Here is a 72089-nt window from a genome sequence, read left to right on the forward strand (position 1 = left end):
TGTAAGCATTCCAAAGGAAAGTGGCACCTACCATGGCTAATGAACAGGAAGTAAGATTAAAAGTAATATTTGAGATCATATGAGTTGTATGAAAACTTTGGCAAGTGTGGGCACTAAGATAAGCTAAGTATGGACGCAACGAGGGGGTAGAAAGATCAGGAAAAGTAATAGCTTACGTTGAAAGAAAGCTAAGATGGAATGAAAGAATTATTGATCAATAATCTAGAGTTGTTATGTGATGAACGTACTTAAGATTTTGGAATATTATCCATGCAGCAACATATATGTTGACAATCATACAATCGTAGAAGATTTCGGTATAAGTTAAAAGAAAGAATTGAGCCTAGATCATAGACAAAGGATTGAATTGGCAGAAGATTTTATCATGGATATTCCGTAGCGTCCATGAAAGGTTAAGGTAATAACTGATACCAGGAACCACAGATCGAAAGATAGCTTAAGCCGACGTAAAAGCCGATCAGAAGGAGGAAACTAAAGAGTTACATCACCCAAGTAAATCAGGAGTCTGATTATTGGACCCAGAAAAATAGAAACATTGTGATCGAAACATTGCAGGATCTCCCTTAAAATCAGAGGTACGAGAGATATAGTACAACAACCATAGTCTATAATGGCTCTATAATGAAGCTAGTTAAAAAAAAAAGTAACAGCCTCCAAAAGGAGTCAGCATGAAGCTCCCACCAGATTGTAGTATTATAATAGAGCTTCAATTTGTGGTGTGAATCATACCTATGTAGAAGGGAGGTTATGAAAGAGGTAGAAGATATGATGCGAGATTTTAAGTAAGTAAGGTAAAGGTGAACAATATACGAGATACTCAAATGCAGAAAGTTGTGAATAGTCCATACTTTGGATATAAGGCTATAATGGTATCTAATAACCGGGAATGATAGCGGCATCGTCGGCGGCATGTCTTCCAGCCTATGGTTTCTAAGTATTGAGAGATCGAGTTAAGAGAATAGAGAAAAGTTGGAGACAATGTGATGTCTCACTTGATGTTCTAAAATAACACAAGGAAATTCAAGCAAGTTGAAGGAAGATTACGAGTAGTATAAATAGATATGTATAGGTCGCAAGCTAAAGTATAGTAAAGCGACAAAGTTTTATGACAGGATGTAAGAACGAGAAAAGGCGAGTGAGAAGGTGACGAGAATGGATTAGTCCTTAGAATTAAGCCCATGAAAACAAGAAGAGCATATGGTTTCTCTATGTTATACAAAGCTTAGTATAACCTGAATAAACTCAAATGAGTCAAAGACGAATCACATTTAGAAAGAATGAAATGCTGACCCAGTAATAAAATGAGGGTATAATTGTCACAGATAAAGGATGAAGTTTGGGCCTTCGTTTGAATAATGATTTGAAAAAAAAATAGAAGAAGAGAAGGAGAAAAAGATTCGCTGACGGCACGAAATTAAGATACCCCATAAGGTGAATCACATTGAGACACTATGAAATATGATTATGGAAATCACTTCAATTGTTCCTCAATACAACGTAAGCCCTAGCAGTAATGTATTACGTAAGAAGTTTCAAGTCTTCAAGTAAAGGATTATAGATCAACATTGAGGCGAATCAATAATGGTCAGATATAAGTTACAAAGTATGACATGAGATTAGGCCATGATTCTTAAGACGAACGGTAATGAAGGAGCATTAAAGGACTGAGATTTATACCTAAAGGATAGGCAACAAAAGTAACTGAGAGCTTGGTAAGCATACCTCAGTAACGATAAATTGAAGTGAAAATTATGGTATAGTATAACCCATGTAGTTACAGTAAAGTCATACGAATGAATAATCAGATCTATGAATAAGATATGGCCATATTCGCAAGGTCTACAAAGCACCGATCAAAGAACTTCAGTATACATAGATGCCCAGAGAGGCATCCTATTAAGCCTTATATATGTTTACAAAGTAAGGCCTAGAGATTGACTAAAAGATAAAAGGAAAAAGGAAAGGTGAGTCGCACAAGCGCACTTACAAAGCCAGGGTCATACATGCAGCATGATAGGAGGTAGCAGCAGTTGCGAGATTAGAAAGATTTCGACCACAAGTCATGATATAAGTAAAAAGACTAAGAGGAGGAGTACCCTAGACCTTGGATTTATTCACAGAGAAACTGCTTAAATAGCAAGGAGAATATTAAGGTATTCACAAGAGCTATAAGTTACGAAAATGATAAGAGCATCAGTCAACATTCGAGGACGAATGTTCCAAAGAGGGGAATAATGTTATGCCCCGCAGTATTACGATGATGTTATGCCCTGTAGTATTATATTACGGAGATGTTACGCTTCGCAGTAATAAGTTACGATAGTGTTGCACCCTGTAGTATGGTACATTGAGTTTGTTGTAAGGTAATTGACATTAGTCCAAGGTAAAAATTATTTGGAGATTATAAGGATTATGTTATTTCAAACAAGTGATGAGTAAATTCGTGAAGGTAAGAGGGGAAGCAAGCAAAGAAAATGAATTTTTGTCCAAGTTTGACATGCTGGGATAAAATACGGTCCGAGCTAAAATACCCGGTATTTATGGACTAGTGCCATAAAAGGTACTACATGACCATAATATAAAGGTGTATAATGTATGTAAAAAGTGAGTAACATTTTAAGTAAGTGGGAATAATCTCAATTTTTTTAGGTAATTGATTAATTATCGGGTAACGGGTTACCCGATTAACTAATAAGTGGATAAGATTAAATCCCTCCCCCAATAAAACGTGGTAGTTGGCCACATGACTTATCTTAGTCATGTAATATGTGGCAATCAAGGAACCAAACACGTATTCCTTCCAAGATTTAAAGTAATAGAACGTTACTCCTCTCAATAATTCTAAGAAATTCCTTTCAATCTCAAGGAACCAAACACATATTCCTTCCAAGATTTTAAGTAAGCAGAACTTTACTCCTCTCGAAAATTTCAAGGAAACAAAAAAAAACGTTATTTCACTCCAAAATTTTTAGGAACTATAAGTAATTTCGTCTATGAATTTCTAAGAAGCAGGGGCAAATTTCGATCAATCAACAAAGGTTTTCTAACGGAATATTATACGGAGTTTTCCCTACTCCAGGTATGTTAAGGCTATCCCTTCTTTCTTTTGACATGATCCATACGATATGAACGAAATGTGCAAATGCACAAATTCCATAAGTGACTCTACTTATAAAAGTAATAGAAATATCTATGTTCTTTAATTCCCATGTGTCATAATATTTTATCATCTGTTCATGGGTCTCAAAAAAATACGAAATTTGAAAAGATGTTGCTTTATGATATTGCTCAAGGGGCAAAGTGGTCTTATGACCTTCCGAATGATTTTATTGACGTACTTTTCATGCATTGCATTCATGTACATTGACCCATGACCAGATAGCATTATATACGCGTATATATGTAAATATATGTATATGGGATATGGGAAAAGGTTACGACGTTATATACGCACCACCACTTGATCAACTGGTATATGATGATGATGTTGCCCACAATGGCCGAAATATGATTCAAACGACGTTATATACGCATGTATATGTAAATATGATTCAAACGGCGTTATATACGCGTATATATGTATGTATATATGTATATGGGATATAGGAAAGGTTATGGCGTTATATACGCACCACGACCTGATCAGCTGGTATACGATGATGATTTTGCCCACAGTGGCCGATATGATATGATGGGATGCCCTCAGAGGCTGATGATATTATGAAACATTACCTATGTACGACATGACATTCATACGGATATGCATGACATTAAAAGTAATTTATGATTTACAAAGTTATTCAGACTTATAGGTTGAGTCCTGTACTCTATATGTCTTTCATATCTCTCATGTATTTATTTATATGCCTTACATACTCGATACATTATTCGTACTGACGTCCCTTTTACCTGGGGACATTGCGTTTCATGCCCGCAGGTCCCGATAGACAGGTCGAGAGCCCTCCATGTAGGCTATCAGCTCAGCGGAAGATGTTGATGCGCTCCATTTGCTTCGGAGTTGCTTGTTTGGTTAGTATGAGTTAGACGTATATTGTTTGGTATGGCAGGACTCTATCTCGACCTTTACGATATTTATGTATTCTTAGAGGCTTGTAGACATATGTCGTGTACGTGAAAGATTGTACGGCCTTGTCGACCTATGTTTTGAGTTTATAAATGATTATATTGGCCTACTAGGCCCGTATGTCACGTGTATATAATGATGTAATAAGAAAGATATGCTATGTTGGTACTCGGTTGAGTAATGTACCGGATGCCAGTTGCGGCCCATCGGTTTGGGTCATGACATTTTTACTTACCTTGTTCTTCCCCACTTTATAAATTCCTTCAACGAGAATAGACAGAACCTTCGTTTCTTTTTCCTTCTATTGTGTTGAATAGCTTATGCCGAAGCTTGATATTCTTCAATACCTAATCCTTCCTTTTGTTTATCTTGATGCCGTAGGTTTTTCCTTCCCTTAATCCCTTTTAATTTGATTAGGATTTCACCCAAATCTCCTTTATCTATTTGTTTGTTGCGTACCCTTTCCCTTAGACCTTTTCTTCTTTTTTTTCGTTTTTTTTTGCCAGATTAAAATTTGGTGGGCTTCGGCCCTTTTTGCGCATTTCATATTTTTTTTTAGTTAGTTTGCTAAATGACTACTATATCCTTGTTTAAAACTATGGGATATTACAATATTCTGGATCGTTTTTGATTTGTTTAGGATCACAAATTACAAAAATATTCATTTTTTCTTAAACTACGTGTCTAGTCAAACATATTAACATATAGTGGAAGGATACTACTTTTTATTAAAAGGAAAAGACTGAATAGGGCCCACAACCGGCAACCACCCACCCCACTCCACGCAACTCTTATGAGAATCATCATTGGTTTTAGTTAATCCCCTCCTTAATTACTGTCATTTGTCAATCCTTAAAAAAATTCCCAATTGATCCTTATGCTTTTTCTAGTAGGGTTGGGAACTGGGTTTTCACAGCTCAATCTCTGTCAAAAACATTAAATCCAATTGAGACTTAGGAATGAAAGGGTCAAACGAAGCGGATTGGGAAATGAGGCCGAGCGGCATGCTTGTTCAAAAGAGAGAAGATGATTCTGCTTCTTCTAATCCCACCACTATTACAATCAAGGTCTCTTATGCTTCTCAAGACTTCGACCTCCCTGTCCCCTCTGAATTCACTTTTGGTATGAATTAACTTTTTTTTTTCCCTTTATTATAGCGTATATGTCACAAACTTCTTTGCTTCTCTTTTTTTATGTATATTGAGTTTAGTATGTTAGTATTTAGTAGTATGAGTTTGTGTTATTTTGTTATAGACCTATAAAGGGTTACTAGGCCAAATCCGAGCAGAGGCACAAAAACACTAGTGATTCCTTTTTATTGGTTTAAGCCTTAGAGAATTGAGTTATTCCATACTTGTGCTGGCGGGAGGTAGCGGTCCTTCGCACCCTATTTAATATTTTTTTATTTTTGTATTAAATTGCGCTTCACATGAAAAAAGCGCGCGCTTCGCGTCACGCTTCTTGCTTTGATGAAGCGAGGACTCGTCGCTTTTTTCCGCTTCTCGCTCTCCAAAGCACTGTGGGAGACAAACCTAACCTATTTCAAATTCGAGAACATGTGTGTAGAAGGTTTTCTTGACAAAGTTAAGGAATGGTGGCAGTGTTACTCAATTGTAGGCACTCCAGACTATATCCTAGTCTAGAAGTTGAAATTACTGAAGAAAGACATATCAACTTGGGATAAAGAAGTTTTTGGCAAAATTGATTCCCAGAGGAGTAGGGCACGGGAGGAATTAATGTTTCACCAGGTTGCTATCACCTATGGAGCAGTCCAAATTGCTTGATCTAAAGATGTAATTCAGAATATTGTCAAAGCGGAGGAAACATCATGGAGACAGAAATCAAGATGTTTATGGCTAAGCGAGGGAGATAGAAATACCAAGTATTTTAAAATGATGGCCAATAATCACAAGAGATACAATTGCATTGACACTCTCAAAGTGGGGGAAGACATTATTGAGGACATGAAAAAAGCGCGCGCTTCGCGTCAAGCTTCTTGCTTTGATGAAGCAAGGACTCGTCGCTTTTTTCCGCTTCTCGCTCTCCAAAACACTGTGGGAGACTAACCTAACCTATTTCAAATTCGAGAACATGTGTGTAGAAGGTTTTCTTGACAAAGTTAAGGAATGGTGGCAGGGTTACTCAATTGTAGGCACTCCAGACTATATCCTAGTCTAGAAGTTGAAATTACTGAAGAAAGACATATCAACTTGGGATAAAGAAGTTTTTGGCAAAATTGATTCCCAGAGGAGTAGGGCACGGGAGGAATTAATGTTTCTGGACCAGGTTGCTATCACCTATGGAGCCGTCCAAATTGCTTGATCTAAAGATGTAATTCAGAATATTGTCAAAGCGGAGGAAACATCATGGAGACAGAAATCAAGATGTTTATAGCTAAGCGTGGGAGATAGAAATACCAAGTATTTTCAAATGATGGCCAATAATCACAAGAGATATAATTGCATTGACACGCTCAAAGTGGGGGAAGACATTATTGAGGACAAGAACCGGATCAAACAGGAAATACTGGGCTTCTATGAAGGCCTCTACTCTGAAGCTGAACATTGGAGACTAACAACTAACTTTGAAGCTTTGGCTTGCATCTCTGAGGAGAAAAAGGAGGAGCTTGAAAAAGAGTTTGGGGAAGAAGAAATACTAGCCGCCATCAGGTCTTGTGCTCCGGATAAGGCACCGGGTCCTGATGGATTCACCATGGGATTCTTTTAGAAGGCTTGGGTCATAATTAAATCCGATGTCACTGGTGCCACGAATCATTTTCACCAACATTGCCATATGGTGAGATCTTGCAATGCTTCATTCATTGCATTGAGCCCAAAAAGAAAGGGTGCTAAAAGATTAGACTTATTAGTCTAATTGGCAATATTTATAAGATTGCTGCAAAATTTTTAGCTGAAAGGTTGAAAACTGTAATATGCAAGCTTGTTTCTGGGAGTCAAAATGCTTTTCTAAAAGGTAGACAGATGCTTCACTTATTGCTAATGAGATACCGGATTGGAAGCAAAAGAAAGGGGAGTTCGGAATTCTATGTAAGCTAGACATAGAAAAGGCATTTGATCAAGTAAATTGACAATATCTTTTCACTATCTTAAAGAAGATGGGTTTTGGGGAGAAATGACTCAAGTGGATAAAGTTCAACATTACAACAGTCAAGTATTCAATCCTAGTGAACTCCAGTCCAATTGGTTTTTTTTCTCCCTATGAAGGAATTAGTCAAGGGACCCTGTCCCTTTTTCTCTTCATCCTACCCATGGAAGGGTTGAGCAAGATGCTAGACAAGACCAGAGAATTACAATGGATTCAAGGTTTTGAAATTGGCAGCAATGCTGAATATACAGTCACTATTTCTCATTTGCTATGAGTAGATAACACTCTAATTTTTTTGTGGAGCAGAGGTATCACAAGTGCAATGTTTAAATTTGACATTGCTTATATTTGAAGCTCTGTTTGGCCTGCACATTAACATGCTAAAGAGAATTATATACCCGGTTAATGAAATTCATAATTTGGAAATGTTGGTAGATATTTTATGTTGTGAGATAGACTCCTTTCCAACAACCTATCTAGAACTGCCTTTGGGCGCTAAGCACAAATCAACTGAAATTTGGAATGGAGTGGTGGAGAATTTGAAAAGAAGCTAGCTACATGGCAAATGCAATACTTATCCATGGGGGCAGACTCACACTCATCAACAGAGTCCTAGACAATATCCCTAATTATCTTATGTCTCTTTTTCCCATCCCCTCGAAGGTACAGAAGAAATTGGACAGAATCAGAAGGAATTTTTTTTTGGGGAAGGCAACAACGATTCACACAATTTTCATTTGGTAAAATGGGGGAGAGTAACGCTGCCTAAAACACTTGGAGGCTTGGGCATCAAAAACATTGCTACACACAACAGATGCTTACTTATGAAATGGCTATGGAGAAATGTGCAAGAGAAACAATCAACCTAGAAGAAAGTGGTGAATGCAAAACACGGGGTCCAGAGTAATTGGTGTACAAAAGTCGCTAGGGCGGCACATGGGGTTGGACCTTGGAAATACATAATTAAACTATGGGGGGAGTTCAGACAGAACAACAGATTTCGAATCGGTAATGGGGCTAATGTTAAGTTTTGGAAAGACAAGTGGCTAGGGGATTCAACGCTACAAAATGACTTTCCAAACCTCTATCAAATAGCAAGCAGACCTGATTCAACTGTCTCTCAGAGTAGAGCAGACAATTCTTGGTTTCCAATCCTTAGAAGAAATGTGCAAGATTGGGAATTGGGTGTATTACTTAGAGCCCGTTTGGATTAGCTAATTGTAAATAGCTGACAATGAAGTGCTGAAAAGCATTTTTAAGTGCTGAACCTTATTTTTTAAATAAGCATTTACGTCTTTGGATAGACGTGCTGAAATTGATAATAAGCAGTTCAAGTGTTTGGTAGAAAAGTGCTGATAAGTTGTTCTTTTATTAAAATGACTAAAATATCCTTAAAAAATTTACAAAAGATTATAAATTAAAAAGTTTTTTTGGAAAGAAAAAGATGAACAACGAATATGGAATGAAAAGAAAGTTAGAAAATTTATTTTGGGTAAAATATTTCGTGAATTGGAAAATATTATTAAGGATAAACTAGTAAAAAGCCTTGGTCAAACTAAAAGTGCTTATAAGCTAAAAAGCCATAAGTTGGGGGTGACCAACTTATGACTTATGACTGATTTTAGCTTATAAGCACTTGACTTATAAGCACTTTGGGTGTTTACCAAACGCGTAGATAAGCCAAAAAGTGCTTATACGCCAGTTTGACCAGCTTATAAGCTTAGCCAAACACCCTCTTAGCCTTCTGGAACAACTAGAGAAATGCTTAAGCCCTAAAGCGAGACTCAAAACATGTTGAGCGCTTCGCCTCGCTTTGCGAGTGCTTCAGTGTCGTATCAGGGCTCTAAGGCATACTTTCCTTGCCAATGAGTGTAATCCTGAAAATGAGACACTCAACAATTGATATTTCACTCTATCGTTATTTTTTCTTCAACTTTTTTGTCCATATATTTGTTATTCATGCTTATAATTATTGGTCTTGACTACATATATATATTTTTACTTTTTCCTCCGGTTGCGCCTTTTTTCATTAAAGCCCACGCTTTATTTGCGCGTTGCACTTAAAGCCCCAACGGACCTTAGAGCTTTTTTGCGCTTTTCGCCTTTTATAGCACTGATTTGGACAAAAAGGAATAAAGGACGTTTTAATGGTTTAGCAACTCCAAATTACTCCTCGAAGGCTAATTGTATAATTTTGTGATATAGCTGGAGTAACCTCTCCCCTATTAGCTTCGCCGAATTATTTTTGGATTTTGTTAGCTCCTTAACCCTAGCATAGGGCCATCTATACAGAGCCAACATATCTTCTTTTGTATTAGCACCTGGACAGTGCTCTTTTGCATCTTCTTGATGCTTTTTATAGTATCTCTTACTTCATAAAAGAAAAAAGTGCTCCAAAATAATGTGTGTGACATTGTCATCTGTGATCTGTTTCAGCATGTGTACGCCTTTCTCAACTTAAACCAATCTAGTAAAGGTAGTTTTTATTGTCAACGTAGTCAAAGTAATATTCAATTGTTGGATATACTAAATTAACTGATTATAAACCACTGTTGCATCTACTATAGGTATACATGCAGTGTTATAAATTGGTAAGGATACTCTGTCGTTATGCTTCTAATGCCAATCAAATATGGATACAGGTGAAGTAAAAAGTGTCATTTCCCAAATAATTGGTTTGGAGCCTAAGGTGCAAAAACTTCTATTCCGAGGAAAAGAAAAAGAAGATCATGAATATCTCCACTTGGCTGGTGTGAAAGACAATTCCAAAGTGTTAGTTATGGAGGAAAAAACAGTTGAGGACAAAAATCCCGAAGAGGTTAAGGTAACCACTGAAATATCAAGAGGAGCTGAAGCAGTTGCTGAAGTGAGAAAAGAAGTGGATAAGCTCTCAGAGCAGGTTGATTCCTTTCGTTGTAAGGTGACTATGACACCATGATCTCGTAATTGAAGTCTTACTTTGGTCTTCATCATTACAGGTCTCTGCTGTACAAGCAGTTGTTTTTGGTGGTTCCAATGTTGAGGAAAAGGATATTATCTGTCTGACAGAGATGCTGATGAGGCAGCTGCTGAAATTGGATGGAATTGATGCTGAAGGAGAAGGGAAAATACAAAGAAAGATGGAGGTTTGTTTCCTAGACAATTAAGATGTTCCTACCTATCAAAAATATTACGTCTTCTCCTAGCTTGACTTTCTACTGTTGCCAATTATTTTATATGCCATTAGCTGGACTTTGAAATGTATTTGATATCCTTCACCTGGGTAGCACTTGGTTTTACTTCTGGTGACTTAAACACTTGCGTAAAACAGAGCTGAAGAGTTTTGCTAGTCGTGTTGAGAACCATGTGAGATTGATAAAATGTCAAACCCTCAAAGTTTGGAGATCAGAGGCTGTAGGCATAGTTTCCTTGGTGTGCTTTCTTACAGTATTATGCTTTTTCTCGTATATTATATTTTCAGTAATCCTGGGTGTTGTTTTATAGTTTATTGCATGCGACTTGATTTTTTGTATTCAAACATAACTATGTGACACAGCTTGGAAGTCTACCAAAACATATCATGTCCCTTTAAATCCTAAAAAGAATTACCTTTTATTGAGTAAAACCAGCATCAAGTCTCAAGAGAAAGCTGATAATTACATTGCAAAGTATCAACATAACAGTTAGCCTTCACAGGTTCCGTAGTGAGTTGATAAAGTCTAACACGGCTTCAGAATAATTACCTTCATTTTGACACCAAAAAATCCATTAGACCCATCTAGGTGATTGTATACACAACAGAATGCCTTTATCCCTAGCAAGTTGGGGTCGACTATATGAATCCTCACTTTCTCCTTTTAAGCTCATCCAGTGTTGTGAAGAGCGTGAAGCGAGGAAAAGCAACAAGCCCCTTTTCGCTTGAAGCGAGAAGCAAAGCGCTCGCTTTTTTGAAGTAAAGCGGAACTTATAAAAAAAATAAATAAATACTGCATAGACAACACATGTAACTGTAAGTAAATGTTCAATACTTCAATGTAAAAATTAAAGAGTAGCATCAATTAAAGCACAAAATGAGTATCCTATTCTTCTATAAGATTGTCAAATTCTTGTATTCCACTATCATTATTATATTGCGCGTCATCTTTTTCAACTTCTCCTTCTTCATCAACTAGGGACAAAGTAGCTGCTTCTTTTCCCTTCCTCTGTGAGCTTGAAGTTGAAGTTTCCCCCTCAAACCATAAATCCTCTCCCCAATTCCACGTGCCTCCGCAACTTCACCCCAAGTGAAATTAGAAGTTTCCTCAAATACTTCTTCATCTGCATGATTTTCCGGGACCCTAGTTAGCCATTCATTAGCATCACCGATGTTGTCCAAACTAATTGGATCAATTATATTATGAGCGTTGTAACGACGCTTCAATGTTCTATTGTACTTAATGAAGACTAGATCATTGAGACGCTTTGAGGTTAGTTTGTTCCTCTTTTTGGTATGAATCTGCAAATAATAAGTAATTAGTAAGATTAGGGCGATTGAGATATAATATAATTTTCTTAATATACTAAATCTTTCTTCTTAGTTCTTACATGTTCAAACTTCAAACACGCCCCAATTCCTTTCACACGGATGAGCTACACGTTAGACTTAGAACTTTGATGGCAAACTTTTGTAATTCTGGAGTGGAATGGCTATATTGCTTCCACCATTCAACTGTAGAAGTAGAACAAATATTCAAAACATAATATTTATAAAGAAATAACTTATTAACTATAAAGCAACATATAAGCACTCGCTCACCTGGTGACTTCATATTTCTTTGTATAATAGCCATGTTTCTTCCAAAAAGTTGCTCAACATTCCTATAAGTGCTAAATTGCTCTGTTATTTTATCTTGCATGGATTCTTCAGGTATCAGCTTCTCAATACACTCAATGTATCCATTCCACAATTCTTCATCTCCTATAATCCTCTCTTCATTGTCATAAAACAGTTCCGGGTTCAAAACAAGTCCAGCTGCATGCAAAGGGCAATGGATATGATGTGTCCACCTTTTATCTATGATCTCAAAGACTTTTTTATATTTTTTTTGATAATAAAAAAAGTCTCGAATAGCCTTTTTGCCCTATCCATTGCTTTGTAAAGGTAGCCCATTGGTGGTCTTTGCTCTCCATCCACCAAACGAAGCACTTTAACTAATGGACCACCAATCTTCAATGAACCACATTATTCCAGAGTGCAGTAGAAAGCATAATATCTACAAATTCTCTCCCTCGAGCTTCTCTTCCATAGGCATTGTTAGTGTACTCATCTGAAACAAATAACTTCTTCAAATTGCTTTTTTGCTCATACATCCTATGCAAAGTCAAGAAAGCGGTAACAAATCTTGTCTTTGCAGGTTCCATCAAGCTTCTTTATTTAGTGAATCTCTTCATCATATTCAATAACAAATGCCTTTGAACAATATCAGAATGCATCTAATTGCTTGATTAAAGATTGCACCGAAGGGTCTTTCCTTGAAAATGTCACCGAAGATCAAATTAATGCAATGTGCTGTACACGGAATCCAATAAATATGCGGGTACGCTACAAACATCAAATCACCAGCTTTAACATCTTTAGTAGCGTTGTCCGTGACAACTTGAACAATATTTTCTGCTCCAATAGAGTCTATTGTACTCTTGAACAAGGAGTACATTTTGGTTGAATTAGTTGAAGAGTTGTTTGCATCAACTGACTCAAGAAACAAGCTTCCCTGAGGAGAATTCACCAAGATATTGATGGTCATTTTTCCATTTCTTGCCGTCCACTTATCCATCATATGGAACAACCAAACTTGTTTCATTCTACTTTGTGCTCCTCCACGATTTTGCTAGTCTCTTCCACCTCTTTTTTAGATATGGACCTCTAACTTCATGATAAGTTGGAGGCTTCATTCCTGGACCATATTGCCTATGACCTCAATAAAAGCAGAAAAAGTGTCAGTATAATTAACACAATTTAAAGGAAGACCTGTGCATCATACATCCACACCGCAAACATTGCAACTGCATGATCCCTCAAAATCACTTTGGCATCAATTTGACTATTACCACTTTTTTCTCCCATATCTCCTGGTTTCTGTGGGAAATAACAATCCATAGGACCTTTAGTCTTACCAGTAGATCCACAACTTGAAGACATTGTTTGTATCCTTCCCCGCTTTTGTGATTTTAATGGAAGCGACGAACCATAGTCACCTTCTTCTATATCATCATCGTCATCATCAATATTATGCAGCTGTTCTTGTTTATGATGCATTTGAGTCTTTAACTCTTTTTTTTTTTAAGGTATGCTTTCATTTCTTCCTCACATGCGGTGGATCTTTAGGACAAGATGCGACGTTTGGATCACCACCGATTAGATGAAATTTTTGACGATAGATTCCCCATTCGAAATCTTGTCACAATAAAGACATCTAATTGCCATCTTATTGGTCTCGCTAACTCTTACAGAATAAGCCCAAGCCGGGTCTTTCCTATCTTCTTTTGGTGCCACTAAAAGAACAATTGAATAACACATACAAATGGCAATAAGAACTAAGAATAAATAAAATGAAAAAAATGACAGTAACTGAAACGAAAAAAGGTGGGCAGCATTTTGCTGCAATTTATCACTGAAAACAACTGAAGGGATTTTTTTTTTTTTTGCCTGCTGCTGATTTGGGAAAATGCATATGTTCTGTCTTACTTTCACTGTTTGTGAAAACTGTATTTTCAAGAGTGCTTATCTGCAATTCAAGCTATCGGTTGACACTCTTGCTAGTTTCGTCAATCAACACATTAACATCAGTGATAAACATACACAATAAAAAATATCAAGGGCACACCAATTTATTGACCGAGATTTGTTTTGGGCCCCAGTGACCTAGTTCAAGCACTATATTATTTTGCCCCAGTGACCTAGTTCAAATTTTATATTATTTTGCTCCTAATAGATGCAGGCCCAACCTTCTAAAAAAATAGATGCGGGCCCCCATTAAGGAAAGCCCTGATGAAAGGATGGTTGGGCCGTGGGTGCAACGAGGAAAATGCATTTTAAAATCTAGTTTTGTTTTCCAATTCAAAATGAAGAAGGCCGAGAAGGATCCTTTCCTATTTTGATAGCTGTTCTTTTGGCTTTCTCCCTTTATAATTATAAATTCCAATTTGGCCTGGGAAAGTGCTTGCAATAGAAAGGAGGGGTCCATGTTGCTGCTATTTCCACCCCTTAGCCAGTGTGGTTTGCATAAATATATGGAATCTTGGCAGTGACCTGATGAGTTAATAGAAAAGTTTTGGCCTGCTATTTTGTGTGAAAAAAACTGGCTGGCTATGCATGGTGCAATAATCTGTGTTATTGTAGCAAGGGTAGCTTATTAGTGGATCTGTCTCAGTTTATCGATTTTTTGGATTTGTTAGGAGGGCTGTAGGGGATGATTACTGTTTCTCGGATGCTCTTTGTGCCTTTGTCGACCACCTTGGTACCTGATGAATGAAATTTACCTTATCAAAAAAAAGAAGAGCCAAATCCAAATAGAATTGAGCCAAACTGCAAACAATTAATCCCCTTGCTACTCCTAGTTGACAGTAGTGTTAAATCAGCTAGGCCTAATTTGATATTCTGATCATGGAAGGGGTGGAATTGTGGCAAACATGGTTACTGCTCAAGTTTTGAGAAGTCAAGTAATAGATGCTAGTTTTGGTATCAAATTTAGTTTTCCTTAAATTTGGGTAGTATAGGCCATTAAAATGTCACTTTTTCTATGTATTTGATTGGTTATCCTTGAACAAGGAGATATTTGGTCAGAAACTCCCCTTTTTCTGTCTCTTCTTGGCTTGGCCTCTCCACTTAAGTTCCTGAGCTTCTGACTTGACTGTCAGTTCGCCGGAAAAGTAGATCACAATCTATCTTATTCCTTGAAGTTTATTTCTTCAGTCTCAGTTGCCTCTTTTTCTGCATAAATTACGAACTTCCTGTGAGTTTGGCTTTGATTATTTAATTTTTAGCGCATAACTGAACTGTTTCCTTGCCTAACTAATTTGTATTGCAGAACTAATGCATTATTATCGACTATTAAGGGTCTAAAACTAACTGTATTTGGTTATCCTCATTGTCTTCATAATCTTCTATGTTGATCTTTTTGTGTTCCAGAAACATCACCTTCATCTTTGAGCTGGAGATCCATCATGAAAGTGATTAGAAAACTGGAGCATTGTTAACTGCTGCATTCGATACTTGCTTCTAGATAAAATCTGCCTATTTGATTTTGCATGATTGCCCATATTGATGATCAATGAATTGATGTCAAGTGTTAACTCCCTTGTTCAGGTGCGCCGCGTCCAGAGCTTGGTAGAGACAATGGATGCAGTTAAGGCAAGAAATGCCAATCCCTTTAGCAACAACAGTAATGCCGTGTCAGTGACTACTCAATGGGAGACATTTGAGTCTGGGGTTGGAAGCCTGAATGCCCCGCCACCTCCTAGACCGTCTTCTACTGTAGTGATTGAGGACTGGGAACAATTCGAATAGTCGTAGATGTTTCCAGTTTATTATTTAAAAAGTCGAAATATGCCAGTTATTAGGCACTGCATACCACTATTATTTTGTCACCTTCATTCTATTGTTACAGTTCTAAATTTTTGTTGACTGTAAACTGATGACCAGGAAAACATAGAGGTTTAATGAAATGGTGATGGTTAATTACTCGTGTGTTAAGATTTAATAAAATTTAGTGCACAATTCATTTACTCGTCCGTCTTGGTTGACAAGTCAAGTTGGTGTTGTTTCTTGTGGAGAAGTTTGAACCAAAGCCAAGCAAGTTTTTGGAAATAATATCTCCATCATCCTAAAGGTTATCTCCAATGAGGGGATGATAATCTAGAGGTGTCAAATTGACAGGTTGAAACAATTTTAAACATGTAAAATTATCGGAGTCAATTTTGACCCGACCCATCCAAGTTTGCTTGGGTCACCACACATCTCCTTGTGGATGCTGGTTGTTCTGTATAGTTTTCAAATATTTTCTTTTTGTTCAGAACTTACAATTATTTTGGATTGAAGTTATAAATATTATATCGGAAACAGCCTCTCTATGTCTCCACGTAAGGGTACGGTCTGTGTACATACTACCCTTCCCAAACCGCACTTGTGGGATTATACCGGGTATGTTGTTGTTGAAGTTATAAATATTATGTTTCTAGATTGAGATTATTTAATCTTAATTGAGATAGGTTCTAAAACATCAAGCGCCTTGAGAATGAGGCTTATAATACAGTTTCATAGGCCAACAAAGCTTCTTCTCATGTTCTATAACTAGAGGATCGGACTTCTTTGACCTTTTCTTGTTAATATTTTTTTTTCTTTCTTATTCCTTTTGGACTCTTGTTTCTTTTCTTTTTCGAAAGCTAAGGAATAGTACTTAGGTGGGAATATACTGTTGGGTCCTTGCTCATCTTCCTAAGCTAGAACTGATATTTATACATGTCGCTATTGTTTACATGCAATTTTGAGGTTCTAGTGATTTGTTTAAAACTGAACTTAAAGTCAATTTCCAAATTCTGACGAATTTAATTTACTAGGAAGTTAACTGTGTGCACGGCTTTATCTGGCCCAAGTGACATTGACCTTTTTTGGTTTTGCCTGTTCACTTGTTGGAATCATTTTCACGTTTTAGTATATATGGTCCATTAATCTCTACGAAAAATTATCTCCAGTCCAGATTAGACGCGTGCCATTGCATTATTCCTCTAACGGACCAAGCTGATAGAGAAGGTTGGACCAATCGAGGAAAGGCTTTTAACCAGGGACGGAGTTGGAAGTTCGGATGCGGGTTCGGCCGAACCCAGTAACTTTTGCTCATACAGTATATTTATGTTAAGAAATTTATTAAATATGTACAAATATTATATTGAGAACTCAGTTATTAGCACTTAAATTCGTCGTTCTAAAATCCAAAACTCATAAAGTTAAAATCCCGGTTCCGTTCTGCTTTCAAACGGACCGAGGTAGGGGATAGGGATGGGGGGTGAAAATGGACAATTCAAGGTGGGGTATCACACAAGAAGTACATGCCAAGAAACTATCTTAAAATCTCACCTTCTTACAGCTCCACTGATATTCTACATCCTAATGAAAAAGAGGAATAAATATACCATAAAGTTTGTTAGCACTTAGCACTATTTTTCCTGATGTATCCTTTGAATACACCCTCGTACATGACTCCTGATGATTTTTCGCAAAAAGATGACGCGATGCTATCTGCTAAGAATCATAGTTTTGCTCTCAGTGGAGAAATTATGTTGCTGGTACTTGTCATTCTTTTCATCCTTTTTCTTGTCACTGTGATTTTCTTACTCTGTAGGAAACGTTCAAATTATTCTTATACCTCCAAGTCTCAGAGGTCTTCACCAGACCAAAGTGCTCCATCACCTTATCCCTAAAACTCCAATGTCAAATTAATTTACGCCTTTTTATCGCGATATTGTGGAGTTTGATAGAGCAAGACATATATATATCATGAATCAGGTTCATCATATTCATTACTAGATTTGATTCTCAACAGCAACAACAACAATCCAGTATAATCCCACAAGTGAGGTCCGAAGAGGGTAATGTATATGCAAACCTTACCCCTAGCCTTAAATATTAAAGTGATTATTTCTGATAGACCCTCGACTCAACAAATTATTGAAACTTGTTAGAATGTGTTAAGGAGAGCGTCTGTTTTAATAGTAGAATTAGGATTAGCCTTGGTGGCAAATAGATATATATTTAGGATTTAAATTTGCTAGATTTGATCTTTAAATTTCATCGTATTGAACTCGCTGTACTTTTGAATAGTGAACTCAGAATTTAGTAGTAGTTGTTAAATTTTAGTGATATTCTATGTCTAGTGTCAAAAATGATGGGTTCAATTTGAATCAGTTGGTAAGAGGCTCTTGTAAATGGATGGAATTTATGAAGAAAAACAATCTTGGTGTAGATTCGCAGGATTTTAGTACGGTATAATTGGATTTTCTGTACGAGTTATTATCACTTTTAACCCGTGCCAGAAATTATTTATATCCAGGAGTCGAAAAAGTGTATAACATTTGTATATTTTTTGTATATAACATTCAGAATGTATATATATACAAAAATATATAATTTTTATATATTTTTTCGACCATTATTTTTACCGCGGCTATATTGTATCATTTTTCGTTTCTGTACTGTAGAAGGATGCATTTACTATTTCAAGGCAAGAACAATTGATTTTTCTAACTCTAGCATGAAATTAAAGTACCTTTCTATAATTTTGCTAGCCTCGTACTTTTGTTTGGTTTTGCTCTTATCTTTGTACTTTGTGCTATTTTGAGGTACCCACTAGCATATTGCTTGGGCTGCTATTGGTTGCTTCATTGGTTTTGAAGTTTTCAAATGAATTTGAGATGCTGATTTGACAAGAATCACTGTATGTAGGGGGTGGGCGTTCGATAGTTATGGATTAAATATGAAAATTTCGGTTTGGATTTTTAATTTTCGGATTGAAGAAATGACAATCCAAATCTCATCCAAATTATAAGCTCGGATTGGATTGGATTATTTAGTTCGGTTTCAGATTAATCGGTTTGGATATTTTGAATTTTCGGTTTTGAGCTTATAAGTAAAGATGTTTTTTTTTACAAAAAAAATTATCCAAATTAAGTACTCATGTTAAATTGCGTGAAAAGTTCATTCTCACTACAATCATCCAAATAAAATATTCAAGTAATGAATTATTATCAAGGAAATGTAATAGAGATAGTAATACAACCAATAAGAAGTAGAAATTGTAAAATCGTGTCCAAATAGAAAACATTCTGATAGTAACTTTGTAATTAATGTTGAATATATGAGATAATATCTAATGAGTAGGATATTTTGAACTTATTACTATTGGCATATAGATAATGGTCTAAATATAAAGTATAAAATTTTGAATTTTCGGATATCCAAATTTTCGAAGTACCAAATCCAATATCCAATCCAAAATTCAAAATTTTTCAAAACTAAACCCAAAATCCAATCCGTAATTCGAAAATTCAAATCAAAAATCCAAAAAATTCGGATTTCGGGTTTGTCCAAACTATGCCCACCCCTAACTGTAAGGGAGATTTTATTTCAATTATGAGAATCAAATTAATTGTTGTGCGTGATAAGTTTTAATTATCGTTAACATGGGGTTCAATGTTGTAATCCTAGTTATGCTGAAATATTACTACTTAATAGCAATCAAAATTGCAGTTAAAACAGATGTGAATCAAGTATTGAAAATAAACAGCCCGGTGCACAAAGTATTTCATATTTACGTAAAGTTCGGTAAAAAGGCTGTATTCCTACGGATATGATGTAGACAGCCTACCCTAATGCAAGCATTAGTGACTGCATTCACTGTTCGAACTCGTGACCTATAGGTCATACAGAGAATTTTACGGAATAATTTTGCGTGGTCACTTTTATGAGCTTCCCAGGTCGGATAATTTGCACAAATAGAATAATTCCGTGTCATTATTGATTTTTGATCTAGCTTGTCTCATGGGCACAATTTCAAGTTTAACAAGTGTTGCCCCTCGCAAGCCCAGGACAACGCTTTTTATCTTTGACCTTAAAGGTCTTCCTATTGAGCAAGTGCGGGTCAAAAAATCAAGATCATCTATTTTTAAGGTCATTTGGGCGTAATTTTCTTTTTCAGGTCGTTGCTCGAGTTATTCATGGGTCATCCATTGTCGACACTAGAGCTGCTAAAACATCCAAGCATCGCATGAATATTAATAAAGTTTAAATGAGGCTTAATTAAACTACTAAGAAACTGCCAAAAAACGTCCAGAAAAACCGACCGAAATCGGTCGGAATTCAATAAATATTGACCAATTTTCGACCATTTTCAATTAGTCAGTAAAATAATGGTCGCAAACGGGGAGCGACTACATTCGGTCGCTATTTTCCGACCTAAGTTGATCGGTAACTGTCAACGCAGTTTGACCAACTTGTCTGACACAAATTAATATTACCGACCGAATTCGATCGGTATTGTTAAAAATAATTTTTAATTATTTTTAAATTAGCGACCGAACTCGGTCGAAATTTTAACTATTAATTTTTTTTATAAAAATTATTAAATTACGACCGAAATCGGTCGGTATTGTTAAAATATGTAATTATTCATTTTTATTTAAAATTGTTAATTCTGACCAAAATCGATATTATTTAAATAATTAAAATTTAAAATCAAAATTTCTGACCGAAGTCGGTCGATAAATTTGATTTTCTGGGAAATAATATGAATATTTCCGACCGAAGTCGGTCGATTTTTTGGGTATTTTTTGGTAGTAAACAGCTGTTTTATAGCTGCACCACCTGCCAACAACCAATCACCTATAATGACAGAATTACATTGCTGCCATTAAACCAATAACAACAACAATAATAACAACACCAATAACAACTATCAAAACTATATTAATAAAATATTATCACCATCTCCATCTCCACTAAATTATACTCCCCCCGTTTCAATTTATGTGAACCTATTTCCTTTTTGGCCCGTGCCAAAAAGAATGACCCCTTTCCTTATTTGGAAACAATTTATCTTTATGCAATGATTTATAGCCACACAAAATATATGTGCCTCATTTTACACCACAAGTTCAAAAGTCTTCTCTCTCTTTTCTTAAACTCCGTGCCCAATTAAATGGGTTCACATAAATTAAAACGGAGGGAGTATTAACAAGACATCATACCTAACAACAAAACGTTTCATAAGTTAAAAGTTCAAACATAATTCAGTGAGTGTTTTATACTACATCATCTTCATCTCCACTACTCTAGCATTCATCGTCGACATGGTTCGAAGGATTAGCATCTGGGAAGGCTCACGAGACCCGGTAATCGAGAAAGCACTACTAGTAAGAAGATTGGCTAGCTGAACTTGAAGGATATTAAATTGTTGGACCTCTTTTCTAGTTGAACTTGAAGGGTATCTAATTGCTTATCTCTCTTTTGTTCTCTAGTCTTTGTTTCTTCAAGCTCTGCTGTCAGCTTTGCGATCTCCTTCTCCATAGAAAAGAGAGTCGACCTATCAATTGCCTCGCCTCGGGTGAAAGTCCCTATACCTTGCAATCCATCCCTGTAACGCCGAAATGATCTCTATGGAAGGCTGTATGCTATCCCCTTTTAGGACCACCAACAACATCCAACCATATCTTCTGCGGATCTTCGTCTGAAATAGATGGTCGCTCTCCTTGCTCATTCGGTGGCAAGCTCTGAGTGTACTCCTCCACATTAGCCTTGTAGTGACCCTTTATTTAGAAGATAAAAAATTACTAACTATATAATATTATAAACATTAATTTCAAGTTATAGTAGTTATGAAACTTACATATGCAGTCTCCGCCCGATCTTTAGATGGACCTGTCGGTGCCTTCTTCTTTTGGATATGAGTCTCCATAAAGAACTCATCATGAGTCATCTTCCTCCCATATTTTTTCCCTACAAATATAATAAAACGTGTTAACTAAATTAAAATATATAAATATAGTTCGATAAAAATAGATGTAAATATTTTAAGGAATTACCAGTAGTCTCCTCGTAGTCCCATGCTCCTTGCACCCACACAGTGCAAGGAGCCACCCTTCTCAAATGCTTGGGCCTTCTTTTCTTGTTCACTCCTCTTCTCGAATTTCTCGATGGTCCACTGCCTCAACAGATCCTCCCATAAATCCGGTAGAACCCATGAAGGCTTCTTGCTATTCTTTCGAGCAAAGCAGAAGTAATCAGATAGTATCTTACGACATTTGAACACAAAATTTGCAAGAATTTCACTGTTATGCGGTCCTCCCAGGCACACTTAGTCTGCAAATGAAGTATGTAACGTTAGATGAAAATATTGTTAATATAATGCTTAAATAGATAAGAATTGTATTAAAACCTTAAATTGGTTGAAAATTTACTGCACGAGCTCCAGTGGAAAGTCACTCCAAGTCGCATAGGGTGCATTATACAACCGGCCAAGAGCTTCAGTGATTATCTTTGTAGTCCGATAATTAGGTATGAACCTTCAATATAACAATTACATTAAATAAACAAGAGTAGCTATTATAATTCAGAATAATAAAGAAGTAATAAATAAATCTTACCCATTGCCCTCAGGCCTGATGATCATCCTATGATAACAATCATACCGCACTTCCTCTGGATCATTATCCTCCGATGAAACTGCAGCGTGCGGAGAAGGGGGGGGGGCATCTGGCTCAGTTCTACTATCTTGAAGGCAAAGTTTAGAAATTTTAGGAGATGAACTCTATGGAGAGGGAGATGGGGCCACTGATGAAGATGGCTGCGATCCATACCCTTGCTGCGATCTAGACCCCTATTGCGACAAGAGCACTGCTGCGATCCGGCTGGCTGAAATCTAAATGGATGCGATCTAGCTGGTAATGAAACAAATGGAGCAGATGGCGGGCATATCACCACATGACCCTGTGACTGCTGACTCGATGGACCCATATAACCATATGCAGGATCATATGGAGGAAGGAGAGTATAGCCCTGTGGTGCAGAATGGTAAGAATACTGCCGGGAGGGTGAATGGTAGGTAGTCTGATGAGTAGATGGAAAAGATGTGTGCCTAGAAGATTGTTGCCAGCCATCAGCAGCAGAGGGATGCAAGTGTGGAGTGGAAGGAAGCGAGGGTGTATCACCATCATCATAATCAATAAGCCTCTTATCTTTCCTAGACCTACCTCAACCCCTATCGGTCATCTGCATAAATTAAAGAAAGTGTTAGAATTGAGAATATAAATCTATATAAGTTGAGAGCTCTTGAAAAAACTAACATTCTAGTCATCTTCGAAGTATCCTTCCTAGTCCGGAAATTCTTCCTCTTCACTTATTTCATTTCATTAGGTGATTCTTCGTCCTCATTTTCTATGATTATTATTTCCTCCATATCAACTTCTTCTAATATGTGTTGAGGATGCTCCAAGTCATTTTCTTGCTGATCATCCACCATTTGGTTAACACGTGAGGTATCATTTTGGTAAGCAACATATAGCACATTCTAAACTTCCACCCTACTAACACGCTTAGTTTTGATTACGACCAACCAATCAGCCTTATCCCTCCGCAATAGATATGGAGCATAATACACTTCCTAACTTTTTCTGCAATTATAAAAGGATCATAGCGATCATACTTCCTCTTTTTATTAACCTCAATTATGTTGTACTTCAATTGTACATTTGTACCTTTTCTAGGTGTTGGATCAAACCACTTACATCGGAAAAGTATGATCTTCTTATTTGGCCAACCTGAATATGATAATTCTAGTATCTCTTTGATCACACCATAATAATCATTTTCCCCATCTTGGTTGCCTTCACCACCTTTGACACACACCCCACTGTTATTGCTTTTTTTAATACTTGGAGCATTCCTTGGTGTGAAATTTATAACCATTTACAACATACTTAGACATAGTTGTAACCATCGGTGCAAGTACCCAAGATATATCTTTCAAAAATTGATTAACACTGTTGTTTGGATTATTAACCTATATGTAGTGTTAAAAAAATCACAAGTGAGCAAGTATATTCAGAAGTGACCAAGTATCTATATTCACATGTGAGAAAGTATGTAAGATGCACTTACACACTCTTTAAATCATGCCTCTAATGTAGAATATACATCATCATGGCCAAATTAACTCACGAAGTCATTGAGCGACACATTGAACATTTTGTTAGTTGCATCAATCAAATTAAATAGTAGTCCATGTAAATTAATCTTATGTCAACACTTACTTAAGGAAGGGTTGAACTTCCGGACAATTTAGCAACACATGATTTGAAGCTGATTTGTACTCCATACTACTTAGGCCCCTTTTTGTTCGATTTTTAGAGCATCGGCCCGGTTGATTGAATATGGACATTGGTGAATATAATGGATCAATCTCAATCATGACATTGTGCCGATTGGGCCTATTTCTAGCACATAGCGCATGACTATCGAAGTAGTAAGAACGTGGGTAGTTTCCTTCGCAAGATAGGCTTCGCATATGGATCCTTCAATCCTATTCCTTTGTTTAACAAATCATTTACACTTGCCGATAGTCCTGCACATTTTCATATTAGACGATAACATTAAAGAAAATTACAAGAATAACCTCTCGAATGGATACATTTACCTGCATTAAATCGACCCTCCAAGTCGCGCCTCATGTACAAGGTGAATTGGAAGGTGTTCCATCACATCAAAGAAACCACGTGGAAAAATCCTTTCCAACTTATTAGTGATTACAAGAATGTTTCGATTCATTTGAAATAGGTTTTGTTCCCTTAATGTGGTAGAACATAAGTCTTTGAAGAACAAACTTATATCTGTGATGGGTTTCCAGATATTTTCAGGCAAACCACAAAATACAATAGGGATTAACGTTTCCATGAAGATATGACAATCATGACTTTTCATATGAGTTAGCTTTCTTTCAATCATATCGGCACATTTTCCCAAGTTCGAATCATAACCCTCGGGCATCTTTAGGTTTGAAACCCACTCACAAATTTGTAGTCTTTGTTCCAAAGTGATTGTGTAATTGGCCTTGGGCATGAACACCTTACATTGTTCGTAGACTGCATGAAACGACCCAGAATTCCCACCTTCGGGACCGTGATGGCGCCTATCTTTTCACTTGCTAGGCAAGCCAACATTAGAGGATCCTTAAGTCAACTTCAGTCAATTTTTAACAACAGAAATAATTAAGCTAAACAGAAGCTAAAACTAATTTGCGGAATAACATATAACCCATAATATTTGATACATCTAGGATCTGGAGTCACAACTCACGAGCTACTACGATTTACCATAAATAGAGGCTGAAAAAAATACACTGTCCTGAAAGAAAAGAAATAGTAAATAATAAGCTAAGAAGAGACTCCAGGGTCTGCAGACGCCAGTAAATCTACCTTGGGTCTCCTGACGAGCAAGTCTAGCTGCTAACCTCACAATCATCTAGGGGCGGTACAAAAATCTGCACAGAAGTGCAGTGTGTCGTATTAGTACAACCGACCCGATGTACTGGTAAGTGTTGAGCCTAACCTCGCGAAGTAGTGATGAAGCTCTAACAAGACACCTACATAATAAACCTATTCCATTTAACAGTATATGTACAAAAATAACAACAAATAGAAGCTAGATAAGTAATATCGGGAGGGGGACATGCTGAGGGGGATACGAGATAAGAGAATCACAACAAGAATGATAACCAGAACAGTCAATATGCCTTGAACCAGTGAAAATGATTAAACACAATAAAGGAAAGTGCATGGCATCACCCTTCGTTCTTTTACTCTCAACCTCACCATATAAGTAAACAAAAACGACACGACATCACCAAGTAAAACAGGGAGATATGATCAATAAGTATAAGCCTTACTTCAACAACGGTCCCACAATACCAATCTCAACTCGGAATCCATAATCAATTATCACTAAAGCTCATAAACATGATAAGAACGATCAATTTAATAATTAACTAGTCTAAGCATGGATAATATGATCAAGGACAGCAACAATTACAAAGAACAAGTCCAACCCGCATGCTATAACCCGACAACAACGCATAAGTACTCGTCACCTCACATATACGTTGTGCCCAACATCTAAACACATAGCAAATAGACAAATAAATCCTAATATCTCAAGTCAAGGTTAACCACGACACTTACCTCGCTCCAAAGACCAAACACAAAGCTCAACCACCGCTTTGCCTTTCAAACTTGCCTCCGAACCAATAGAATTTAGTAATTTACCAACCAAATGATTCAAATTAAGCCTTAGGAACTACCCATAATTGTAAAGAATTCAATTTAGGTCATTATTGAAAAATTCAACAAAAGTCAACACCTGGGCCCGCTTGGTCCAAACCCGAAATTCGGATCAAAATCCGATTACCCATTCACCGCCGAGCCCGGTTATATAATTTGTTTTAGAATCCAACCTCAAATTGAGGTTTTAATCCCTATTTTTTAAAAATCCCTAATTCTACCAAACCCCCCCCCCAATTTCTACCATGAAAACTCTAGATTTTAGTTTGAAATCTTAGGAAAAGTAGTGAAAGATTGAAAAAAACTAGTTTAGAATCACTCACCAGTGATTTAAGGAAGAAATGTTCTTTGAAAAATCACCTCTACGGTTCTTGGGTTTGAAAATTTGAAGAATGAACCAAAAATCCCATCTAAGTCCCATTTTGATCAGTTGCAGATGTCATATTTGCGACCTAGGGTTCACAAATGCGAAGAAAACATCGCAAATGCAAAGCTCTCCATATTTCTACTTACTTCGTAAATGCGAACTGGCCTGATCGCAAATGCGACCCTATGATCGCAAATGCGACCCTATGATCGCAAATGCGAAGAATCTTCCCCAGTCCCCATCATAAATGCAAACATAAGGTGGCCCAGCTACTCTTCACAAATGGGATGAGTAGCTTGTAAATGCGAAACCCTCAGAGGTCGCAAATGCGATGCCTGATCTCGTAAATGTCAGATCAGAGGCCTACACCAGAACTGGAAATACCAGCAACATTTCCAAGTCCAATTTCACTTCGTAGCCTATCCGAAACTCACCCAAGCCCTCGGGGATCTAAACTAAAAGTGCAAAAAAGTCTAAAAACATCATACAAACTTGCTCGCACGATCAAGTCACCAAATAACACATAGAATTACGAATTGAACACCAAATCAAATGAAATTTTCAAGAAAACTTTGAAACTTCTATTTTCACAATCGGACGCCCAAATCGCTTCAAACCAACTCTGTTTCTCACCAAATTTCATAGACAAGTCATAAATATGGTATGGGACCTATACCGCATTCCGGAACCAAAATATGAACCCGATATCCAAAAGTCAACTATTGGTCAAACATTTCATATTCATTAAGCCTTTAACTTTCAAATTTCAACAAACTCCGATATCTCGGGCTAGAGACTTCCGAATTCAATTCTGGGTATACGCCCAAGTCCTAAATCATGATACGGACCCACCGGGACCGTCAAAACACGAATCTGGGTTTGTTTGCTCAAAATGTTGACCGAAGTCAATTTCAATGGATTTCACAATAAAATTTCATATTTTTCTTAGTTTTTAACATAAAAGCTTTTCGAAAACACGCCGAACTATGCACGCAAATTGAGGAGGACTAAAATGAGGTTTTTAAGGCCTCGGAACACATAATTTGGTTTTAAAATTAGGTCATCATATTCTCCACTTCTAAAACAATCGTTCGTCCTTGAACGAATATAGAAAAGTACCTGGGTTGGTAAAAAAGTGGGGATATCTACTCCGCATGTTCGACTCGGACTCCCAAGTGGTTGCCTCGACGGGCTGACCTCTACACTGCACTCAAACTGAAGGATAACTTTTTGATCTCAACTGATGAACCTGCTGGGCTAGAATAGCCACCGACTCCTCCTCATAAGTCAAATCCTTGTCCAACTGGATAGAGCTAAAATCTAACACGTGGGACGGATCGCCGCGATACTTCCGAAGCATGAACACATGGAATACTGGATGACCTGCTAATAAATTGGGTGGCAATACGAGCTTGTAATCTACCTCACCCACTCTTTGAAGAATCTCAAAAGGTCCAATATATCTAGGGCTCAACTTGCCCTTATTTTTGAACCTCATTACACCCTTCATGGGTGAAACCCGGAGCAACACCCACTCTCCGACCGTGAATGCAACATCATGAACTTTACGGTCGGCATAACTCTTCTGCCTGGACTGAGCTGTGTGAAGTCTGTCTTGAATAATCTTGACTTTATCCAAGGCATCCTATACCAAATCTGGACCCAATAACTGAGTCCCCTGGCTCAAACCATCCAACCGGCGATCGACACTATCTACCATATAATGCCTCATAGGAAGCCATCTAGATGCTCGACTAATAACTGTTGTTGTAGGAAAACTCCGCAAGTGGCAGGAACTGATCCCAAGAGCCTCTGAAGTCTATATCACAAGCGCGAAGCATATCTTCCAATATCTTAATAGTGCGCTCGGACTGTCCGCCCGTCTGAGGATGAAACATTATGCTCAACTCAACCTGCATGCCCAACTCATATTGTATTGCCCTCCAGAAATGCGAGGTGAACTGCGTACCTCGATCATAAATGATAGACATGGGCACACCGTGAAGACAGACGATCTCACAGATATAAATCTCTACCAACCGCTTTGTAGAATAGGTAACTCCAACAAGAATGAAATGCTGACTTGGCCAGCCTATCCTTGATGACCCAAACTTCATCGAACTTCCTCTGAGTCTGTGGGAGTCCAACAACAAAGTCCATAGTGATACACTCCCACTTCCACTTAGGAATCTCTATCTTTTGAAGCAAACCACTAGGTCTCTGATGCTCATACTTTACTTACTGACAATTTAGACACCGAGATACATATGCAACTATATTCTTCTTCATTCTCCTCCACCAATAATGCTGCCGTAAGTCCTGATACATCTTGGCGGCGCCCGGATGAATAGAATACCGGGAACTGTGGGCCTCCTCTAGAATCAACTCACAAAGTCCATCCACATTAGGCACACAAACACGACCTTGCATCCTTAAAACTCCATTATCTCCAACCGTAACCTACTTGGCATCTCCATGCGACACTGTATCCCTAAGGACAAGTAAATGAGGGTCATCATACTGCCGCTACCTAATACACTCAAACAAGGAAGAACGAGCGATCGTACAAGCTAGACCACGACTGGGCTAAAAAATATCCAACCTCACAAACTGATTGGCCAAGGCATGGACATCTAATGCAAGCGGTCTCTCACCGACTGGAATGAACGCAAGGCTACCCATACTCACTGACTTCTTACTCAAGGCATCGACCACCACATTGGCCTTCCCAAGATGATATAAGATGGTGATATCATAGTCTTTCAATAGCTCCAACCACCTCCTTTGCCTCAAATTAAGCTCTTTTTGTTTGAACAAATACTGCAAACTCCGATGATCCGTGAATACCTCACACAACATGCCGTAAAGATAATGCCTCCAAATTTTTAGCACATGAACAATGGCTACTAACTCTAAGTCGTGAGCATGGTATTTCTTCTCGTGAACCTTCAGCTGCCACGACGCATATGCAATCACCTTGCCATCCTACATCAATACCGCACCAAGTCCAATACGAGATGCATCACAATATACCGTATAATATCCTGAACCTATGGACAACACTAACACCGGTGCCGTAGTCAAAGCAGTTGTCACAACCCAAAATCCAATAGTCGTGATGTCACCTAACCTAACCCGCTAGGTAAGCCAACTACACTATCTAATTCCAATAATATTTAATAAGGCAATTTAAACAAGAGAGTTATCTAAATCTTATACACTTTCCCAAACACTGGTAGTACAAATCATGAGCTTCTAATAATAAAGTTTACAAAGATGATTTGAAGAAAATACATCTTCTATTTGAAAAGTACATAAATAGAGTTCTATAAATCTAAGGCTACCATGAACAAGAGACAGCTACAACAGGAACGGATGTACATCTTCAAATCCAGCTCCCACCAAATACAGCAACCTCAGCAGCCAACATCTGCACGCAATGTGCAGAAGTGTAGTATCAGTACAATCGACCCCATATACTGGTAAGTAACAAACCTAACCTTAGGTTGAAAGTAGTGACGGGCTGGAACATGGTCAGGTCCAACATCAATATCCAACAACAATCCATAACAATGTAGAGCATATAAATAAGGAAGTAACTCAAAAAGAAAATGCTGAGCTTTGTCACAGCTTTCCTAAAATAGTTTCGCTTTTCAAGAATAATGGTGAAAACCCAAATCCTTTACCGAAATCGTCGAAAAATATAAGATAGTTTGAAAACTATAATTTTTTCCAAAAATCCTTTTCACAATAAATAAGATATTTCATTTTCTTTCCAGATAGCAAGTGTGAAATACCTCTCTATGCCCACATATTAATGTGTGTAAAAAAATCATGAATGACGTGATACCGTACAACATGAGGAAAAATGCATCTCTGTGTGTATGTAATGTGTGCATGACTATGCCATGTATCTTAGAGATGAATCATGTACTCACACTCTCAGAGTATTCAATCTCACTGCCTCACTCTTTTCACTCATCGTGCTCAACCACTCGGTACTGTCTATGGCCCATAAGGCCCAGGAAAGATCCATCCCGAAACATTTACATCACTGAACTTCAGTCACTCAGTATCGAGGAAAGCCAATCTAGACCCATGAAGAAGATCCATCTCCAGGTATATAATGTTTCGGACAAGATCCATGTCCAGGGAAGATCCATTCCTCAATATAATCAACCGCGCTTACTAGGGGTGTGTACAAACTCCGGAGGGGCTCCTACAATCCAAGCGCTATCGTAAGCCAGATCCAGGCATAAATCAATATAGCATGATGCAACGTGCAACCCGATCCCATATCTGCCACTCATAATCAGGCTCTCGGCCTCACTCAGTCATCAATCTCTCTAGTCTCACTCACAGGCTCACAATGTCATGAAACTAGCCCGACAACAATGATATGATGTATCAATAAACAACAACTGAGACTGAGAAATGATATGAATGCATGAATATGATTGAGTACGAAATATCAATGAAATCAGTGAGATAACAGCAAGAGACGACCACTATGGGTCCTAACAATATCAGCATAAAACCTAAACAAAATATCTAGCATGATTGACAGCTCGGTTACTTGATCACATGGTGAAAACACATATATCAACAAAATAGGGCCACTAAATAGTGCCATGAAAGTAACAGAGTCACAATTCACAGGGTGCACGCCCACACGCCTGTCACCTAACATGTGCATCACCTCATCATCAATCACATAACACGTAATTTGGGGTTTTATACCCTCAGCACTAAGTTTAGAAGAGTTACTTACCTCAAACAAGCCAAATTCCAATACCGAGCAAGCCAACCGATTCTCCAAAAATGCCATCTCGTGCGTATCGACAATCGAACGGCTCAAAACTAGCCAGAAGTAACTCAAATACATCAAATAAAGCCCAAGAAAATAATTCCAAATGATAAAGATCAAATCCTTAGTCAAAACCCAAAACTGGCCAAAAATCATACCCGGGCCCGTGCCTCATAACCAAACAAAACTCACAAAATCTGACAACCCATTCAGTTACGAGTTCAACCATACTAGTTTCACTCAAATCCGACTCCGAATCGATGTTCAAAACTCAAAAATTTACTCTATGACACTTCAGGCTAAAACCCCCAATTTTCACCTCAAAATACTAATTAAATTATGAAAACAACGATATATTCATGTATATTAACCAAATCCGAGTTAGAATCACTTACCTCGATGAATTTGTTGAAAAACCAAAGAAAAATCGCCACAAACTGAGCTCTCTAGGTGCAAAAATGAAATAATACCCTAAGCCTCGGTTATATAGTACACCCACTAACCTCACAATGTGAGGTCCACACATTTCCTAGTGCGTTCGCACATTTCCAAGTCCACCAGTCCCACAAAAATTGTGCGGCTGCACTTAACAGCCTCTCCACTACCAGGCTTCAGTAAAATGGCCATCACCTTTTGTACAAATATCCAAATGATAATTTCTTTACCTTTATGGAAACTAGACACGAAGGACTACAACTTTTGTTTCTGAATCATCTCCAAATTCCTTGTGGATCAAAAGATATAATCTTCCAATGTCAGACCATCGAACCTACAGAACACCCTGAAGTGCGGCCGCAGACAAAATTGTGCGGTCCATACCTTTCCCCCGCGGTCCGCATATTTTTGTCTGCTACTACACTTTTTCATCTGCTAGAACACTCTAAAATGTGCCTAAGCACATGGAATTGTGTGGTCCGCACTTCCAATGTTCCGAAACAACATTAGAGTGCCGAAAATGCTCGGACTCGCTCAAAACTCGCCCGGAAACTCACCCGAGCCATTCAGGATACCATTCAAATATACCAACAAGTCCTGTAACATAATGTAGACTTACTCGGCGCCTCAAATCACATCAAACAACGCTAAAAACATGAATCACACCTCAATTCAAAATCAATAAACTTTGAAACTTCAAACTTCTACAACCGATACCGAAACCTATCAAATCATGTCCGATTCACCTCAAATTTTGCACACAAGTCACATTTGACATTATGAACCTGTTCCAACTTCCAAAATTAGAATCCGACCCCGATATCAAAAAGTCCTAGTCAAACTTTCCAAAATTCCAACTTTCGCCATTTCAATCCAAATTCTACCACGGACCTCCAAATCACAATCCGAACGCGCTCGTAAGTCCAAAATCACCCAACAGAGCTAACAGAACCATCAAAAATCCAATCCGAGGTCAAATACTAAGAAGTCAAACTTGGTCAACTCTTTAAAATTTAAAGCATCTAGCAAAGAATCATTTCTCTAAATCAATTTCGAATAACCTGAAAACCAAAACCGACGATTCACAAAGTCATAATACATCATACAGAGCTACTCATGCCCTCAAACAACCGAGAGAAGTGTAAATGCTCAGTACGATTGGTTGGGTCGTTACATCCTCCCCCACTTAAACGTACGTTTGTCCTCGAACGTGTCCAGAGTTGTTATCAAAGCCATCAAACGTAGCGTAACCTCACTATGCACATACCAGGGGGTGATCCCATGTCACCCTATCCCATATAGGTCTGAGAACACAACATAACTGAAATTTCATAATTCATCCTAGCCCATAAACCTTTAGAACCAAATTTCCAACATCTGGAATTTTCCATAAGATCAGAATCTCGCATCTACACACTGTATAAGTCTAAACAAGCTGTATCAAGCCGTAATCATAACCCAAGATGTAATCACATGATATACTACATAACTCAAATACTCATAGTGTTAATTTCTAATCACTACAACTGCTCAAATAACCCAATACCATTAATAAACCTCATATCAAACAAAGCCTTGTTCTAAAATTGTTGTACACTGCCGATGATGAAAGAAATACGCAAAAACTCATAACCATTCATTAGATCAACCAGTTGTGGAATTCCCTCTCCTTGGATAGGAACTATAGCAAATTTCTAAGTTGATCAGCAACAATATCCTTCAAAATATACCGCAATTAGATCCAATAGCACCATTCTAGGTTCGATGACCTTATCATATCTAACATAATCACTCTAGTGACATGCCACTTCAATTCAATCTAAGGCCACAACCCGTGCAATCCGTGCACTAGTAAGCAACAAACCACATGTACTCAAATCATAGAAAATGACTCAAACGAGAGAACTGTCCCGCAAGCTTAACAAGTACTGCCCCAATGAAATGATGAAAATACATCACACACCGTAGGACCATCACACGAATCTAACACAAATGTTCGTGCCTCAACATAACCCCGCTGCAATGCGTGACCTCATCCAAACACTGGTCCATGTCATATACCTCAAGCCACCTTGCTCAAAATTAATAATCACGCGCGATTCGACATCAAGTTCCCAAAATGCATTACCATAACCACGGAGGAGAAAATGACGCAATGCCACACAAGCCCGGAAGAATATAACCAATGCGCAATCATCATGCAACACCCAAATACCCATCTCACTCAAATTCCTCTATAAAGCCCAAATAGAATCGCACTATATGTGCATATAACCAACGAATCACAACTCCCCGTAGCATAGAAGAGTAACTCACAGATCATTTCAGCACACAAATAAGCTCAACAATAACCTAATAGCACATCCCTCAACAATAGCAGTATGGATCCAACCAATCCGATGCGGTGTAGGATACACATCCTAATTGGGCCTACCAATGGACCCCTAAATCAACTCTGGTCATCCACAAATAGATAAATAACTCTCCGAAAATCCACAATGACCCAACCATGAGACATTCCATCCTCTGACTAGCTTTGGCCACAACTTCACAGTCCCCCCAACACGAAACAATCTGTTCTTGCGAACTCCCAGTCTCCAAATCCATAGAACACACAAATCACCATATATGATCCCAACTCCACCGCCCAAATGTCTAACACATCTCCCATACACGATCATCCCACGAGGAATACTTCTATAATTCTTTTGTGCCATAAAGCAAGATTTGAATATCAACAGTCAATTGACTAAGAGGGTGCCGCGATACCAATAAAGTATCCATAAATCAAAACATAGTGCCCCTTTTGAAATGTACACTCCCGTCATGCAATATCAAATAGTAATATAATTTATTTAGTCATTTAAGATCGTCCATGCTGCCTAAGAATTCATGTCCTTCTCTCCAAAACTGACCCGTGACCTTACATATACAAATCCCAATTCCACACAACACACCGCATATACCATGCCATCATATGAAAATACAAGAACTTTATAATCCACTCCGAGTTACAAGCAACTACGTACTCAATTAGCTAAGAAATTTTCATTTGATTTCATCCAGAGAAAATCACTATACATCATATGCTCCTCATGCCGGTATGAAATATACTTCTCGAGCAGTCCTAGAAACCATTGAGAACTCTTCGAAACTCATTTGCACCTAGTCAATGTCATGCCCTCTTTTTCCCCTCCGCGGAGAGAATGTCCGGGTTTCGACATTACATGGGGGTAGTAACTCATTTCCTTTTGGGAATTAGGTATTTGAAGAGTTTCCACCTAACGGATTAAGGTGCGTTTGGGCACCTATAGCAATTAACTCTTGGATTGGTTTGCATTACCAGAGATTTAGGGTAAGGGCTCGAAATAACCTTGAGGGAAAGGTGTTAGGCACCCCTCTCGGTCCACAACTGTGGGTCCCGTCCGAGCTTATACTTATGAATTAGTCCTTCAACGAACAAGTACTTGAAATGAATAATTACAGAAAAAGCACGTTGTACATTATGACGCAAGCAATAAGACAAAGGATTTGAACAGGTTGTGTACATATAAAACAAAGTTTTAAACAAAAGGAATTTAGGAAAGGAGGGGTCCTAGGTTGGTTAGCCTACATGATCACCCCACACAATGTCCGGTAAACACTCCTCAATGAGGGGCTACATGTGACATTAGCATGTAGTCATCATATCCCATATTTACCCTTCCCACCCCTTAGCGGTTGTTAAAGCGAGTGTTGGTTAGCGATCTCTACTGCGTGCTGTTACCCGTCCCTTCTTAATAGTCCTGGAGGAAATTAGTACCTCTACCTATAAGCAGTTCTAGACATACCCCTAAGGTTTAAAAGAGAAAATACTAAGGCGACAAGCAAGAACACATATGACTCTTAGTGAATAAAAGCAGAAAGGAGCAAATAAGAGGCTCAGTTTTACCTCCACAAATAGGGCATATAACAACACGACTCAAACACAAATAAGGGTCATATTATTAAATAGGATCCTAAGGCATGATGTCTAAGTGAATATAAAAAATATAGAAGATAGACAGTTTATTTTATAAACCCAGAAGCAGGGGCCCTAATCAGTTCGCCTACTGATTTTAAAGCCTATTAATCATTACGCAATAAACACAAGGAGGCAGTTGCCATCTTATAGGAGTTGAATACCTAAGGCTTGCCTAGGCGTAGGATAATGCACAATAGTTACAGAGTCATTAGAACAATGGAGGATTTCTTTTACCTAAAAAGCATACTGTTCTAAGTGTTATAAAATACAGGAATTATTACCAGTTTATTTAAAATAGGATAATCAAATGTGGAGCTGTTTTTACATCTTTCGTAATCAGTAGTTTACACTAGGTGTTACTGAGCAAGTACAAATGAGATCCTAAAGCATGGTATCTAATATGCACGTATAAATGCATAATGATTACAGGATACGCGGAATTCCTAAAACATGATTTCTATTATGTAGAATTTCCTAACGCAGGATTTCTAAATGCATAAAATGGTTACAACATTGTAAAACATGCAGTCAAATGTGTAGGAGTAGCAGTTTTGTTTTAATGCCTAGAAATAGGATTTCTAAGTGATAGCAAGAATGTCGAAACGAGATGCTGAAAGCAGTGTACCTGAAACCTAGGAGCATGGTATCTAATGCATGATATGCTTTGCATGTATTGGTCCTAAACATGAGTTCTAATGCACATACATGAGAATATAAACCTAAAGCATGTTTTCTACCCATTGATATTGAATACATATATGACTACCCCCCCTTTTCACCATCTAACCCCAATATTCATTTACAAATTATTACAGGCCAATATCGAATAAATTACATAAGTAGGTAAGTAAAATAAGAAGTTACTCTATAGAGAACCAACAAATCGGCCCGGATTTCCAAAGTTTCCAATGCCAGATTGCCTCATAGCCTTTCACATAATCCGGGTGTGTTTGAGTTCCCTAAGGACCTCAAGGGATCCTAGGTAGTGCTCACACCTAGATTTCATAGTCATAGTTGAGTAAGTGCAGTGTGGAAGGGCCAAATCTAATATATCAGAGTTCAGAGGGGTCTCATAGGGATCCCTAAGCAGTCACACATTAGAGGGGCAAAACTTAAAACCTAAGAGTAGATGTGAAAGTGCTTGAAAAGATTTCAGCAACGAACCAGTTTGAAAAGGGAGTTATTTGAAATAGTTTTGCAAAAGACAACAGAGACAATTTTGGAAAGAGAATAGAGTAATAAGCAACAGTCCAAACACAGCACCCAAAATAGGTTCATGCACAACCAAAGAACATGGAACCAAGGCAGGTTCAGCAACCGCAAACATGGGTAAATGGATTTAGGGGACACATAGGTTATATAGGTAAATACAAAGTTACAAGAGCATAACAGTTCTTATGGGGGGTTTATGGGATTAGGGAATAGTTAGTGATACCAACACAATATGGATTTCAAAAACAATCATAGAATCAGACATGCAAACTGGATAACAAGTAGACAAGTATTCAAAACATGGTAGAATCATATTGAAACAGACTACCAGGGGAGTAGAACATGTTCTGAGATGACCTAAGAGGGTTAGACTAGTATGCTAGATGAAGCAATAACGTAAACATGTCAATTACATATTGAACAACAGAACCATCGATAGAAACAAATCAGAAACATGATAAACTAAAGCAGTAAAAAAAAGTTGGTTTTGAGACTTGAATTGAAATTAGAACATACCAGTAAAGAGATGGTAAACACAAAGTGAAGAATAGGAGAGCACAATAATTAGCCTTGGCTTGCAGCCGCCTAACCCAGAATAAGAGCAAGTAGCTAAGGAAAGAGAGCAGAAAAGTTTGGAGTGTAAGAGTTTGAACTAATGTGTTCGTGTATTATGTTAATGAAAGAGCAAGGTACTTATAGTTTGAAAACAGGTAGAAAATAAGGCGAGAATCATAGTTCAGGAATAGTTATGGAACTACGTAGTAATTAGAATTAAATCAGTGTAAGTACTTCCCTTTAATTAAGGAGTTAAATAAAAAATAAGAAAATAAGTCAATGTACGACCAACAAGGACAGACTTCGAATACAGTAGGTACAGGGTAAACAATTAAGGCTAAGTTTATAAGGTTTTAATTAAGGAAATAGCATAAGAATCAATCAACAACATAGTCAATCGCGTAATAAGGCAAGAGAATGATTTAAAGGTCGAAAATCAGTTAGGGTATCAATCACAGGAAATCAGTAAAAGGTATTAATCACAGGAGATCAGGGATTTAACTAGAAATAGTACTGATTAGAGGAAATTACCACAAATTTTCGTCAACGAACTAAGTAAACACAATATAGGCGGGAGAGGTAAAATCAGAAACCCTAACGAGTATAAGGAGGTAGAAAATCATAGAAGCTCCAAACATATGAATGAGAAACAAGTATACATACAAATCAGAAAAGCAAAGACATTTTCAGAACCCCAGATTAAAACCAAAATAATTAGGGTTTTCAACATGATGAATCAGATAAAAGGAAAAACTTAAATAAACTGCTTAAACATGGTAGAAATCATAGAATAATACTGAAAATCAGAGGGAAAGTCATTTGAAAAGGGGTTAAGAAACCCTAGTTTCGAAGATGAAGAGGCATTTTTTGAAAAATCAGAAAGATTATCAGGAAAATAGTGAAGATAACTCAAAATAAACTCAGATCTGTGGTAGATCTAAAAAGTCAAGAGATGAGTTAGGGTTTTAGAGAGAGATAACTCAGAGATGGAGAGATTCCAGCTTAGAGGCCATAGATTTAGCCGAAAAATAGAAAAATCTTACTTAGACGGGCCAAAGGTGACCTGAGAATGGCATAGAAACTATGGGAGGTGAGTGAACCGCCTTCTGGTTCCCTTGAGGGCCTCATGGTAGCAAAGATCCGGCATGTGAGGGAGACATGGGGGCTAGGGGTGGTGGTGGAACCACCATTGATGCCGATGAGTTGAAGCTTTGGTTTAACAGTGGGCTTAAGAGAGAATAGGAGAGTGTAATAGCGGAGTGAAAGAGAGGAAATGAGGGTTTGGGGGGGGGTAGTCTATTAGGTTAATTAAGGAAGGAATTAACCTGGACCGTTGATAAAAAATGATCAACGACAAGGATTTAGGCGGAATTAGGTCGGGTAGGATTTAGTTTTGGGCCTGGGTCTTAGGCTAATTTGATTGGGGTTTTGGGGCTGGTTTAATTAGGTTATAATTGAAATAAAGTGGGGCTATTTGCTAAATACCCAATTAAATTGAGTAAAATAATTTATAAAAATAGATGATAATTGTACCAAATGAATTTCATGCATAGAAAATAGTTAAAAATGAATACTTAGTATTTGAAATATAAATGATTAATTTTCGGTCAAAAATAGTATAAAATCATATGATTGGGCACAAAGTTATTGCAATTATAGCCAAAAGATGCCAATTTGGCTAATTATGAAATAATTTTGTTCAAATAGGATCATAAATAATAATTTAAATCAAGAGATGCTTTTGAAATCATCTGCAATGCCATTTTGTAATTATTTATTGGGAATAAAATGCTAGATAAATTAATAAAAATACAGGAAAATTATAGAAAAATACCAATTGCTATTAATGCATGATTTTGAAGGTATATATATGCAATTTTAAAATATTTTGGGGAAAATTGGGTATCAACAGCTGCCCCTCTTTACCCGAGAAGGATGAAAGAGTTTTCGGGTAAAGAAATGATGGCCAATTTTGACCAGGCGGGATCTTTTGAAAGACAGAGGCTGGACTCCGTTCCTTGAGTTGCCTACATATCCCTGGTTTTACAGGAATCAGGCCATATGAATTTCCGGATCCATCGGCGGAGTGTACCGGTGAAGTCATTACAATAACTGGCACAATATCTAGGGTTGGATGAATGAACGGTTCTATTGAAGGGGTTAGGTTTGATATGGTCAGGAGAACTGGAGCAGGATCTCTCCTGTTGGGATAGCCGTTGCTCGCTGGGTTACCTGCAAATAGAAGCAATACAAGCGTATACTGTGAATAACTTTAAACATGATGCAGGTTCCTGTTGGACTATGAAAGTTGTCTTCGGATGGTTTGGGACGACGTCCTCAGACCATGATGTCCTTGGCAATGAATTGTTTGATAAGAGATTCACAGGCCATGAAATGATGTTCTCGAGCCATGAGGATGGTGCCTCAGAACTATGACGCCTTTGAATAATGATATGCTAAGTTGAGGGATCCTCAGGCCATGGAATGGTGTCTTCCGGCTATGAGGATGATGCCTTTTAGACTATAACGCCTTTGGATAGATTAGCAATATTTCAGCCCATGATATGCAGTAATGATAAGACAAGGAAGCCATTTAGGGGAGTAGACAAAGTTGAGGCACTGTTAGGGAAAATGATTGAAGCAAGAAAAGCATGGTAGTGGCCAGAAAAGATTGTTCAAAATAACTTATTAAAGGATGATAAACCCTATGATAAATAAAGAGGTTAGAGGGAATATGTTTAGTAAACACATGATAAGAATAAATAAAAATAGATCTAATGAGAAACCACACATATCTAGTAGATGACAATAATGATTACAAAATACTCATATTATATACTTTAACCAACTTAATAACGATATTAGAAAAAAAATTTACGATATTTTGGTTACTTTTGAAATAATAAACATAATGGAACAAGGATATACAGAACTAATTCTATAAGAGGAAATAGACGAATTATATTTATATGAACTAGATTTATATTCAGATTAATGATCAGCTACAAATATCTCCAATACTGGTTACGAACTTTAGAAAATATAAAATTATTAGAAAAATTATTAAGAGAAAATGTAGAAGAATATAAAAAAACCCAATATATCCAATACTTAGAATACACGAGAGAAAATATAAAAGAAATTTCAAGGTTAATTCCGCTAGCCACAAAATATTATGAAAAAACCTTTATCTTATAATACTTATAATAAACTAAGGGTCCTCCCTATTGAAAAAAGCAATATTTGTGCGACAAGGGACAACGCTTAGTCTCATGCAGATGGGGAGGCAAGGATTAGCCTCATGCAAGTATGGAGGCAAGGATTAGCCCCATACAAATTGGGAGGCAGGGATTAGCAGGCAAGGATTAGCCTCATGCAAGTATAGAGGCAAGGATTAGCCTCATGCAAATTGGGAGACAAGGATTAGCCCCATGCAAGTATGGAGGCAAGGATTAGCCTCATGCAGATATGGAGGCAAGGATTTGCCTCATGCAAGTAGGGAGGCAAGGATTAGCCTCATGCAGGTATGAAGACAAGGATTAGCCTCATGTAGGTATGAAGCAGGTATGGAGGCAGGGATTAGCCTCATGCAAGTATGGAGACAAGGATTAGCCTCATGCAGATATGGAGGCAGGGATTAGCCTCATGTAGATAGGGAGGCAGGGTATTAGCCTCATGTAGATAGGGAGGCAGGGATTAGCCTCATGCAGATAGGGAGGCAAGGATTAGACTCATGCAAATGTGGAGGCAGGGATTAGCCTCATGCAATTATGGAGGCAAGGATCAGCCTCATGCAAATATGGAGGCAAGGATCAGCCTCATACAAATATGGAGACAAGGATTAGCCTCATGCAGGTATGGAGGCAAGGATTAGCCTCATGCAGGTATGGAGGCAGGAATTAACCTCATGCAAAGAGCGAGTAGCAAATAAGAACAGTATAGGTCTTAGGTGGAGATACATTCAATGTTTGATGGCCAGATGTATAGTGACCTTGCTGCGTGCATATATTTGCGGATGTTATTGTTATGTCAGATATGCCTGCGTTCAACAAAGAATTGTAAGTTTTGTGGGGGGGGGGGGAGAGGCTGGTTCGTGCTTCGTCTGCCGCCTTGCTTTGCTCTGTTCTGAAATCCCCTTTCGAGTTCCCATAGGTAACACCTGACTGTTATAGAAATAGAGTTTTCCAAAATATACAATTATTGATAAAAATAAAGTTATTTCAAAAATATATTGATACATTTAGATGAACTAGTGATTGTAATGCATCTCAAAGGCATTGCAGCTCTATTATATTGGAATTCTGCCCCAGTTTGGTAGATGATCTTTTGACTGTTTGCAGATAATAGGCCTTGCTAAATCTTCTTCGGAATTTTGAAAATCCTTCTCAAAATTCTGCCCCAGTTTCTTAACCAATTTCTGATTTTCTGGCATGTGCTGGCATCAGCTGGACTTGCTCTAAAATTTTGAGGGTCCTCCTCAAAATTCTATCCCAGTTTCTAATCTTGGGGGGGTGGGGTGGAAATTTTATTATGATATGACTGAACCCACAAGGCTGCCTACATATACCCTCTTAAACGGGAATTAGGCCAAGTGTAATAATCTAAGCATAGTATATCTTGACTGCGTCTGAATTGATTGGTTTTGACCAAATTTCTCCATCCATTTCTGCAAGTATGAGTGCTCCTCCTGTTAGCACCCTATGAACCATGTACGGACCTTGCCAGTTGGGGGAGAATTTCCCTTTGGCTTCATCTTGATGTGGGAAGATCTTCTTCAGCACCAACTGACCTGGTGCAAATTGCCTTGGTTTGACCCTTTTGTTGAAAGCTCTGGACATTTTGTTTTGATAAAGTTGGCCGTGGCACACTACATTCATCCTCTTTCCATCGATGAAGGCCAATTGTTCATAGTGACTCCTTATCCATTCTGCATCGCTGAGTTCAGCTTCCTGTATGACTCTCAAAGAAAGAATCTCTACTTCGGCTGGGATGACAACTTCAGTATTGTAAACCAGCATGTAGGGAGTTGCCCCGGTTGATGTGTGAACCATAGTACGGTATTCCAATTAGGCAATTAGTAGGCAGCTTATGATCCACTATGGACGTGCTCAAACTGGTCATGTCATCATATGACCATGCGAAAATATCCTCATACTCTTTTAGGAAGAAAATGTACTCTTCCTTCTCTGTTGGTGACAAGTGAATGTTGATGCAAGTCTCCTTGACGGTCTCGGCATCTCCCAAATTTACTGCTTCGATCTCGTTCAGATTGGACTTAGACTTATTCTCAAAGTTTTCAACCTCCCTGACAATTTCCTCGGGTATCTCATCTTCTTCATATGAATCACTATTCTCATGTTACGTTGCCTCATTATATGTCACAGTCACTGGTTCATCAGAAAAAGTAATATAATAATAATGTTGTAGAAAGGAAAAGTGCAAAGATAGTAGTAAATAATAAAGAGTAAATGCATTTGATTAAAACCAAAAAATCATCTAGACAAGTATGGCTCAAGGAGTCGAGCGTTTATTTTGACAAAAGTAAATCTTTAAAACAAATTACTGGAAATCTTAAATGCCTAGAATGGCTATAGAACTAAAATATGCCAAGCTACCCAGGGACTCGACGGGCTCGGGATGGTGTAGCTGTCCAATTCTTGAGAATAACTCCCTTCTTTATGGTCTGAATGGTGAGGCCTTCTTCCTCATCCTCCAAGAACAAATTCTTCAACCCTGCTAGTGCTTCTTCTTCTGTAGTCCCCCATATCGCGTCAGTTTGGTGAAAATTTTGTTCCAAATGTGGCACTGGTTGCTCGAGAGGGTAGTACGGTCCACGCCATGGAGGTGACCAATTTCTATACTGTTACAATCCATATCCACACGCGTTAGTTCATGCCATATATTAGTTAACATAAATTCAAGAAGGAATTACCTTTGAGATGATAAGAAGTTAATCCTATTGGTCTTAAGTGATACAAGGGTGATTTACAAGTATTAGAAGTTAAACGAATCAAGGATGTTGTAACTCATATTTTCAGGTAAATCTAGCGGTGCTTAATACACTCAAGAGGTCATGTATTAAGGTATTTTAATCATATAATATCCGTATCATAAGTCTTGAAGTCAAACGAGTTATGAAACAAAAGTCGACAAAAGTTGTCGCAACTTAGGTTCATAATTTTACTTAAACATTAGGTCAAATGTTTCTAATCTTTTCTCCTAATTTACAAGGAATTACAGGGTTATCTACCAACACAATTAAAGATCTATGAGTCTAGTTTCCAACGCATTAAACCGTTCATCTATACGATCTCGGAGTAGAGAGATATTCGCATTTTCGCGAGACTGCGCCAAGCACCTCTCTATGGGGCCCACTAAGGCGGTTTAAGATATTTGGACCTATATAGGATGCCTCCAACCCGTTTTAAGTCATTTATTTTCACTATTTTCAGACCTTAGAACCCTATGAACATCCTCTCAAGGTTCTCTCAATATTCAAGACCCAAAAAAGGGCAAACCACACAAATCAAGTGTCGGGAATTCCGTGGCGCTAGTAAGTCTCTTGTTCTTCTTGTTGTTGCTCATTTTTGTGTTGTTCCAGCTCGCGTGGGAGGTTGTTTTAAAGGGTTTATATTCTGTAAATACTCCCTCATGTTTGTAATATCAATCCTAGGTGATTTCAACCCTTCTAAAGTGATTCTAGTGCCAAAAAACACTAATTGATCGCTAGTTTCGTTTTTTTGTTGTTGTGGCAGCATTGGAGGGATATTTCATGGAAATTTAAGGTCAAATTGGAGTTGTTATTTCTGTATAAAGGTAAGTAACCTCTTACTCTATATGTATTTAAGATTATCCAAGTTGCGGCTAAGCCATTGAAGCTAGAACTTGTGAAATATATATCGAAAGGCTTGGTAGTAATGTTATTGTTTTGTGGACTGTTTTGCATTGCTATTGGGCTGCGTATTTTACTACTATTTTGTGGAGTTTTGGAGGAGGAAGGGTGTGTAGAAACACCTTATATATGTAGGGTTGTGGGCTGATAGTTATTCGTAACATTTCCGGGTTGTTTGACACGTCTACGGTGGTCGTCGTATGTATGAAGTGATTAGGCTGTGCGTGGACTATTTTGGGAGGCTCAATATGTTAATTATTGATGTTGTTTGGGATGTTTGGTGATTGTTTTAAATGGTGTGAATTCATATATATAGGGGAGGTGCTGTCCGTTTCAACGTAAAATAGGTTGTGGTCGATACATCATAGTTATGACGCTTAAATGATAACGATAGTATCATTTCTCTTATTGTAGACTAAGGAGTTGTGACAATTGCATAGCTTGTGATTGGGGAAGTATATACAAGGTATGTGAGGCTATACCTTTCCTTCTTTTGCACGACTCCGATTGTACATAATGCAATGAACGAGCTTCCAAAGATACTCTACTCTTAGAAGCTAGCAGTACTTACATTGTTTTCCCTCTTACGGAACGATTGATGTTAATGTTGCTTCTATTATTCTTATGTTATCAATGTTGTTGGTACTTCCTGATTCTTATAAGGTTCATAGTGAAGATTTAGTCCTAATAACGTGTACAGAGGATACCGACCTTACGTCACTCCGAAAGGTTTAGAATGTGATTCCATGAGTCGAGCATGCATTATATATATGTATCTATTTTACTCTAACGAGCCACGCTATAGTTGGCCGGGTACGACACCTATTGTGCAACCACTGATCAGTTGGGTTTTACCGAGCTCCATGTGGCCGGGTACGATTCTACCGAGCCTTATGATGGCCGGGTACGTTTTTACCAAGACTATTATGGCTGGGTACGATATGATGATGATGATGCCCACAAAGGGATATGTTTTAAAAGTTTATGTATATATATATATGTATCATGCATTTCATGTCAGTAGCCCTCAGAGGTACTCAGATGTTCCAATTTGTATATTCTCTATCCCTGCTTACATTACTGTTCGTATTTATGGTTCCCTGCCTTACATGCTCAGTACTTTATTCGTACTGATGTCCTTTTGTTTGTGGACGTTGCATGTCGTGCTGCAGGTCCTGATATACAGGCAGGCGCAGCTCCCCCACCACAGTAGGCTGTCCAGTTCAGCGGTGATTGGCGAGATCCCTTCTCCGGACTTGCCTTGGTCTTGGTATGCATTTTTGTTATAGACATTATGGGTATGTCGGGGCCCTGTTCCGGCTATGTTGCAGCACTTATGTTCCTTTAGAGGCTCATAGACAGGTGTCGACTCATGTATAGTTTGGTATGCCTTGTCGGCTGGTTTTTGTTGTATAGTCTTTCATGGTAGCGTGGTAGCTCGTACCATATATATATAGTTTCTTGATTGTCTGGTCATCCCATGTTATGTATGTTCATGCCATTATATTTTATGGTTGGTTGTCCATGATCCATGTCTACCATTTATATTGATCTCATCAGCCCTAAAAGATAATAAAGAAGGTTAGATAAAATGTACGTTGGTGCTCGACAAGTATGGCCGGGTGCTAGTCATAGCCCTCCAGTTTGGGTCGTGACATATACTCTTGCCATGTGTACTGGTATCCGAGCCCAAAGGTGGTACCATAATTTTTCAGTTGTATTGGTTTAGTGATACCTTGAAGGTTCTTTCCCAACCCTTTGCCAGGTTCATATCCAGATCATGCTAGTATGCTTTCTATTTTGTTACTCCACCAATTATCCTTCTCGACGGCATTGACACGTTCAATGTGATGATAGGTTTCCACTCCTAGCCTTCTTCTATGTCTAATAGCCAGGATGGTTTGACTAGTGTAAATGGGGTTACTCCCATCTCCGTGAATGATCACCTCCTGACAATTCCATTCGAATTTCACGGTTTGATGTAGTGTGGAAGGTACGACACCGGCGACATGAATCCATGGTTGGCCCAACAGAAGGTTTTATGAGGCTGGTATGTCGAGTACCTGAAATTCAATGTCAAACCAAGTTTGCCCCATCTGTAAGCAAAGGTTGATTTCCCCGATCGTGGCTCTCTAGGACCCATAAAAAGCTTTCACATGCATGCTTCCTACCCATATTTCATGGAAACCTTTGTCCAACATTTTCAGAGTGTCCAATGGACAAATATTTAGGCTTGAAGCTTTATCAACCAGGACCCTGACAATGAACTTGTCTTCTAATTGCTCCGTAATATGCAATGCTTGATTGTGATTCAACCCCTTAGGTGGTAGCTCATCTTCGTGGAAGATGATATTATGACTCTCTAGTACCTGCCCAACCATGTTGGACATTTCTCCGCCAGTGATGTTATTGGGTACATAAGCCTCGCTCAGCACTTTCATTAAAGCGTTTTTGTGTGCCTCTGAATTCTCCAATAGTGACAGGAAAGATATTTGAGCAAGGATTTTGTTCAGATGGTCAATAATAGAATACTCCTTTGCCTGTACTTTTCTCCACAGGTCATCTGGCCCGGTCTCAATGATAGGCTGCCTAGTAGTGGCATCCTTACTTGATCCTCCCAAATGTTCCAGTGTATAGACTCTTCCGGTTCTAGTCATTTCTTGTGCAACATCAGATTCCTCTACCCTGGCCTTCCCTTTTTGCCGAGCCTCGGCAACATAATCACAGGGTATTGCCTTTGAGTTGAATAGAGGTATGGTTGATACTGTCACAATGAAAGGTGTGACTACTTCTGCTTCAAATGTATTGGGGGTGGCTGCAGGCGGAGCCACCTCTACCTCGAATGGAATTGATGTAGTTACCTCAATCTCGATCTGTGACTGAGTCTGTACCACAATAGGAGTAAATGTGACTACAACTTTAAAGTCATCGCCTTCACGGATAAGCCCGATCGACCCCTCAGGGTCCCATTCTTCATTTGTCTCTATCACATGTACACCATCACCTCCGTGATCAGGGATGGGATTGTTGTGGACATTAGGTGCGGCTTCTTTCACCTGTATGACCTTGTTGTCAATTAGCGTCTGGATCTTATCCTTCAATGTTCAGCACTTAGCAGTGGTGTGCCCTTTCATACCGGAATGGTACGCACAAGGTTTGTTTAGATTGACATATTGGGATGTATTTTTTAATGCCACAGTGAGAACATGAGTGATGTAACCCACAACTTTCAACCTTTCATACAATTGGTCGATGGGCTCAGCAATGTCGGTGTATTATCTGGGTGGCTTGCGGTCGAAGTTGGGTCTTGGTCTTGGATAGTTTTGGTGAGCTGGTGGTGATTGGAAGTGGTCTGGTTGGGAGTTATAAGTGTGATGGACAGTGGCTAGTTGGGAATATCTGGGAGATGAAGGTTGATATGTAGGTGATGATGCTTGGTATGTGGGCGGAGGTGTTTGATATATGAGTGGAGGTGTTTGATATGTGGGAGGAGGTGTTTGATAGATAAAAGGAGATTTTGGACCCTAGGCCACCATTACTGCCCTAACGTCTCTCTTTTTCGATATGCCACCTGATTGTAATACTTTATTTGTGGCTTGTAGTGCCTCAAAATTCGTTACCATCCCGCTTTTGATTTCTTCCTAAATTCTTTCTCCGATTTTGATGATATCAGAGAATTTGTAATTTTCAATAACCATCAAACTTTCATAATATTGCATCCTATGCTCTGACGAAGAAATTATTCATCTGTTCTTCGTCCAAAGATGGCCTGACCTTGGCTGCTTCCGACCTCCAACGAGTAGCATACTCACAAAAAGTTTCAGTAGGTTTCTTCTTAAGATTTTGAATGTAGAAAACATCCGGTGTGTTCTCTGTGTTGAACTTGAACCGGTCCATGAAATCTGACGCCATACCTACCCAATTGGACCATTTATTGGGATCTTGGATGATATACGAGGACAAATCATCCCCACTAAGGCTCCTCATAAAGAGCTTCATCCGGATCTTTTCATCTTTCCCAACCCCGACAAGCTTGTCACAATAGGTCCTTAGATGAACCCTGGGATCACATGTGCCGTCGAACATCTCGAACTTGGGAGGTTTGTACCCCTCTGGCAGTTATACATCTGGTTGTATGCATAGGTCTTCATAATTCAAACCTTCTATTTCTTTGCCGCCTTCGACACCTTGGACTCGGCTTGTCAACTTCTTGAGTTCTTCAGTCATGTTTTTAATGAGTAGGTCCTTTTCGGAGGATTCTGGTGTATAAGAGACATGTTGGATGGAGTGAGGTACAATTTCTACGTATATAGGGTTGCTTTGATGGGTGCCAGGGACTTGAGTGTAGTGATGGTCATTGGTGGAGTTTTAGGGAGCGGGAATGTGTTGTGGTGTGTTTTGGGGAGTGTGGTAAGTGGTGATTGGTGGGTACTGAATTGGTTGATGGTGATATTGTGGCGGAGTTGGTATTGGCAATGGATTGAGATTTTGGGGTGGAGTTGCATATTGATTTGGTGCTGGAGGATTTTGTGGATGTTGGTTTTGTGTATTCTGAGGAGGTGCTGGGTTCTTTGTGTTCTATTGGTGGATGTCGAGGACATTTAGGGTTAGTGACAAGTTTGTCAAGTTGCGAACCTACTCAAGTTCTCCTTGCAATTCCAATATCTTTTGTTCCAGTCTCAAGACTAGATCATTTGGGGTCGGAGTACTACGACCATCGGAGGTTTTTGCGTTCTCAATATCTCCTTTCAGATACCACTTAAGTCATCCATTTTTGGTTTTCCTTTGCCTTTTGTGTTTCTTGGAAGAGGAGGAGGTGGAGGGCCTCTAGATCTGATATGATACGCTGATGAGGCCAGTATGAGTGAACCAACCTAAGGGGATGGGAATAATGAAAATAAGGAAAAACAAAAAGGTAACAAGTCAGTGAGGATCCTAAAATTCTTGCAGTATTTAAACACATATTGCGGAAATATAAATTTGCGTCTTAATTTGGGAACCTCGTTGTGCTTGAGGTAGGCCTAGCGACAATTAAGTTTGGAGAACTTTAAATGCCAATAAATGCTTCATTTCATAATATAAAAATAGATGAATCCCAAAACGACACTAAGACAATAAAAATAAGTCACTAATGGAACTTGGCCTTATTACATTTTAGGAAAAAAGCAAATAAATCTAGCCTATTTTGTCCCAGAAGGACCTTACCCAGATTCGATCTTCCGGACTGCATCATATAGATCGCCCTGCTCGTGCAATCCCAACAGCAAGTAGGCTCTGGCAAGATGTCATCCTTCAGCTCCTTCAACATTCTGGCAATCTTCGATCCTCTTTATGACTTTACCTTCCCACTCCACTATTCCTCGCTCCAGATATTTCAATTTCTTGTTGGAAGTTAATGCCATTTCTTTCCATTCTTCAATCAGCCTCGCATTCTTCTCATGTATTTCTCGGTGCTCATTCTCAGAGTCGTGGACCCTCTTGCGCAGCCTGTTGTATTTGACTTGAGCTTCAGCTTCTTCGTCTATGACTCTATTCCCTCGACCAGCTCCCGATATCACCATTCCCTTTAGATTGTCTTCTAGCCATGCTGGGTAGAGAGACTCATACCCCGCATGATACATGTCTGGATCAACGGTGTTCTTTTCCACAATGAATTTGCAGTTCCACATGTTCTGAGCTTGACACTTGAAAGGGATGTCATCATCTTGAAAGTCTGCCTTGAAATGACTCATCTTGGCAACTCTAGGTACAACATGTTTCCTGCCAACTTGCCTCATAACTCGGATAGGGACATAAGGGTATATCGTTCTCAACCCAATCGGTACCAAGTGAGGAGCGTCTCTGAATCTGATGATGAGTTACTCTATCGGGAACCATTCAAACATTCATTGAACTTGCTCATCGGTTAGATTGTCGAAGAACTCTACCCATTCTTTAGTAGTTTCCGGCTGAAACCTGTCTGGAATATAAGTCATCTGCTTGGGGTAATGGAAGGAAATATGGTCGTTCCAAGCCCTTCGTGGAAATTCTTGGTGATAGTGACCCTTTTGGAAATGCTCCAACAACCACAACTGCAGCAACAAGTTACAACCCTCGAAATGCTTGACCCCTCTTTGACATCGCTCCAAGAGCCCTGCAGATGTCAGCTAAGATCATGGCAACTATGGTATATGTCTGTCCATTAATCCCTTCCATTACAGTCTTGGAGACCATGACCAACCTAGTATGGATTCTTCCCCTTTTTATTGGGAACACTATCAAGCCTAAGAAGCATACAAAGAATACGAACACTCTGCGGTGGATGTGACCCAGAGAAGTGAGAGAGATCTTATCATGGTAGGTACGGAAAGACTTGCTATGGACATAACTCTCATACATGTATTCGAAAGGTATATAAGACTCCTTCAAGCACACTAGGTCGACATTCTTCTTCAGCCCCATCATTTTTAAAAATCCCTTGCTAGTACGGTTTCTGGTACCAATAACCCGGGACTATTCCAAGTCAACCCCGCAATCCCTCCAATTTCTTCTAGAAGTGGTGTCATTTCTATGCCGTCGAAACAAAACAAAGCCTTTTCACTATCCCATAATAAAGTGCCAGCTTCGATCAATTTGTTGTTTGGCTCAATATCTAGCAAGAAAGACAAGTTACCCAAACACTTTCTCACATGTTTCTTGTCACTTGAGGAAAGGTCCTTCCACCAATCTAGCAGCAATGGTGAGATATTGGTAACCATACCGAATCTGGGGACCTCATGCCTCATTTTCTACAAAACAAAAGGGTTAGGCCTTACCCCCACCAAACTCAACTATTTATGCATTTACGAATAGTATATCAGTATTTAGTTCTCCAAATTAATGCACAGAATGTGGTTGTGGCCGTTGGGATTATGAAAACCACAGTGGACTTTGGATAAGGCTTATCTTAAAGGATTATTATGTGGATAACATAAATGATCTGATTAGTTTTGACCATGATGCATGCATAATTTTGATTAGAGTAAGGCTACTATTGGGTTTTAAACTGGTACCCTCAAGTAGATCACTTGAGGGGGGTCGGAAGGCATAGAACCATCGACTGCACCACTGATCGATTGGTTTTACTGCAAATAAGCCTTTTCGAATTTAAGGGTAATAAATAGAAAGAGCACAACCACTCATTAAAGTGTTGCTATATGATTTAATACGCATGAGTGGAATATGATATGGAGCATGATTTATGCAGCAATTAATAATATGTAGTCAAGTATTTGCACATAGAAAAAATAAATACGATATTTAAATAATTGAAATACAGTTACAGGAAAAAGAAACAAAAGGACAAGTTAGTTTCAGGGATAAAGAATCATAAATGCTTAAAAGAAAATAGACAGTTAAATGAAAACAAGGGGAAAAGGTACATGATAAAGCATGCTTGGACTAATTCATAAAAACAAGTTCGTTATGGTAAGAGCCTAAAAATATCCCCAGCAGAGTCGCCATGCTGTCTGCCCCCTTTTTCCCCTCCGCGGAGAGAAGGTCCGGGTTTCGACATTACATGGGGGTAGTAACTTATTTCCTTTTGAGAATTGGGTATTTGAAGAGTCGCCACCTAACGGATTAAGGTGCATTAGGGCACCTAGAGCGATTAACTCTTGGATTGGTTTGCATTAACAAAGATTTAGGGTAAGGGCTCGAAATAACCTTGAGGGGAAGGTATTAGGCACCCCTCTCAGTCTACAACTGTGGGTCCCGACCGAACTAATACTTATGAATTAGTCATTCAATGAATAAGCACTTGAAATGAATAATTACAGATAAAGCACGTTGTACATTATGACTCAAGCAATACGACAAAGGATTTGAATAAGTTGTGTACATATAAAACAAAGTTTTAAACAAAAGGAATTTGGGAAAGGAGGGGTCCTAGGTTGGCTAGCCTACAGGATCACCCCCCAATGTCCGGTAAACACTTCTCAATAAGGGAATACACGTGACATTAGTGCATAGTCATCATATCCCATATCTACCCTTCCCACCCCTTAGCGGTTGTTAAAGCGAGTGTTGGTTAGCAATCTCTATTGCGTTCTATTACCCGTCCCTTCTTAATGCTCCTGGAGGAAATTAGTACCTCTACCTATAGGCAGTTCTAAATAGACCTCTAATGTTTATAGAATAAAATACTAAGGCGACAAGCGAGAACACATATGACTCTTAGCGAATAAAAGCAGAAATGAGCAAATAAGAGGCTAAGTTTTACCTCCACAGATAAGGCAAGTAACAACACGACCCAAACACAAATAAGGGTCATATTAATAAATAGGATCCTAAGGCATGATGTCTAAGTGAATATCAAAAACATACAAGATAGGCAGTTTATTTTATAAACCCAGAAGCAGGGGCCCTAATCAGTTCGCCTACTGATTTTAAAGCCTATTAATCATAATGCAATAAACACAAGGAGGCAGTTTCCAGTCTTATAGGAGTTGAATACCTAAGGCTTGCCTAGGCTTAGGATAATGCACAATAGTTACAGAGTCATTAGAACAATGGAGGATTTATTTTACCTAAAAAGCATAATGTTCTAAGTGTTATAAAATACAGGAATTATTACCAGTTTATTTAAAATAGGATAATCAAATGTGGAGTTGTTTTTACATCTTTCGTAATCAGTAGTTTACACTAGGTGTTACTAAGCAAGTACAAATGAGATCCTAAAGCATGATATCTAATATGCACGTATAAATGCAGAATGATTACAGGATACGCGGGATTCCTAAAACATGATTTCTATTATGCAGAATGTCCTAAAGCAGGATTTCTAAATGCATAAAATGGTTATAACATTGTAGAGCATGCAGTCAAATGTGCAGGAGTAGCAGTTTTGTTTTAATGCCTAGAAACAGGATTTCTAAGTGAAAGCAAGAATGCAAAATGAGATGCTGAAAGCAGTGTACCTGAAACCTAGGAGCATGGTATCTAATGCATGATATGCTTTGCATGTATTGGTGCTAAACATGAGTTCTAATGCACATACATGAGAATATAAACCTAAAGCATGTTTTCTACCCATTGATATTGAATACATATATGACTACCCTCCACTTTTCACTATCCAACCCCAATATTCATTTACAAATTATTACATGCCAATATCGAATGAATTACATTAGTAGGTAAGTAAAATAAGCCGTTACTCTATAGAGAGCCTCTAAATAGGCCCCGATTTCCAAAGTTTCCAATGCCAGATTGCCTCATATCCTTTAACATAATCCGGGTGTGCCATAGTTCCCTAAGGACTTCAAGGGATCCCGGCAGTGCTCACATCCAGATTTCATAGTCATAGTTGAGTAAGTGCAGTATGGAAGGGCCAACTCTAATGTATCAAAGTTCAGAGGGATATCATAGGGATCCCTAAGCATTCACACATTATAGGGGCAGAACTTAAAACCTAAGAGTAGATGTGAAAGTGCTCGAAAAGATTTCAGCAGGGAAACAGTTTGAAAGGGGACTTTTTTGAAATAGTTTTGCAAAAGGCAACAGAAACAATTTTGGAAAGAGAGTAGAGTAATAAGAAACAGTCCAAACATATCACCTAAAACATGTTCACGCACAGGTAAAGAACAAGGAACCAAGGCAGGTTCTACAACCACAAACAGGGGTAAAGGGATTTAGGGGACACATAGGTTATATAGGTAAACACATAGTTACAGGAACATAGCAGTTCTTATGGGGGTTTATGGGATTAGGGAATAGTCAGTGATACCAAAACAGTAAGGATTTCAGAAACAATCATAGAATCAGACATGCAAACTAGATAACAAGTAGACAAGTATTCAAAACCGGGTAGAGTCATATTGAAACATACTACCAGGGTAGTATAACATGTTCTGAGATGCCCTGAGAGGGTTAGACTAGCATGCTAGATGAAGCAATACTGTAAACATGTTAATTACACATTGAACAACAGAACCATAGATAGAAACAAATCAGAAAACATGATAAAATGAAGTAGTAAAAGAAACATATTGGTTTTGGGACTTGAATTGAAATCAGAACATACAGTAAAGAGATGGTAAACACAAAGTGAAGAATAGAAGATCACAATAATTAGCCTTGGCTTGCAGCCGGCTAATCCAGAATAAGAGCAAGTAGCCAAGGAAAGAGAGCAGAAAAGTTTGGAGTGTGAGAGTTTGAACTAATGTGTTCGTGTGTTATGTTAATGAAAGAGCAGGGTACTTATAGTTTGAAAACAGGTAGAAAATAAGGCAAGAATCATAGTTTAGCAATAGTTATGGAACTACGTACTAATTAGAATTAAATCAGTGTAAGTGCTTCCCTTTAATTAAGGAGTTAAATAACAAATAAGGAAAGAAGTCAATGTACGACCAATAAGGACAGACTTCGAATACAGTAGGTACAAGGTAAACAATTAGGGCTAAGTTCATAAGGTTCTAATTAAGGAAATAGCATAAGAATCAACCAACAACATAGTCAATCACGTAATAAGGAAAGAAAATGATTTAAAGGTTGGAAATCAGTAAGGGTATCAATCACAGGAAATCAGTAAAAGGTATTAATCACAAGAGATCAGGGATTTAACTAGAAATAGTACTGATTAGAGGAAATTACCACAAATTTTTGTCAACGAACAAAGTAAACACAATATAGGCGGGAGAGGCAAAATCAGAAACCCTAACGAGCACAAGGAGGTAGAAGATCATAGAATCTCCGAACATATGCATGAGAAACATGTATACATACAAATCAGATAAGCAAAGACATTTTCAGAACCCCGGATTAAAACCAAAATGATTAGGGTTTTCAATAAGATGAATCAGATAAAAGGAAAAACTTAAATAAACCGCTTAAACATGGTAGAAATCATAGAATAATACTAAAAATCAGAGGGAAAGTCATTTGAAAAGGGGTTAAGAGACCCTAGTTTCGAAGATGAAGAGGCGTTTTTTGAAAAATCGAAAAGATTATCAGTAAAATAGTGAAGATAACTCAAAATATACTCAGATATGTGGTAGATCTAAAAAGTCAAGAGAGGAGTTAGGGTTTCAGAGAGAGAGAGAGAACCCAGAGATGGAGAGATTCCAGCTTAGAGGCCATAGATCTAGCTGGAAAATAGATAAATCTTACTCAGACGGGCCAAGGGTGGCCTGAGAACGACATAGAAACCATGAGAGGTGAGCGAACCGCCTTCTGGTTCCCTTGGGAGCCTTAAGGTAGCAAAGAGCCGACATGTGAGGGAGCCATGGAGGCTAGGGGTTGTGGTAGAACCACCATTGATACCAACGAGCCACTGGCCGGCGAGTAGAAGCTTAGGTTTAGCAGAGGGCTTAAGAGAGAATGCGAGAGTGTAACATTAGAGTGAAAGAGAGAAAATGAGGGTTGGGGGGGGGTAGTCTATTAGGTTAATTAAGGAAGGAATGTACCTGGACCGTTGATAAAAAATGATCAACGACCAGGATTTGGGCGGAATTGGGTCGGGTAGGATTTAGGTTTGGGCCTGGGTCTTGGGTTGATTTGATTGGGGTTTGGGGCTGGTTTAATTAGATTATAATTGAAATAAAGTGGGGCTATTTATTAAATACCCAATTAAATTGAGTAAAATAATTTATAAAAATAGCTGATAATTGTACAAAATAAATTTCATGCATAGAAAAAAGTTAAAAATGATTACTTAGTATTTAAAAATATAAATGATTAATTTTCGATCAAAAATAGTATAAAATCATATGATTGGGCTAGAATTGCAAAGTTATTGCAATTATAGCCAAAAGATGCTATTTGGCCAATTATGAAATAATTTAGTTCAAATAGGACCATAAATAATAAGTTAAATCAAAAGATGCTTTTGAAATCATCTGAAATGCCATTTTGTAATTATTTATTGGGAATAAAATGCTGGATAAATTAATAAAAATATAGAAAAATTATAGAAAAATACCAATTGCTATTAATGCATGATTTTGAAGGTATATATGCAATTTTTAAAATTTTTGGGGAAAAATTGGGTACCAATAGTCAAGCCATCAGAACTTAATCTCTCTAACTCAACCAAGCCATGCAGGTCACCAAAAACCCAAGAGCATTACCACAAGACACCTGTAGAGACTAGCCACATCGTAAGTGCCCAAGGAACCGATTACATCCATTACTATGTTGACCCAACCTACTACCAAGTTGTCCTCTTCCCGAATTGCTTTAAAATTGATACTTCTCCTCGCTAGAACAATGCTATCCTTAACCAAAACTTGCCCCATGAGACCCTAGCATAAGACCACACTACCCTAAGGCTCATAATCCACTAAATGCTCTCTTAAGCACCCCAAAAGTACCACAACCGGGATACCCACTCTGAAGAGACCTTCTGTGAATTTAAAGTTGTTCCTTTTTCCTTCATAATACTGAAATGTAGAATCCATAATGATATAGAAATACTATGAGTCTCGACACCATCTAATGTAACTCTCAGATTCTAGCCATATGCAAATCCACAAAATTCTCAATTGCCACATATAAATCTTAAATTCCTTAGAACCATTCTCGAGAGTCTTCCACTCTACTCAAATCTCAATTAAACTGACCAAGCAGACCAAATGACATGTGCCCCATTAGCACAACAACACCGAAGTAAGTAATCTATGCTCCCAAGCAACCGAGTGAACCCCTACTTCATGCACACTACATCCCTTATGAATAATAGCTCAATCATTCAATATATCCCATATACCCTCAAAGCATAATACAACCCGTATCCAGAAATTCCTTTACTCGAGTCATCCTCGATCTTACCCTCTGCAGAACATAACTTATTCACAAGTATACCTCAAACCAAAACCCATACAACACATAACCGTGCAATCACCCCGTCGATAGCAGACTCCCCCACTTGGCTCAAAGCCAAGGAATAAAGCATCTAATAACTTACAATAGCCACCCCCATACTGGTATAATACCGCAATAGGATTTAACTAAATCCTTCCTAAGCTCATGTATCACAAATCGTTTAATATCTCAAATCATCTACAAATCTCGCATTCGCCCTTGTAACAGTCAAGCCAACTCTCACAAGTGATCCAAACTCTAATTGCAACATATAATTCACTGGTAAAAGAGAACTCGCTACAAAACAACATAGGGATCACACAAACCTTAGGACACCCTGCAGGAGATAACCCACCTGCTTCGCCTCAAACTAACATCTCTTTATACCCTTCCACAGTGATAGCTATTACGCAATCACTTAATCTTCCTGAGTCTGAACTCATATAATGACATGAAAATCTACTTCACTCCTCAACTAAACAATATGAAAAGATCCTTCAACACACCCATAACTCGAGATTATACGCAAATCAAGCACCCAATTTACATCTCAATCAAACTCTTTTCGTCATATTCAATCTATCTGAACACACCCATAATCATATCATACTCATCATATAGAATTCTGACCACTTATCTAGTCACAAATTCCACTCATAGGGACACTACTAGACATATAAGTCCAAAAGCACATGCTCACACAATCAACATTGCTGTGCTCAAGCTACAGTACAAACCCGGCCTCAAGTCCTCCAGACTGGCCCATCATCAGCATACTAAAATCACATCTCGTACCTTCTCCCTAGAATCATAAGCCGTCGATGCACAACTGATACCGAGTGCTCATGTGCGCATACGAATGCGTGTAAGGAAATTCAAAAGATTACGCTTCAAGCTGAATCGATGCCGCACGATAAGGAAAGAAAGATGGGAAGTATATCCTAAATTCCCTGTAGCCTCTCGAAGATAGGTATGGACGTCATCATACCGATCTGCAAGACTTTACTAGGCACTTGCTCATGAGTTGTAGAACCTATGAACCTAGAGCTCTTATACCAATATGTCACGACCCAAAATCCACTAGTCGTGATGGAACCTAACCAAACTCGCTAGGTAAGCCAACTACACTACCCAATTCTAATAATATTTAACATGACAATTTAAACAAGAGAATTAATATAAATCTTATACACTTTCCCAAGGACTGGTAGTATAAATCATGAGCTTTTAAGAATAGAATTTACAAAGCTGATATGAAGAAAATACATCTTCTGTTTGAAAAGTACATAAACAGAGTTTTATAAATATAAGGCTACCATGAACAAGAGGCAGCTACAATAGAAATGCAGGTTCATCTTCAAATCCAGCTCCCATTAAACACAGCAACCTCAGCAACCAACATTCACATGCAATGTGCAAAAGTGTAGTATCAGTACAACCGACCCCATGTACTGGTAAGTAACAAACCTATCCTTAGGTTAAAAGTAGTGACGAGTTGAAACATGGTCGGGTCCAACACCAATAGCCAATAACAATCCATAACAATGTAGAGAATATAAATAAGGAAGTAAATCAAAAACAAAATGCTCAGTGTTTTACAACTTTCCGAAAATAGTTTCGCTTTTCAAGAATAACAGTGAAAACCCAAATCCTTTACCAAAATTGTCGAAAAATATGAGATAGTTTGAAAACTATAATTTTTTCCAAAAATCCTTTTCACAATAAATAAGATGTTTCATTTTCTTTCCAAATAGCAAGTGTGAAATACCTCCCTATGCCCACATATCAATGCATGTAAAAAAATTCATGAATGACGTGATACCGTACAATATGAGGAAAAATGCATCTCTATTCCTGTATGTCATGTGTGTATGCCTATGCCATGTATCTCAGAGATGAATCATGTACTAACACATTCGGAGTACTCAATATCATTGCCTCACACTTTTCACTCATCATGCTCAACCACTCGGTACCGTATATGGCCCATACTGCCCAGGGAAGGTCCATCCCGGAACATATACATCACTGACCATTAGTCACTCAATACCGAGGAAGGACAATCCGGCCCAATGGAGAAGATCCATCTCTAGGTATATAATGCTTCGGACAAGATCCATGTCCAGAGAAGATCCATCCTTCAATATAATCAACCGCGCTTACTAGGGTGTGTACAGACTCCGGAGGGGCTCATACAGCCCAAGCGCTATCATAAGCCAGATTCAGGCATACACCAATATAACATGCTGTTGCGTACAACCCAATCCCATAACTATAACTCATAATCAGGCTCTCTATCTCACTCAGTAATCAATCTCTCCAGTCTCACTCACGGGCTCACAATGTCATGAAACTAGCCCGACAACAATGATATAACGTATCAATAAACAACAACTGAGACTGAGAAATGACACAAATGCATGAATATGACTGAGTACCAAATATTAATGAAATCAGTGGGATGGCAGTAAGAGACGACCACTATGGGTCCTTACAATATTAGCATAAAGCCTAAATATGATATCTAACATGATTGACAGCTCAGTTACTTGATCACATGGCGAAAACACAGATATCAACAAAATAGGGCCACTAAACAGTGCCATGAAAACAACGGAGTCACAATTCACCGAGTGCATGCCCACACGCCCGTCACCTAGCATGTGCGTCATCTCATCATCAATCACATAGCACGTAATTCGGGATTTTATACCCTCAACACTAAGTTTAGAAGAGTTACTTACCTCAAACAAGCCAAATTCCAATACCGATCAAGCCAAGCGATGCTCCAAAAATGCTATCTCGCACGTACCGGCCTTCGATAGGCTCAAAACTAGCCAAAAGCAACTCAAATACATCAAATAAAGCCCAAGAAAATAATTCCAAATGATAAAGATCAAATCCTTAGTCAAAACCCAAAACTGGCCAAAAATCACACCCGCGCCCGCGCCTCGGAACCGAACAAAACTCACAAAATCCGATAACCCATTCAATTACGAGTCCAACCATACTAGTTTCGCTCAAATCCGACTCCGAATCGATGTTCAATACTCAAAATTTACTCTATGAGACTTTATGCTAAAACCCCAATATTCATCTCAAAATACTAATTAAATGATAAAAACAACGATATACAATGTATATTAACCAAATCCAAGTTAGAATCACTTACCCCGATGAATTTATTGAAAAACCCACGAAAAATTGCCACAAACCGAGCTCTCTAGGTCCAAAAATAAAATAATACCCTAGGCCTAGATTATATAGTACACCCACTGACCTCCCAATGTGCGGTCTACACATTTCCAAGTGCGTTCGCACATTTCTAAGTGCGTCCACACATTTCCTAGTCCATCGGTCGCACAAAAATTGTGCGGCCGCACTTCACAGCCTCTCCACTACCACGCTTCAGTAAAATGGCCATAACTTTCTGTACAAATATCCAAATGATGATTTCTTTACCTTTATGGAAACTAGACACAAAGGCTTTTGTTTCGGAATCATCTCAAAATTCCGTGAGGATCAAAAGATATAATCTTCTGATGTCGGACCAACGAACCTACAGAACACCCTGAAGTGCGGCCGCAGACAAAATTATGCGGTCCGTACTTTTCCCCCGCGGTCCGTACATTTTCGTCTGCTTCTGCACTTTTCCATCTGCTAGAACACTCTAAAATGTGCCTCAACACATGGAATTGTGTGATCCGCACTTCCAATGATCCGGAACAACATTAGAGTGCCGAAAATACCCGGACTCGCTCAATACTCGCCCCGAAACTCACCCGAGCCATTCGGGATCCCGTTCAAATATACCAACAAGTACCTTAACATAATGTGGAATTACTCGGGGCCTCAAGTCACATCAAACAATGCTAAAAACATGAATCACACCTCAATTCAAAATCAATAAACTTTGAAACTTCAAACCTCCACAACCGATACCGAAACCTATCAAATCATGTCCGATTCACCTCAAATTTTGCACACAAGTCACATTTGACGTTACGAACCTGCTCCAACTTCTGAAATAGGAATCCGACCCCAATATCAAAATTTCCACTCCCGGTCAAACTTTTCAACATTTCAACTTTCGCCATTTCAAGCCAAATTCTACTACGGACCTCCAAATCGCAATTCGAATGCGCTCCTAAGTCCAAAATCACCCAACAAAGCTAACAGAACCATCAAAAATCCAATCCGAGGTCAAATACTAAAAAGGCAAACTTGGTCAACCCTTTAAAATTTAAAGCTTCTAGCAGAGAATCATTCTTCTAAATCAATTCCGTATAACCTGAAAACCAAAATCGATGATTCACATAAGTCATAATACATTATACAGAGCTACTCATGCCCTCAAACAATCGAGTGAAGTATAAATGCTCAAAATGACCGGTCGAGTCGTTACAATAGTCTTGACCTTCTGAAAGCTCATCTCACACTCGTCCGACCATCTGAACGGGGCACCCTTCTGGGTCAACCTGGTCAATGGGGCTTTTGTAGATGACAACCCCTCCACAAACCGATGATTATAACATGCCAATCCCAAGAAACTCCAGATCTCTACAGATGAAGTAGGTGTAGGCCAGTTCTGAGCTACCTCAATCTTCTTAGGGTCTACCTGAATACCCTCTACCGACATAATGTGCCCCAAAAAAGCGACTGAGCTCAACCAAAACACGCATTTTGAAAACTTAGCATATAATTGGTTGTCTCTCAGAGTCTGAAGAACGATCCGAAGATGGTGCTCATGCACCTCTCGACTGCGGGAGTAGATCAAGATATTGTCAATAAACACAATCACAAAGGAATCCAAATAGGGCTTGAACACCCGGTTCATCAAATCCATAAATGTTGCTGGGGCATTTGTTAGCCCAAATGACATCACTAGAAACTCATAATGCCCATACTGAGTCCGAAAAGCTGTCTTAGGGACATCATATGCCCTAATCCTCAACTGATGGTAGCCAAACCTCAAATCAATCTTCAAAACCACTTTGGCACCCTGAAGCTGATCAAATAAGTCATCAATCCTCGGTAATGGATACTTGTTCTTGATGGTGACCTTGTTCAAATGCTGATAATCTATGCACATCCTTATCAATCCATCCTTCGTCTTCACAAACAATACCGGCGCACCCTAGGGTGAGAAACTAGGTCTAATGAAGCCCTTACCAAGCAAATCTTACAATTTCTCCTTCAATTCTTTCAACTCTGGCGGGGCTATACGGTATGGCAGAATAGAAATAGGCTGAGTGCCTGGATCCAAATCAATAAAGAAGTCGATATATCTTTCAGGCGGCATCCCCGACAGGTCTGCAAGAAATACCTCTTGAAACTCACGAACAACTGGTATTGAATCCATGGAAGGAACCTCTGCACTAGAATCGCGGACATAAGCCAAATAAGCTAGACACCCCTTCTCAACCATCTGCCGAGCCTTCACATAAGAGATGACCCTGCTGGTAGAATGGCCAAGAGTCCCTCTCTACTGTAATCGAGGAAACCCCGAAAGGCTAAGTTCAGCATCTTGGCATGACAATCCAATATAGCGTGATAAGGTGACAACCAATCTATACCCAAGATGACATCAACATCAACCGTATCGAGAAGTAGGAGATCTACACGAGTCTCAAGACTCCAGTGGTAACCACACACGAACAATAAACACAATATACAATGATAATATCTCCGATAGGCATGGACACAAACACAAGAGCACTCAAAGAATCATGAGGCATAACCAAATATGAAGTAAAATAGGATGACACGTAGAAATAAGTAGAACCCGGATCAAATAGAACTGAAGTATCTCTACCACAAACTGAAATTGTACCTATGATAACCACGTCAGATGACTCAGCCTCAGGCCTTGCAAGAAAGGCATAGCATCGGGGCTGGGCCCCACCACTCCGAACTACATCTCGAGGACGGGTGCTGGCTGGCTTGACTCCACCTCTAGCGGCCTGACCTCTACCTCTAATGTCCTGAACTCTACCTCTAGCTGCCCTGAACCCTACCTAGCTAAGCGGGTGGTGAAGTAGCTGGTGTCAGGACCATGGCATGAGAACCCTGATTCTGAGAACTGCTCAATAATCGAGGGCAAAATCTAGTAATGTGTCTCGAATCACCATAAGTATAACAAGACCTCGGCTGTTGTGACTGTTGACCCTGAAACTAACCCTGTCGGTCTGAGTAACCACCTTGAAAACTCTGAAGTGGAGGTGCACCAATAGGAGCTGACAGTGACTGTAAGCTAGCTGATCAGAATAAGGCATATGAGAGCCACGACCACCTAAAGTATCGTGGGATGTCTGGAGCGCTGAATGAAATGGACTGGGAGGTTAGCCTCTACAAAAAGTACCCCTGCCTCCAGATGAGGCACTACTGAATCCACCAGAATGACGAGACCTCTTGTTAGATCCCTGACCTCCACCATGTGCTAGAACCATCTCGACTCGCCTGACGACATTGGCAACCGTCTGAAAAGAAATCTCTCTCCAGTCTACTTGGCCATCTGCAACTTGATAGGCTGAGAAAGTACCTCAATAAACCTCCTTACCCTCTCTCTCTCTCGGTTGGAAGCAGAAGAATAGCATCACGGGCCAAATTCACAAATCGGGTCTCGTACTGAGTGATAGACATGCTACCCTACTGAAGACGCTCGAACTGCCTTCTTAGTCCTATATCAATGTGACAGGAAGGAACGCCTCAAGAAATATATGAGAGAACTGGTCCTATGTAAGAGAAAGCGACCCATGTGGTCTGGTCGATACAAAGTCCTTCCACCATCTCTTGGTGGACCCTATCATCTGGAACACAACAAGATCGACCCCATTGGTCTCAACTATCCCCATGTTCCACAGAACCTCATGGCAGCGGTCAAGATAATCCTATGGGGGCCTTAGAAGATTCACCACTGAAGTGAACTAAGAAGAGCTTGGTGAACTTGTCCAATCTCAATAAGCCCTTAGAAGACATAGTTGGTCCATAACCGGTCTGTGCTACAACTATAAGCTAAACTACCCTAATTAGCTGAGATGCTGGAGTCTGATACTAGGGGGCCATATGCTATGGAGTGTGAGTAGCGGGAGTCTGTGCTCCTCCCCTAGAATGAGAGATGGCTGGTGCCATAGGGAATGTGTCGGCTTGTGCCACACTCTCTATAAGGCCCACTAAATGGACCAAGGTGTTCTAAAACTCTGAGGTAGTGATGAACCCATCCGAGACCTGAGATGGTCCAATAGGAACAGTCTGGGCTAGAACCTCCTCATCAAATTCCACTTGAGGCTCCACTGCTAATGCTGCTGCTCGAGCTCTGCCCCTGCCTCGACTTCTGGCACGACCTCAACCACGATCTCTACCCCTCGTAGGAGTTGCCACTGGGGGATCTGGCTAATGCTCAGGTGAAGATGCAGTACGTGTTCTCGCCATCTGCAGGAGATCAAGAGTACAAGAGCTAAATTAGAAATGAGAGAACAAAATTGCATGATAGAGGAGAATAGAAGTGAAATTTGTTCCTAAACTTCATAACCTCTGGAAGATAAGTACAAACATCTCTATACAGATCCTCCAGACTTTACTAAGTCTACTTGTGAATTGTGAGACCTAGGAAACCTAGTACTCTAATACCAACTTGTCACGACCCAGAATTCCCATTTTCGGGACCGTAATGACGCTTAACATTTCACTTGCTAGGCAAGCCAACGTTAGAGGATTCTTAAGTTAACTTCAGTCAATTTTTAATAACAGAAACAATTAAGCTAAACAGAAGCTAAAACGGATTTGCGAAATAACATAGCCCCCATAATATTTGATACATCTAGGATCTGGAGTCACAACTCACGAGTTACCATGACTTACTACAAATAGAGTCTGAAAGAAAATACACTGCCCTAAAAGAAAAGAAACAATAAAATAATAAGACTAGGAAGAGACTCCAGGGTCTGCGGACGCTAGTAGATCTACCTTGGGTCTCCTGACGAGCAAGTCCAGCTGCTAACCCTACGATCAGCTAGGGCCGGTACCAAAATCTGCTAAGAAGTGCAGTGTGTAGTATCAATACAATCGACCCCATGTACTGGTAAGTGTCGAGCCTAAACTCGACAAAGTAGTGACGAGGCTCTGACAAGACACCTACATAATAAACCTGTGCCATTTAACAATATATGCACAAAAATAACAACAAATAGAAGCTATGCAACTAATATCGGGAGGGGGACATGCTGATGGGGATACGAGATAAGAGAATCACAGCAGGAACGATAACTAGAACAGTCAACATGCCTTGAACCAGTGAAAATGATTAAACACAATAAAGGAAAGTGTACGACATCACCCTTCGTGCGTTTACTCTCAACCTCACCATATAAATCAATAGAAATGGCAATCACCTTTCGTGCATTAACTCTCATAACATGGCACGGTATCACCCTTTGTTCATTAACACTCACAATATGGCAAGACATCACTCTTCGTGCATTAACACTCACATACCTCACGACATTACCCTTCGTGCATTAACACTCTCTCTTACCACATAACAATGAACAAGTAAAAACAGGGAGATATTATCAATAAGTTAAGCCTTACTTCAACAACGATCCCACATTAGCAATCTCAACTTGGAATCCATAATCAATTATCACCAAAGCTCATAAATATGATAAGAACGGTCAATTTAATAATTAACTAGTCTAAGAATGGATAATATGATCAAGGAAAGAAACAATTACAAAGAACAAGTCCAACCCGCATGCTATAACCCGACAACAACGAGTAAGTACTTGTCACCTCACATATACGTTGTGACCAACATCTAAGCACGTAGCAAATAGACAAATAAGTCCTAATCCCTCAAGTCAAGGTTAAACATGACACTTACCTCGCTCCAAAGACCAAACTCAAAGCTCAGCCACTGTTTTGCCTTGCAAAAAGCCTCCGAACCAATAGAATCTAGCAATTTACCAACCAAACAATTCAAATTAAGCCTTAGGAACTACCCACGATTGTAAAGAATTCAGTTTAGGTCATTATTGAAAAAGTCAACACCCAGACTTGCCTAGTCCAAACCTGAAATTTGGACCAAAACTCGATTACTCATTCACCCCCGATCCCGGTTATGTAATTTCTTTTAGAATCCGACCTCAATTGAGGTATAAATTCCTATTTTTTAAAAATCCCTAATTCTACTAAAACCCCCTAATTTCCACCATGAAAACTCTAGATTTTAGGTTGAAATCTTGGGAAAAGTAGTGCAAGATTGAAAGAAAGTAGTTTAGAATCACCCACCAATGATTTGGGGAAGAAAATTTCTATGAAAAATCGCCTCTAGGGTTCTTGGGTTTGAAAATTTGAAGAATAAACCAAAAATCCAGCGTAAGTCTCATTTTTATCAGTTGCAGATGTCGCATATGCGAACCCCGCAGATGCGAAGAAAACATCGCAAATGTGAAGCTCTCCACATTTCTGCTTACTTCGTAAATGCGAAGAATAGTTAGCAAATGTGAACTAGCCTGATCGCAAATGCGACCCCATGATCGCAAATGCAAAAAATCTCCCCCCAGTCCCCATCGCAAATGCGAAGTATATATCGCAAATACGAACATAAGGTGGCCCAACTACTCTTCGCAAATATGATGAGTAGCTCGCAAATGCAAAACCCTCAAAGGTCGCAAATGCGATGCCTGATCTCACAAATGCAAGATCAGAGGCGTGCACCAGAATTTGAAATACTAGCAACATTTCTAACTCCAATTTCACTCTGTAGCCTATCTGAAACTCACTCGAGCCCTCGGGCCTTAAACCAAAAGTGCACATAAGTCTCAAAACATCATACGAACTTGCTCGCGTGATCAAATCGCCAAAATAACACCTATAACTATGAATTGAACACCAAATCAAATGAAATTTTCAAGAAAACTTTGAAACTTCTATTTTCACAACTAGACGTCCGAATTGCGTCAAACCAACTCTGTTTCTCACCAAATTTCATAAACAAGTCATAAATATGGTATGAGACCTATACCACATTCCAGAACCAAAATACGGACCCGATATCCAAAAGTCAACTTTTAGTTAAACATTTCATATTCATTAAGTCTTTAACTTTCAAATTTCAATGAAGTCCGATATCTCGTGCTAGGGACTTTCGAATTCGATTCCTAGCATATGCCCATGTCGCAAATCACGAACGCAACCTCTAGGACCATCAAAACATGAATCTTGGTCCGTTTGCTCAAAACATTTACCGAAGTCAACTCCTATGGATTTCAAAGCAAAATTTCATATTTTTCTCAATTTTTAACATAAAAGCTTTCTGAAAATATGGCCGAACTATGCACGTAAATCGAGGAGGACTAAAATAAGGGTTTAAGGCCTCGAAACACAGAATTTTGTTTTAAAACAATAGATGACCTATCAGGTCATCACAAAATATAATTCAGGTCGCCTGTAATATTCTTGTAAGTCAGTCTAGCCTTCGGGTTATCTTTTGAGTTATTCTTATCATCCATTATTGTGTTGAACAAATTTTCAAAATAGTTCTTCTCAATATGCATGACATCAAGATTGTGTCAGAGAAGATTATCTTTCCAATATGGAAACTCCTAAAATATGCTCTGTTTTTTCCAGTTATGAGTAACACCATATCTAGGAAATTTAGAAGGTGGGGCCTCGGTAACTTTAGTGAAGTTCTGAAACCTCTCCCAAATTTCCTCACCGGACAAAACTGGAGGTGGCAAATCATGTTCAACTGTATTCTTTTTGAATGTGTTCTTCATCCTTCTAAACTCATGATCAACTGGCAAGAACTGACAATGACAATCAAACCATGACTGCTTTCGGCCATGTCTTAAAGTGAACGCCTAACCATTTTGCATGGAGTAAGGGCATGCTAATTTTCCAACAGTCATCCACCCAGACATTCCATACACAGGAAAATCATTAATGGTCCACATTAAGCTAGCACGCAAGTTGAAATTTTGCTTAGTTGATATATCATATGTCTCAACTCCATCACACCACAACTATTTAAGCTCATCAATCAGAGGTTGCAAATATACATTAATCAAACTCTTTCAATTGCGGGAACCGGGAGTAACACAATTTAAAAAAATATATGGACTAGTCATACACATTTCAGGCGAAAGATTTTATGGCGTAACAAAGACCGGTCAACATGAATATGGTGTTGTAGAAACAGAAAATGGTGTGAAACTATCAACACAAAAACCCAACCGAACATTCCTCGGTTCGCAAGCATAATCCGGATACGTCCTATCAAAATGCTTCCAAGCTTCCCCATTTGAAGGATGACACATAACACCGAGTGGTCTTCTATTTTTGTAGTTCCATATCATATGAGAAGCAGAACTCACCGATGTGTACAACCTCTTTAATCTAGGAATAAGAGGTAAATAATGCATCGAGTTCACAGCAACATTCTTCCCGCTGGAAACCCGCTTAAAACGAGGTTTTTCAAAAAATTTACAACTTTCTAAATCTGTATCACCCTTGTAATGCGACATGCAACTATCTTCACAACAATCGATTCTCATAGACGAGAGTCCTACCTTAGAAACCAATCTTTTAGCCTTATATAAATCTTCAGATATGTTGAAAGTTGGGTCAACTAGTTCACTTATAAGGCCAATGAAAGAATCCATTCCCGCTTGAGAAATATTGCTATATAATTTGATACCTAATAATCTAATTGCAACAGACAACTGAGAGTGCATACTCCCTTCCCTTAGTGGACGACTAGCGTCCTCTAACTGTTTATAAAAATATTTTGCCTCTTCGTTCGGAGGTTTTTCAACACTTTCATGGGTTTCAAAATCGAAGTGTATCCCAAAAACATCCGCAACCATTTCATGGTATCTAGGCCGTTGAACGCTATTTTTCATCGACCTACTACTTTCACCAACAACTACGTTATTAAATATACCATCAGTACCATCAACCTCTCCATGACTAATCCACACAAAATAATTATCCATAAATCCCTTTCTATAAAGATGAGTCGTAACATCCTTCGAACCCAAAAAATTCAAACACTTGCACTTCGTACAAGGACACCTAATCATCCTTCCAATCCGAAACGGTCCAAGTGACATTGCATGCCTAATAAATTCCTTAACCCTCTCTATAGATTCCTCCCTAAAAACCGACGAGTAGGATAATTCCTATTATACGTCCAAATACGATATTCAATCTATAGAAAGAACAAATAAATTACATGTTACATTAATTGTAATTTAACTTAATTTATACAATTAAGTTACATAATAAACTTTAGTTAAAAATTACAACATTTACTTACTAAAATATTGAATTAGTTAAGCCATTCAATTAGACTAACTCATTCAATTATAATTTTTTAGCTCATCCAATTAATATAGAATAATTAGTTAAGTCTAATTTTCTAAAAACAATAAACACTAATGGAACAAGATTATCCCCTAAATTAATAAACCCTAAATCTCTAAAAGCAATAAACACTAATAGAACAATAAATTAAATCCTAAATTAATAAATTATTTCTAAAAGCAATAAATAAAAATAGAACAATAAATTAAACCCTAAGTTAATAAATCCTAATTATTTGTAAAAGCAATAAACAAATAAAAGACAATAAATTAAACCCTAAATTTATAAAAGCAATAAACAAAAATAGAACAATAAATTAAACCCTAAATTTTAAGAATAAGCTTCACGTGGTAGAAGTAGCGGCGGTTGAGCAGTGGTGAGAATGGAGGCAGGTGGTGGAAGAAGCAGAAGTGGAGATGAGGCAGTGGTGGAGGAGGGTGGCGGTGGTGAGGCAGTGGCATTGGGGATTTGGGAGAAGAAGGTAATGGGGATGTTTTTGGGCTTTGATTTTTGGGGAGAATGATAATAGGAATAGATTTTGAGTGGGATTCGGGAGAAATCGCCTTAGGGTTGAAGAGGGTGGAGGAGAGAATGAGAGATAGAGAAATTTGAGAAATGGGGAAGAAAGCCCGCTGGTGGGCTCTAATTAGCAGATTTCCGACAGACGTCAATCGGAAATATCGGTCGGTACATTTAAGTGAAGTATTGACCGTTTGACCATGAACTTATATATATATATATATATATATATATATATATATATATATATATATATATATATATATGTGTGTGTGTGTGTGTGTGTGTGTGTGTGTATGTGTGTGTGTGTATGTGTGTGACCATTTTGACCAATAATACCGACCGATTTCGGTCGGTAACTTCTTTAAAAACAAAATGCGATTTGATTAACTGATATATATATATCTGTGTGTGTGTGTGTATTTGTATGTATATAAATATATATTAAATTTAGGATGCTATATTTACGTATTGTAAGTAACAATAATCTATGAGTGTTTGACCATTTTGACCACCAATACCGTCCGATTTACATATGTAACTTATTAAAAAATAATTAAATATTTAGTGCTATAAGTCGTAGTGCTATATTAAATCTTAAGTTGTAGAAACAATAACATATATATACACACACACACACTACATTTAGTGCTATAAGTTGTAGTACTATATTAAAATTTAGTTCTATATGTTGTTGTTACTAAAACTTATGTATTAATATGTCATGACCCAATTTCTCCTTCCGTGAGTTGTCATAACAGTACCTAGTCTCTATGATTAGGTAAGCCTAACACTTTGCGGAAATAAAATAAAAGCATGAACATTAAGTACTAACAGTAACAAATATCTAATAAGCAACTGAATACCACTCGACATATACAATTATCACCTCTGAAATGTACCAAATAATTCCCAAAACCCGAAATACCGTACGTCACAAACTACTAAGAAGTCTTAACTGTTATATACATCATTTCTACAGAAAGAAGTAAAAATGAACATGGGGGATAGAGGGGGACTCCGAGGATTTGCGGGCGCGGACAGATGTATCTTGAAGTCTCTAATAAGCAGCAGCGACTGCAACTAGTGATGAGGTTGGTAAGATGAACCTGGATATGCATACGAAAAAAATGTGCAGGAAAGGGCGTGAGTAACTCCACAATGGTACCCAGTAAGTGCCAAGCCTAACCTTGGTTGAGTAGTGACGAGATAAGGTCAGGGCCCTACTGGTATTAATATAATGAAATAAGACAGAATGAAATATCACAGTCAAAATAAATACAAAAATCTAACAGGAATAAAATCATAGAAAGACAACACCTCAGAACATAGAGATAACAATCGGGGATCTCCCAAGATACCGTCCCCTAGTACCAAACATAAATATATAGGGGGATCTCCCGAAACACCGTTTCATAGTCCCAAAGTAAATATGCAGTGCTGGAGGATCTCCTGGAATACCGTTCCGTAGTCCCAAAGTAAAAATGCAGCACAAGAGAATCTCCCGAAATACCGTTCCATAGTCCCAAAGTAAATATGCAGCTCAACAATAGAATTACAACTACAACACGAAAATCTTACAATTTAGACTAAGTACAAGTCAATGAAGAAGAAAACATTTCACTAAGCATACTACACAGAGTTCAGATAAGCAATTAAGACACGTAGACATGTTGTCCTAAACTAAATAGGATAATTACATATGCTAGTGTAGCTCAATTAAAGGAAAACATATATTTTACTTAATGAAACAGAGTTTTTCAACAAATAGGCCGTGTACGCACTCGTCACCTTACATACACAACGTTCACATATCAACAATACCAAATCCTAAGGGGAGTTTTCCCACACAAGATTAGGCAAGCCACTTACCTCGAACCAAGCTCAATCAATCCGTAACAATGCTTTTTCCACGAGTATCTGACTCAGAATGGCCCAAATCTAGCGAAAACCAGTTACATAACATAAATATATCTACAAGAAACTAATCTAGCTAATGAAATCAAAGCTAAGGAGAGAAATTGGAAAAAGTCGCCCAAAAGGTCTCCCCGGGTCCACGTCTCGAAA

The 72089-nt window shown here is 38.5% G+C and overlaps 2 protein-coding genes and 1 long non-coding RNA gene across 3 annotated transcripts; 2 read left to right on the forward strand and 1 right to left on the reverse strand.

Annotated features, from left to right (window-relative positions):
- Positions 1 to 4929: 4929 nt before the first annotated feature.
- LOC104222241 (BAG family molecular chaperone regulator 4-like) lies at positions 4930 to 15908 on the forward strand. Its single transcript, XM_009773453.2, has 4 exons — positions 4930 to 5227; positions 9853 to 10109; positions 10189 to 10335; positions 15534 to 15908. Exons 1-4 carry the CDS (start codon positions 5065 to 5067, stop codon positions 15732 to 15734), a joined length of 768 nt encoding a protein of 255 aa, XP_009771755.1. The 5' UTR covers positions 4930 to 5064; the 3' UTR covers positions 15735 to 15908.
- A 1413-nt stretch (positions 15909 to 17321) lies between these two features.
- On the forward strand, positions 17322 to 18828 carry LOC104222242 (uncharacterized). The gene is made up of 2 exons (XR_709897.2): positions 17322 to 17509; positions 18563 to 18828. It is a non-coding gene; the product is annotated as an uncharacterized lncRNA (long non-coding RNA).
- A 48913-nt stretch (positions 18829 to 67741) lies between these two features.
- LOC138883809 (uncharacterized) lies at positions 67742 to 69133 on the reverse strand. Its single transcript, XM_070164523.1, has 3 exons — positions 68513 to 69133; positions 68005 to 68161; positions 67742 to 67935 (listed from the first exon to the last, which is right to left on the reverse strand). The coding sequence occupies exons 1-3, from the start codon at positions 69131 to 69133 to the stop codon at positions 67742 to 67744; spliced, it is 972 nt and encodes a 323-aa protein (XP_070020624.1).
- Between the last annotated feature and the right edge of the window lie 2956 nt (positions 69134 to 72089).

The sequence above is a fragment of the Nicotiana sylvestris genome, chromosome 12 (assembly GCF_000393655.2).
Source record: "Nicotiana sylvestris chromosome 12, ASM39365v2, whole genome shotgun sequence".
Taxonomy (NCBI): Eukaryota; Viridiplantae; Streptophyta; class Magnoliopsida; order Solanales; family Solanaceae; genus Nicotiana; species Nicotiana sylvestris.

Bases quoted from the DNA above. Each gene is read 5' to 3' on its own strand.
- LOC104222241 (XM_009773453.2), top strand. From the start codon at position 5,065: ATGAAAGGGTCAAACGAAGCGGATTGGGAAATGAGGCCGAGCGGCATG. The intron at 5,228-9,852 runs GTATGAATTAAC...ATATGGATACAG, and splicing joins CCCCTCTGAATTCACTTTTG to GTGAAGTAAAAAGTGTCATT. The intron at 10,336-15,533 runs GTTTGTTTCCTA...TCCCTTGTTCAG, and splicing joins AAATACAAAGAAAGATGGAG to GTGCGCCGCGTCCAGAGCTT.
- LOC138883809 (XM_070164523.1), bottom strand. From the start codon at position 69,133: ATGGATAATTATTTTGTGTGGATTAGTCATGGAGAGGTTGATGGTACT. The intron at 68,162-68,512 runs GTGAGTTCTGCT...GAGCTTAAATAG, and splicing joins TAAAGAGGTTGTACACATCG to TTGTGGTGTGATGGAGTTGA. The intron at 67,936-68,004 runs GTTAGGCGTTCA...AGTTCTTGCCAG, and splicing joins CCCTTACTCCATGCAAAATG to TTGATCATGAGTTTAGAAGG.